Below are 60,948 nucleotides of genomic sequence, written 5' to 3'. Positions count from 1 at the left end.
TGGTGATATAGGTGGCCAAATCAGTTCTTTTAAACCTCTCTGTAAGTCTCTGAAACTGGGGGGTCACAATTCACCCCCACTAACAGATCACAATGTCCTTGTTGTGCATCAAGACTGTCACCCCAACGGTGAGTCCACTCGACTCCACACTCTTATGGGTTTGGCTATTACACGACTTGTAACGCCCCGACCGCCATATCTTAGTGAGCCCATGTCCACTCCCAGTGCATAAGCCCACCTTTCTAAATAGGTCTCACATCTTCTCACTAGGCCTGTGAGCACATCCATATCCGACGGTCGGTTTGCAACATTTGGGAGGTTTTAAAGACTTGTTTACCGTCCATACAAATCACCACATGATCTTTCCATGTGTTTTGACCTCACTCTCACAGTTCAGACAATCACTTCCCAGAAGGTCACCCATTCGGAAACTATTCCATCCAAGCACGCTTAACTCGGGAGTTCTTTCGGGACCCTAGACCAAAAAGATAAGTGCACTTTGGTGATATAGGTGGCCAAATCAATTCTTTTTAACATCTCTGCAAGTCTTTGAAACCGGGGTGTCACATAATTCACCACCACAAACAGATAGCAAATTTCTCGTTGCGCACCTAGACCATCACCCGACGGTGTGAGTCCACTTGCCTTCACACTCGTCTGGGTTTTGCTCTGATACCACTTGTTACAACCTACCCCAATCAAACAACAACAGATAACAACCAATAACATTATTCCAATAACAATTATTGAATAAAGAAATAAATGAATAAGACCATAACAACATTCCAACAATGTTAATAATCATAAAACAAATCATAGAACCAGCCACCTAACATCCTTTCCAGACAACTTATTCCTTTCTAGCAACCTAACAGAAGCATAGAACAAACAACTGAGCCGATAGAACATCCTCCTTTTCATCGCCTCGATTCCACGATCACACTTTGCCTTTATCTGCAACACAAACAACAATTGAGATGCGTGAGTAATATCACAAATACTCAGTGAGGCGATCCTCCCAACTACTAGGCTATATACACAAGCGAAAAGATAAACACAAAAAGCAAGCAAACTAGACAACTCTAAACACATGCCTCGTTCGACACTCATCTTCATTAGGCTCGTCACTGAGCCCTTGCGTCGACCGACGCACTCTTTGCATCGATCTATGCAACACCTTGGCGTTGACCGATGCACTTCTTGGTATTGATCGATCTAGTAGCGCGGAACATCGCCGAACACGATCTCCCTTGACTCCTATCTGCTCCAACCGTCAAGACAACCTCTGTGATGCCAAAATCCGCCCTCAACAGGCCACAAACTCCAAGACAGACACTCACAAATAAGCGCAAAAGCAATCAAACACACAAAATTACAGAAAACATACATCTAATCGTTTAGATAAGCCATGGTCCCTGGTCACCTTTATTTTGATTGAAACTGACAAACAACAATAAGATTACGGCAACAGTGCAATTCAAACCAACGCTTCCTTTTCTTTTTTCTTTTTTTTCTTTTTCTGTTTAACTTCTTTCAATGCACGGTGACCAATAAAAAAAATACAGTAATAGCTAAAATAAAAAGAAACAACCATAAAATAGGGTTACAAAAAAAATATGCAACCGTATAAGGTATATATATATTTTAATGCATTTTTATGGGTAACTGAAAGAGGAGCAGTTTGACAAGCTAAAAGTAATCATTTCTTTTAGCTCAGAAAGTGACCAGCTCTGTCAGATGTCAAACTAAAGTCTTAGCTCAAAAAGTAATCATCTATAGTAGAAGAGGACTTTGGTTGCTGACAGGTAAACTCACAATTTTATCACTTTTTAATTTTTAATTTTTTTAATCACATTATTTTAATTATCAAACACAGTAGAAGTTCTTGATTCTATTTAAACTACTAACCAAATACACTTAAATTTATTCTAATACTCATTACGTTTCAATATATAAGATATTTAAGGTAATGCACACATATTAAGATAGTTTATTTTTCTTTTAAAATATATCATATATTTAAATAAAAAAAATCCAATCAATAATAAAGAAGTTTCAAATGTCACCACACGCTCAAATCTTCTTTCCAACCTCATAACACACCAAAACTGGTAAAGAAACCCTCTCAAAGAACAATCTCTTAAAAAATTCTCTTTCTCTGAAACTTGTAGAAGGAGAAACGACCAATTCTCACCCTAGGCGTCTTGTTTTCCGTATTATACACGAGCCCTAGGGTTTCCACATCAAACCATGTCGACCAGAGAAGTTAGAATTAACCCGCATGTTAACCAACTACTTGTATTGAATGATGCACTCCTTGCTAGCTTTCAGACGGATCCGGATATCCAGTGTGTTTTGGAGGTATCCGGATCCGGATTCGTATCCGACGAATATAGAGTTTTAATTTCTGAATCCGGTTTAGACCACCTCGGATATCTGGGTTTCGAATATCCATCCAAAAATCTGGATAATCGCGGATATCTGGATCCGGTCTATTTTTTTTCCTGATCTCTTTCCTAAAGACAAATCCAGATCCATCATAGATCGGAGCCGAACCAATGTTATGCTTAACAGAGCTGTCACTACCTAAGATAGAATCATTAAACGGCGCCTTCACTACCAAAAATGGAATCATAGGACGATACCGTAACCACCAAAAATGGAATTGTAGGATGACATAACAATAACGATGGCGGTAGAACGGCCGGCCATGAAGTCTCTCCAACTGTTTCCCATCTTAGATCATCGTGGTTAACAGCAGAAAAAAAAAAAAAAAAAATCAAGAAAATACGGCGACGTGAGGGTGTGACGCTCAACCCTTATATCTAAAAAACATTGATATAATAATTAGTGGACTCTAATTTTGTTTCACGATTAAAGTATATGGGCTTTAAAAAATTAAGTTTGATAACATGCTTAAAATATACATGAAGCCCAACTCCTGTATATAGATATAAGATATGTATATGCCAGATATCCGGATCCGGCCACCAGATATCCTATTTTTCGGTGCAGATAGAAACATATACCAGATCGGATACCGGATCCCGGATAATAGGTCTCAGGGCTACTTCTTGCATCAATTGATGCACGAACTGGAAATCCAGTTTACGAACGGGTGTTACAACTCTCCACCACCAGCATAGATTCGTGATTGCTCGAGTAATTACCCGATACACTTAACCGCAAGGCAGTATATACGGGGTCGAATCCACAAGGACCAATGGTACACTAAAGATTTGCGAGAGTCGTAAATAGTTAAAGCAAACGAAAGAGTTTGTTTGGTTTCAGAATTGTAAATAAAAATGCAAGAAATAAAATCGATTAGCTTATAAGATTAAAACATTGGGTCATAGGGTATTTTAAAGATCAATGACTAATGAGAAAATGAAATATGGAATTCAATAATTAAGAACCGTTCTAGAACATGAACACAATAACAAACTAACCCTCTTTCAAGGCATTAGAAACTAAACTTGACTACTAGTTTGCTAAACTTTCATTTGCAACCTCCTAGCCAAATTTGCATTACAATCAAGTTCATTAAGTTCACAATGCGTCCTAACATCAACTTTCGCAGGCTAGAAATACATTGCTCAATTCACACTCATTCATGCATTCTATCGAACACTTTTGATGCATAGAAAAACCTAGAGTCTAAAACAAGGTGATCAGTCCTGTTTTAGCATTAAGATCGTGTGAATCAAAGAACCTAAGGATTAAGAACTCCAAACAATAATTAAAACATCAATTCATTGAATCTCCTAATTGGAACCCTAAAACCCAATTGGAGAACTACTCACACATAGCAAAAGAGGAAACAAAAATCACAGATGACGAAAACATGATTAATTTGCAGAAATAATAAGAAAGGGTTTAGAAATCTTCTCCAAATTGTCAATGAGGATCAATCTCTAGAATCCCAAAAGAGTGGCTTACAAAAAGTCTCAGGTAGCAGAAAAAAGCGTAGAATAAAACATAGAATAAAACTTAGGGTTTTTCTCCCAGCAAATAAAAGATATTTATAAAGCTCTCCAAATAGGGTAAAAAAGGTAACGGCCTGGTTAAGACATTTCTCAGCCAGGCGGGTATCTTAGGTAGGCGGGTTTTGACGTGAAACTTGCCAGTTCAGACTTCGCTTCTCAGCCAGGCGGGTTCCTCAGATAGGCGGGTTTTAACGTGAAAGTTGCCGGGTCAGACTTCGCTTCTCATCCAGGCGGGTTCCTCAGATAGGCGGGTTTTAACGTGAAAGTTTCCGGGTTAGACTTTGTTGCTTAGCCAGGCGGGTTCCTCTGGTAGGCGGGTTTTTACGTGAACCAACATTCATCTCATATGCTTGTTTGTATCCAGAATAGCTCATTTTCCACCAATTTCCTCCAAAGTGTCCTAAAACCTGTAAAGACTCGATAAAGAACTAAAAGATTCCAAAAACACACTTTGACTCAATAAAAAGTGTAAAATAAGAGAGAAAACAAAGACTCAAAACCGATAAAAACAACATATATCAATTCGTCCTCTAATCTAGCACCATGAACAACAGTCAAGGATCTCCCGTGCAGCCAACACTATTGTCCGCACATCCTCTGACTAATCTATGAGGACTCTATCTGGCCAATAACCTGTATCTATGATATTATTCGCTTCGAACTCATGCATCTCCCCCACTCTTAGGTCTCAACTCTTGAGTCTTACCGACTTGCTATCAAGCCTCGGCCCGTATGCTACGTATCCAGGAAGTCTATCTTGTTCTCGGGCAGTCACCCTACAGCACGCTTTCGGATCGTCAGATCTTGATACAGTTTTTTTTTTGCTGACCTTTATCATCCCATGCTTTCTTACCTTTATCTTTCAATTTTTGTAGATTGAAGAAGCAATAAAAGGAAAAAGCCGCATAACTTTATCTTATGTTTACTAGTTTCAAGTTGAACTCTAGTTTTGTACTTGAATGCTTGTTATTATTATTTAAGTACTTGTAGTTTGCAATTTTAATCCTGCAAACAAATGGATGCTATGTTTCTTTTATTTGTTGTAGGTTTTGTATTGTTTCTGATTTTGCAGATATATTTGTTATGTTTCGGATGGCTAAGATATGTAATAACCGAACCAAAGAATAATCAGAATTAGTTGTTTTTTGTTCTACTCTTAGTATCCAAAACTGAAAGAAACCAAACCGAGAATGAACTGAAATTAAAGAAAAAACGAATGTATAGTAATTTAAAGATCCGAAAGATCCAAAAACCAAAAGATTTTGCAAATAAGTCTCCAGGTTTTTTTTAAAAAATTTGGGTGGCGCCATGATAAAGAACACCAGAGTTAGAATTTTGAAAATTTGCAACAAGAGTGAATTGCATATTGGATGGTTAAAGCTAGTATAAGCTATTGTAAAAAAAAAACTACATGAATAATTGATAAATGTATAAGGTATCAAATAAGAAAATTTGGAGGTTTGACAAAGAGTATTTAATCATATTAATGTAGTTAATCTCTTAATAATATTGTACTAGATATACTTTTATAAAAACAAAATGTAAGGACTAAAAAAAGTTGTTGTGAATACAAAATTTAGCATAATAAAAGGGAAATATATAAGTGGTTTCATATACAAATTAGTAAATTTAGAAAATATGATATGTATATATATCCATATAGTTTACTAAATTTAGAGATTTATTTTGAGAAAATTAATATTATTAAAAAAGTTTAAAAGCATTATTTTTGTCTAAGATATGTATATAAATATTATGAGTTTTAGTCTTCAAACTCCTCAATAATTTAATTTTCTTAAATTGATATTTAGTTATATGTACAAAGAGGTGAAAAGGTTAGCTAAATGGATCCAAATATGTTCATAAGCAAAACGCTATCAGAAACTGATGTTTCTGTAATGGTTGGTTTGATGTTACCCAAAAATATTATGGAGAACATATTAAAAAAAATGAAAACTACAATACCTCGAAATGGTATTCAAGTGGAAGTCTTTGGTAAAGACAAATCATATACGGTTAAGGTTATAGAATACAAACAAGGTCATTATTGTATGTCTACTGGATGGGAAAATATCGTAAATACAAGAGGTCTCAAATCCGGCGATCTCATCAAGTTATATTGGAGCGATACCAAATTTATTATGATTGTAGAGTGAGTTTTCTTTTCTAAATTATCACTCATTAGTTTTTATTTTTTTAACAACTCTATTTAACTAATTTTTTGGCTATATATTGCTATTTTTAATGGGTTTCATGTGTTTCATAAGTAAAATAGTGGCAAATCAATTTGCATTATAATGTAAATCATAGATAAGTTAATATCACTGTAATTTATATTATCCTAAAAGTGTTTTACAAAATATGTTATTGTGGTGTACTTAATATCATTTTCTTGTAGAAAAATCGAGATAATACTAGATGGAAAAACGAATCCGGAAGGAGAATGCAGCTCAAGTGCGGCAGGAGCAGGGAAAAATTAATATGCAAAACAAGTATGGGATGAGTGGAACAAAATTTAAATATTAAAATATAATAATATGGCATAAATATTACAATTTATTAAAGTTTACAAATATTTTATGGCTGAAATTTTTTTTTTTTTTTTATGAATAAAGTGGTATTGATAATGTATTTAAACCATAGTATAATTTTGAATCAAACATGTCAAACAGGTCACACTTTGGCTTTAAATGACAAATCAAGTGATGCAAATCAGACGAGTCAAGCCGTTCAAATAGAAAAATTGTGGATCAAACATTTCACACAATCCAAAATGCTGTTGAATGGTTAAAATCTAGAAGATTTCGAGAAAACAAGGGCGTAACAATTACAAAATTCAATGAAATTATGTATTACATAAGGTTTTATGAGAATTAAGATGAGTAGTCTCTTTGGTGATTGGAAACGATCACAATTCCTAGATGTTGTGAGATTTTCTTACGGATGTTGTTGTTTGTGCTAAGGAAAAGTTACATTGAACATAATAATCATAAATATATCTTGATGTAGATTTCTACTACTATAAGAAAATGTTTGAATTTGTAATAGAGTATGATACCAAATAGTCTAAAATATTGGAAATCCACAGTGAATAAAATTAGGAAAAAACTTTCTAAGAATTTATAGAACTTGCTAAAGAGATCTTTAAAAGTAAGACACATACCAAGATATATCTATCCAATGACATTGACTCTCTTCTCAATGTCGAAAGAGTAAATATTAGTAACCAGATAATTACCTGCGTTGTGCAACGCGGGGAAAGACTTAGGTAAATTTAGTTTGATTCTTTACAGTATGATAATACTTGTATTTTCAAGGATGAGGCTATCCTTATTTATATATGGTTTAAGTTTGAAGAATTGCTAGTATGGATCAGTAATTGACAAAAAATAAAGTTGACACCTCCACATGGTATCGACCAATACTCGCCAAAGCCCTCAAGCCGTCCTCACATTGGTGTCGACCGACACCGTCCTAGTATCGCATGACACCGATACCAAGCATCGATTCTCTTCGATCAGGAACTCCGAGTCTTGCCTACAAACTCCTCCTATGCAACCCACACATTCTCAGAAGCAAAACCCAGTCTGAGGAGCCACAAAACTCACATAGAACTCAAAGGAGAACAATCATATACAACACACAAAATCATAGAATTAGAGATCTTAGCTTAGATAAGACATGGTCATTCACTCACCTTTGCCAATCAGTAGGATTTGACCAACACACGACCAGAAAAACACCTCCACAAGCTCTTCCCACGTTCTCAGACTTAGATCTCCAACCACAAAGCCAAACTCACAAGAACATAGACAAAGCTTCAGGGAAAACCTTCAGGAACTTTTGGGAATCATTTTCTCTCTTTTTCCATGCAAAGGTGGCGACAATCAACTTTTCCAAATCTAGAACGTCGATTTCACACCTTAAATACAACCCCAAACCAAACCAACTCGAACCGAGAATCCTGAAATCGAACCAAACACCCGACCACTTCAGGTGTCGATCAACACCACCACCAGTGTCGATCGACACTCTCACCAAATACTCACAATTTTGTTCATGGGTACTACAATTCTCCCCACCAGGACGAATCTAGCACCAAAACCAACAGTCAAGGATATCCCGTTCATCCACCACTATGGAGCGCACATCCTCCGACTAATCCATGAGGACCCTATCTGGTCAGTAACCCGCGTCTCTGATATTATTCGCTCTTAACTCATGTATCTCCCCCGCTCTCGGGTCCCGACCCTCTAGTCTTACCAGCTCGCTATCAGGCCTCGGCCCTCAAGCTACTATATATGGGAAGGCTAATATTGCTCTCGGACTATCACCCTACAGCGTGCCTTCGGATCATCACCCGAAGTCAATATACCAATTATGCCCTCAGGACACAAAGTCCTTTGAGATAACGGTACATAGGAACCTAACTGTCCCCTCATGAGTTTTTCAAGATCTCATATCTCTAGAGCAATAATTCTGAGCTGGACCGATTACCACGCTGACCAGAATTTCCTCTATGGCTCACGCAGAAATATCGTAATGTCCTACGGCCAACCATCGCCACAAGGGCTGCAACTAAGGCCACAACACGTCACAAAGACCAAAGAAATATCCCGCAAGACCGCCACCATGGTATCCGGCGTCACTAAGACCACCAGCAAGGTATCTAGCGTTACCAAAACCACTACCCCTGACAGGCGTCAGCAAGAACTTTGTCACCAAGACCACCATCAGGATACAAAACATCACTAAAAACACTACCACTGAAGAGAGTCACCAAGATCTCTGTTACCAAGACCACCCTCAGGGTACAAAACATCACTAAGACCTCTATCAAGGCACAAGCGTCACCAAGACCACTCAATACCCTGATACAAAACGTCACCATGACCGCCACCCAGGCAGACATCACGTAGGATCATTACAAAGATCGCCACACTTTCCAAAAATAGCAAAGTTCTAATTCCAATAAAGCTTTCCAATCTTTAGAAACTTTTTATTTATGGAAACTTTCATTTATAGAAACTCCGAGTTATTTCCTTTTCCAAGACATCACAAGTCCAATAAAGAAATACTCATCTTATTAATCATAAAATGTCATAATTGTTACAACCTCAACGAAAATACATAATAAAAAATAAGATACAACGACACTAAGCCAACTTCACGCATCCCAAGCACCACCTCATCTTCATACTGAGTCGCACAACCAACCACCCTTAAGCGAACAAGTATCAAGAGAGATGGGCTGGAATAATCTGTCTGCTCCAACCATGGTCTACAAACCATAACGACACTGGGATCGAGGTTAGGCAAGCCCAAGCCTCGACCTGCTTCTCGAACCACTTCTTGAACCTTGCCTTCATCCTCGCCTCTGGCTCCCAAGTCTCCTCCAACACTCCATCACAGTCTCATTGGACTCTCATCAAAGGAACCTCCTTCCACCGAAGTTCCTTGATCCGCCTCTCGAGAACCCTTACCGGTCTCGCTTCAAGAGTTATGTTGGGCTGAAGATCTGCAGGAATCTTAGCCAACACCTTGTCATCCTTGTGAAGACACTTCCTCAGCATCGACACATGGAAGACCTTGTGGAACACATGAATAACCTCAAGCAACTCCAGCTATATGCAACCTGTCCCACCCGCTCCACAATCCTGAAAGGACCCATGTACCTCGGACACAGCTTAGTCTTTGAGATAGACCTGTTTGGACCCTGCAACATAGCCATCTTGAGGTACATTCTATCATTCACCTGGAACTCAATGTCCTTCATTCTCTGATCAGCATAACTCCTCTGCTGATCCTGAGCCTCCCTTATGTTCAACTTGAGCACTTGGATCTTCTCTATGGTTTCCTAAACAAAAATCGCATCCAATATGCTCCTCTCCCCCCACCTGAGTCCAACATAATGGTGTGCGACATGACCTCCCATACAATGCCTCATAAGGAGTCATACCAATACTCGTCTGATAGATGTTGTTGTAAGCAAACTCTACCAGGTTTAGGTGATCGGCCCAGTGACCACCCCATCCCGTACACACATCCTCATCAAGTCTTCCAGAGTCTGAAATCGTCCTCTCTGACTGCTCATCTGTCTGGGGATGGTAAGTTGTACTCACGTGCACCATAGTGTCCAACTCTGCCTCAAACACCCTCTAGAACGCTGAAGTGAACTTGGAATCCCGGTCTGACACTATGCTCACATGCACACCATGCAACCTCACTATCTCCCTCACATATTTCTTAGCCAAAGTGATGCTCCATCAGTCTTCTTAATGGCCAGAAAGTGTGCAGACTTGGTTAGACGGTCCACTATTACCCAAATAGCATCCATAGTCCGCAAAATAGGCAAACCAACGACGAAGTCCATCATGATCATATCTCACTTCCACTCTGGAATGGGTAAACTCTACAACAGGCTACCTAGCACTTGATGCTCAGCCTTCACTAGCTGGTAGGTATCACATCTCGAGACCCAGCTAGCGACATCCCTCTTCATTCCGACCCAATGATAATACCGTTTGAGGTCACGGTACATCTTGGTCGCTCCTGGATAAACAGAGAACTTGCTCAAATGAGCCTCGCTCAGTATCTCTTGCCTCAGACCCTCATCCTTTGGCACACAAACCTGACCATGCACCAAGTAGTCCTATTAACAGAGACTTGATACTCTGAACCCGCAGCTTTAGAGGCGTTCACCAGCCCCATATCACTCTCCTGAGCCAACCGCACTCTACTTAGAATGTTTGCTCTATCTGCTGCCTCCAGTCCCTATGGCTCTTGTGAATTAAAGCACATAACATCAAAGTACCGATCTCACTCACCAGGGACTCCATATCCTGCTCTTGAGCAAAAGCCGCCCGCTTCCTACTCAGAGCATCTGCCACCAAGTTAGCTTTACCGGGGTGGTAGGCTATATTGAGATCATAATCTGCCAATAACTCCATCCACAGCCTTTGCCTCAAATTCAGCTCAGGTTGGGTGAAGATATATTTCAGGCTATTATAATTTGTGAACACATGTACATTCCCGCCATAAAAATAAGTTTTCAAATTCTAATTCAAAGCGAAAACCACAGCTGCCATCTCCCAAGTCATGGGTAAAATAGTTGTTCTCATGCTTCCGCAAAAAACCATCCAATAACGACCGGAAAACCGCCGAACCTCTATAGCTGACGTTAGGCTGCGTTTGCTTAACCAGAACAATTATTGTTACTTTTTTTATTTACTTGTAAAGAACATTTTGTTTGTATGTTATTTAATTTGCCCCCATTCAATTTTTGGAAGAATTTGACCATTTTTTAATTATAGAAAAATGATATACAAAACTTATAGTTCCAATCTATCTCTATATGACTATGCCTTATTGCTATTAAAAAGCTACAACGGACAACAAATACACACCATGCATCGTTGACGAGACAATAATTAAATAAGTAGGTAATAGGAGAACGGCAAGGTTCACGCCTTTTTTCTTAGGAAAGTAAATGATCCGAGGGAGACAGTAATTGGTTTCGTTTGGACGCTAAACTGCTTGGAGTACTAGTTAATTATATTTCTCCAAATATATTCTATATTTCATGTCATTCTTGTAAGTTGTAAGGATCGAGTCGCTTTAACTTTCTTCTGTTTTTGCTTTCTTACTGCTACGCAAAGACAACTTTGTCTTTCATCTTCAAGATGCTTAGATGCAAGTAGGGAAGCTTTTGTTTCTCTACAAACTATCCTCACATCCTAACTTGACGTACATATTTTTTACTTCGTTTGTTTATTTTTGTAAGTCAGATTTATTCAATCTTAAAAATATATATAAGCTTATATATATGAAAAAATATTGTCCACTTTGAGAGAGAAATCGAATAAAGAGAAAAATGATATAAGAGGCCGAACCGAATTCAAGAACAAAAGTGCACAAACAACACACCAATGCTACCATGAATCTTTGAGAGGTTGCTACTAATATTTTCGGCTTATAAAAAAAGTTGCGAACGCTCAAGAAATCTTCTAACCTAGGTCTGTTTAGCCCGTCCAAATGTTGACAATCTTGGTAGCTAAGAAAACATTAAGAGAATAAGAAGTCAATGCTGACCAACTGATCAACTCGAACAAGGGTGCTCTTCAAACCCTTAGCCAACAAGCTTCCATATGACTATATAAGTGGTATCACAGCACCGTATCGGGTCATGCGGTTTTGTATTTACATCTTTCTTACACAAACTAATCCCACTCCCCTTCTCATCATCCAAACAGTAGCCGGAAAAGCAAAAAGCTCATAAACAAAGAAAGCAAGCTTTTGTCCCAAAAGATAAAACATTCATACATCATACATCACTTTCTTGTTTCTTTCTTAGCTTCGTTGTTCGTCCAGACTACTTGCTCCAGAGAACTAGAGAGCTTCTTATAGAACTGCAAACAAACCATCAACTCTGCTTAGCTCATCAAACTGGTTACTTAACCCTATAATATAGTCGAAACAAACTATGGACTTACCTTGTGGATTAGAGAGATAAAATATATTATAGAGTTTTTTTTTGTTTTTTTTTGTCTATGTATGGATTGTGGGCGGGTAAAGTTTTAACAGAGGAAAATAAGAGAAGATAACAATAACAAATAAAATAGGAGGAGGGGAGGGGGAGCTACTATTTCTGTTTTTTTGACCAATCACAGCACGTTATTTCATCCCAACCCACCAACGCACCTATTTCATCCCCAAGGACTACTTAGCTTCGTTATTTCTAATTTTAAAACGAAAGCGTAAAACACCTGCAATTGCACAAGTAACGATGGAAACATCTGACTTTCAGACCGGCTACTTAACCCTATGTGTAAAACTCTGTTTAGCTCATCAAACCGGCTACTTAACTACCCTATGATATAAGTCGAAACAAAACTTATGGACTAACCTTGTGGAATTCGAGGGTGTCTCCTTTCGATTTCGATACTTGAACCATATGAAGACTTGGCGCTACTTGGAATATCTGCTTGTCACACACCATACAAACACTCTGGATCATCAGAAACTGATAAAACCAACACCAACACTTTCTTAAACGTCCAGTCTCATATAACATACCTCTGTCGCCACATTGAGATTTCCTTTTCTCCCAGCCTTGACATTCTCAAGCCTCATCTGATATATTTCAAGTAATAATACCATGTCTTAGTTTATTTTCATTTCCTTTCCTTTCTTTTTCAGAGCTTTTCACTAACCTTGTAGTTCTTCTTTTGCACATCAAAACCGAGAGGCTTTGCAGCTTCTTCTATCTTCTCGATGATCTCATTCGCGCCTCCTCTCAGTGTTATCCTTGTTTCCCTCTTAAACTCCTGTTTTTGTTTTAAGAAAACATTTCATTAACAGATTACAAAGACAAGAGTGCCGGTTCTTTATATCGAAACACAAACCTGTTCTGGATCAAACAGATTCTCTAGGTTAAGCCCCCTTGACATTGAGATTATCTCAAATGCATTGATTGCCGCTGGTTGCTCTTCTTTCTTCTCAGTAACATGATGTTCCTGTACATGATCATCACAAGCCGCCTTATATGATGCTATTCTTAATATAAACTTTAAAAATTGGAACAAGAAATGAAATTATCCTCACCTCGGAGTCCTTGAAAACAGCATCAATATCGTCCATGTTTGAATCATCCTTGTCCTCGAACACTGGAGGCTTGTAATCTTTCTTGAACCATTCATCTTCAAATACCTCTTGTGGTGTTACACGCTGACACAAAACCACATCAACTCAGTTTCTTGGTTATATTGCACTGGCAACAAACAATCTAACAATAACAGGTGTTGAGGATCCTCATTCTTAGGTAATCAAAAGACATGTTTATTCAACTAGTATGCTTAACCAAGAATCAGTGGTTGGAAATAGAAACTGTGCAATTAATTGAAAGATGAAGCAGATAGAATTGTACATTTTAATATGTATAACACAGGATCCTCAACCTTTTTTCTCCAGCCCTTTTGTGCTGGAAAAATGGAAAACATATGTAATTGAGTACTTAAGCAAATCATGGAATAAAAATGAAGTAATATAGAGCTCATTACTCTCTACTCATGGGTTTTTTACTTCTCTTCTTAAATATTGAATAAAAAGGTCATAAGCTTGTGAGGAAAGTTTTAGCAATGGGCAGGTGAACTCATAGTAGCATGTTAAAATTACTCACAGTCATTGGGTTCGGATCCAAGATTCGAGTGATCAGTTTCATGGCACCAAGTGAGAGCCAGGGAGGACAGTTGAATTCACCAGATGAAATCTGCATATATAAAAAGGGAGTTTTAAACACTGAAACAAGGTGGTGGAAGACTCCATCTAAAAGAGAGAATTTGTAAAAAAGAGTTGCTCACTTTTTTATAAAGATTCATTAGATTAGAATCATCAAAAGGCAAGTAACCTGCAAGCAGAACATAGAGTATAACACCGCATGACCACATGTCAGCGGTTGCTCCATCGTAGCCTCTATCATTGAGAACCTAAAAACCACAAAGATAAGAGACTAGTTAGTTATAAAATCCCTGAAAGGAGTAAACTTAAAGGATTGTATTATCAGATATAATAAAATTATGTTGTTTAGGCAGACCTCAGGAGCAACGTAGTTCGGAGTTCCACACGATGTATGAAGGAGTCCATCATCCTGCTACCCCCAAATATATAAGCCATGTGTAAGAATAAATATGGATGAAAGGTTCTGAGGAAGAAATGAAACCATTTCTTGGAACAGTAAAGATTGTCTGACAAAAAAAAAATACTATGGAAACAGATAGTCACTACCCTGACTTGTTGAGACAAAGCACTTAATCCAAAATCTGAGATCTTGAGGTTTCCATAAGCATCCAGTAGTAAATTTTCAGGCTGTAAAATCATATAACAGAGAACAGTCAGAATTGTAATTAATGTGTGCAAATAAAAGCAGTGTGTGTAGAAGAAAGCTTTATTACTATTTTCGAAATTTTGTAAAAGTAACTCCCAACATGGTTTAAGTAGGCTTTTTCTTCTCTATTTATATAACATGTCCCAAAGGCTTTGATTGGGAGGAGCTCCATTATCACAATCCTAAAGGCTTTATAATTGATGTCCTAGTTCAGCTCATATCAAGTACCTTAAGGTCTCTATGGTAGACACCTCTGCTATGACAGTAGTCCACAGCATGTACAAGCTGTTGGAAATATCTCCGCGCCTCATCTTCTTTCATCCGCCCGTCTTTGACCTTCATTCATAATTCATATGTTACACAATCAGATTTCAACTAAAATGTGGCAACCAAACTATCATCACAGAATCACAACCAATCATAACTGTGGTAACTAACTTACAATCTTATTAAAGAGTTCTCCTCCAGTAACATACTCCAAGATGATAAATATTTTCGTCTTGCTTGCCATCACCTGCCAACAATTTCAAATTACTACTTTCCAAGTACATGATCAAATAAAACACTAACTTTAAAAAAGTGTTTAGTAAGTACCTCATACAACTGAACAACATTAGGATGTTTAATCAACTTCATAGTAGCTATCTCCCTTCTGATCTGTACCACAATTCAATAAAGAAACTAAGCAAGATCAAAATCAACAGATTAAGAAAAGGGCAATGCGAAAGCAGAAGATCCATAATTCACGACAGTAGCGGTAAAAACAAGAAGAAAGACCTGTTCAGCCATCTTATGCTTGAGAACTTTCTCTTTATCAAGAATCTTGAGAGCAACAGGTTCTCCAGTTTCAGAGTTTCTAGCAAACTTAACTTTAGCAAAAGTTCCTTCCCCAATTGTTCTTCCAACTTCATATTTACCTACTCTACGCTTCACTTGCTGCCTCCGACTCATTATTCCTTAACCAGCACACAAACAAAGATTACTCCAAAATCTAGAAACACAACAAAGGAAAGGAGAAAACTTTAGAGGATTTGATTAGAAACAAGAAGAGGGTAAAGAAGAAGCAACACAGAGAATATCTCAATTTTCTTTATATATATATATATATATATATATATATTTATATAATGGTTACCTTATTTAAAAAGCAACACACACAAAAAAAAAAAAAGAACCTTAAATGTATGTTGAGGGATCAGCACAAAAGAAAAGATCTGAAAGCTACAAGAGATTGAGGGAGAATAAAAACGACCTTTGAGAGAGATCAAGAGGCAGAGGTCGTGATAAACGATGAAGAAGAAGAAGATTGATTCTTTAATTTATTTTAAGTTTTGGGAAAATTCGTTTTTTTTGGTGTGAAGTACGTTTACAGATTTGCTTTTAGAGAGTTTTCAAAAGCGGACAAAGATCCTTAGAACAGAAAGAGACAAAATAATCCATTGCTGTCTTTTTTTTTTAGTTGAGTTGTTGTAACTTTGAGGCAAACCATTAATTAAAAAACAAAAAATTATACAGCAACCGATTCAAAGTTATGGGATGAACTCAATTCGGATCTGTTTTCTCTTTTAAGTTTTGATATATTAATTTTCTTTTTTTAGTTCTGAATGATGTGATGATGATAGTATATATATTGTTTATGATTAATGAGTTGCGGCGAATTTGGTAGTGACTAGTGAAGATATTTTTGTGATGAATTTTTGTTTATGGACTTATTGAATAGTGACAATAATAAACAATAATTTCAGTTTTTTTAGGGAAAAAAGCTTAAAAATACTTCATCTATTTTTTATTTGAACGTTTAATACCTCGTCTTTTTTGGTTGGAAGAAAAATACATCATTTAATTAAAACGTGCGATTTAATACCTAAACTAATAAATTTTGTTAGTTTCATACCTACGATTTGTTGACAAAAATAAAATTCCATTTTTACCCTTACTATATCAATTAATAATTAATTTTAAATGATATGACATTACTTTATAAGTTTATTTGAATTAAAATTATTTATTTTAATTACAATTTTGTTTTAAATATTTAAATAAAATTCTGTTTTTACCCTTACTATATCAATTAATAATTAATTTTAAATGATATGACATTAATTTATAAGTTTATTTGAATTAGAATTAATTTTATTTTAAATATTTAAATAAACTTCCATTTTTACCCTTACTATATCAATTAATAATTAATTTTAAATGATATGACATTAATTTATAAGTTTATTTGAATTAAAATTAATTTTATTTTAATTAATTTATAAGTGTATTTGAATTAAAATTAATTTTATTTTATGTTAAATGATATAACCAAGTTTGTGAAAGCGAGAGAGGAGAATAAACATGAATTAGAGTTTGATGAAGATGATTGTATTTTTTTGTAAAACAAAATTGTAATTAAAATAAATAATAATTCAAATAAACTTATAAATTAATGTCATATTATTTAAAATTAATTATTATTTGATATAGTAAGGGTAAAAACGGAATTATATTTTTGTCAAAAAAGCGTAGGTATGAAACTAACAAAATTTATTAGTTTAGGTATTAAATCGCATCTTTTAATTAAATGATATATTTTTTCTTCCAACCAAAAAATACAAGGTATTAAACGTCCAAATAAAAAATAGATGAGGTATTTTTAAGTTTTTTTCCCATTTCTTTTAGCTGACAAAATAACATAAAACTATTTCTAAAAATGAAGTGTACCGACAATGTATTGTTTCTGCAAAAGAAGAAATAGTTTAATTTTAATTTGTAAGATCAATAGGACTTTCGCAAATATCAGTCGTGAGAATGCCTAAAATACTAGCGTGTTCATGTGTTGTAATTAGCTTTATTAGGTGTTCTAGTTCTACCATTGGTCACCACAACTCACAAGAATATAGGACAACATTTTAATCAGTGACTAAGCTTGAACCGAATATAATGAAGATCATGTTAATGTATCTTTAAGATTTTGGATATCATAATATATTTATAGAATCATAGTTTTGATCTCGAAAGTGTGCTCCATGGGTCATTGCTTTTCATAAAAATAGGTTTGATATAATCACTTTTTTACTCCACTTACTTCCATTGTGTGATAAATGTCCTCTTTTAATTGATGCAGGCATGCTGCACCATTAGTCTATAAACACTTTATCACACAAAACAAAAATGAATTGCTGTCAAATTAAGGAGTAAAATAAAACAATACTTTAGATCAAGTGGATCAAAAATAATATAGTTAATTCAATCACTGGCAACTGGCCCACTAGAACAGTGTGTTTTAACAGTCAAAAGATCCTAGAAAGATCGACACATTAAAAAAAGCTAATTAAATTATTCGAACCTAATCTCTCTCTCGCTCTCGTTCAGTTTTGTTTAAGGGTTCAAACATATAATGGACTAAACCGGATTAAGTGTGTATACTTTCCCCAAATCATCCATTCAAAGCCTAATTCTTAATTATTGACAGTTGAAAAAGACATCCACGTTACTTGTAAAAGTTCGGTGTGTATCATCATAGCTTCCCTTGCAATAACTAATGTTGCTAACAAAGTTAAGAAAGCAATTTCAAAAACGAGAATTTAGTAACTCGCAAATCCTTTTTATGGCATTGAAGTGGGTTTATCAACTTCATCAATCCCAGATATGTGAAGAAATAGATAATCCACAGATCCAAAACACAAAAATCTATCCAAAAGAGAGGTTGCAAAATTAACAGACTCGGTTAGTGATACTTGAAGAAAGAGACCTCAGCTGTGTGTTCCATTTATCAACCGCCTTATGCAATTTCCTTCCATTGGCACTGTCACCTCTCAGCAAGTAACGGTTCATTTCGTCAATGTGACCATCGATTCTGCTGTCCAGTATCAGCAACACTAGCAACTCCGTCACATCCTTCTCTGGCACGTTCAGTTCCTTCGATATGAACGGGATCCCTATCCTTGTGTATGGCTTTATCAGCTTCAGCAACACTTGTGTTCTCACCTTCTTCAGCAGATCTTCCATGTAGTTTCTGATAAATGGATCATCCATTATCGTCCTCCGGTTACTCTACATTCCAAAACGATTACATGAGTACCGTTCTGAGATATAATGCCAATTTCTATGATCCCAATAATATTTCACTTCTTACCTTCAGTATTCTCTCAAACTCTATGATCTCATTTCGTTGATATGCTGCTATCAAATTTGTCATTGCCAGGATCTCAGGGTCGTTTTTGTACCTGCAGAGAGCAACCCATAAAGCAACGAACCAAAACGAGTGTACAATACAAAATATTTAGGTAAATGACTTACGGCTTTGCCTCTTGGCCATCGAAAGGATTCACTTCTGACTCCATCAGCATATTCGCCAGAACAAGATACCTTTGCAAAGCCAAAAGAAAGAAAAAAAAATCATCATCTCTAACATGTTGGAACCTCGATCACAGCAAGATACTGGACAAGAGTAATAGAAGACCACATGCAGCTAAACCATGTCCCCAAAGTTAAATCTAAACAATACTGCATTGCTTTATTCATCCATAATATCTTTTATCCTTACTAGCAAACCATGCTAATAATCAAATGACCAGAAGGTATCAAATAGGAAAGGATAAGGACATGAGAAGGTAATAGGAAACATACTTCAGGCACTGGATACGTCTTTGGTTGCCAGCTTCATCATAATTCTTAAAAGCTTCAAAGAAATCTGTGGCTGCTTCAGCCCACTGACGCTCTGCCATGTGCATTTTTCCACCACACTCCCGGATTATACCCATGATCCTAGGATGAGGTATAGCAGATTTGATGGCTAGTGCCTTGTGGTATAATTGCTGCATCCATTCAAAAGTGTTGTTGCATCTCAGTCACAAAAGCCAATAGAAAGTATATAACAATAAAGTTGTTGAATATCCAAGTTATTTTGACGTAAGGTAAAACCCATATAGCAGATGATGTTTACCTTAAGCTTCTTGTTATCCTTTGTTTCAGTGTAAATTTGAATTTCAATTGCATAAACCTCAAGCAACTGACTTCCTTTCTTCTGATCATCTGTTCCATCTTCTTTTTGGCAAGATTTATGGAGTTCCTTCAGAATCTGGCTAACAATAAATAGCTGTTAGTGAACATACTAAGAGCTAAACATAGTTAGCTTCAATCAATAGATTTGATTAAACCAAGTTATACCTTCGTCATTCGTCTGTATTCACCAATGTCAAACCAGATGTTGCAGAGTTTTAGATTCGTTTTGAACCAGAGTCTCTGCAAAAGAAACTAATAAGTCACATCCCCGAACCATTGAGAAGAAAGGGGTCGCATATATAAAACGAAAGATTAGTTTCCAGACCTCATTCTTAGCCTCTTCAAGGGCTTTCAAAGTGGTCTGATAAAACTCTTGCAGCAGGCCAGTGTTCTGGCTAGCAGATCCAGAGACGAAATCCATAATATTGTTTATACATTTTTCGCTGTAATTCCTGGTAACCGCTGACTTGATATATGTAAGCATCTCTGTATAGGCTTCCATCATTTCTTTGTACTTACCTAGACGATAATAAATCTTCACAGTCTGCTTAAGAGCTTTGAAACCCCTGACAAGAAACAGGCCATGGAATGACTTGAATAAATTAACAAAAATTTGAAATAGTCTCAGGCATATTAGGGATACATGAATAGCAGAGGCAATGAATCTTAGGAATGCTGGAGTTTTATGAGAGATGCAAACAAAAAGACAGGGTCAAATCTGAACGCACTCACCGCCCAAGTTAACCATGGTCAATAACCTCTTTGGTTACAACTAAACAAACTATATGACATGATAGTTTATCAATAGCAACAATGAATCTTAGGAAAACAGACTAAAGGAACAAAAACTAACTTGACATAAACAAGGAAAGCCTTGTTGAATACACCCATAGCAAAAGTTCAACATAATGGTACCCTAACCCCTCTTTGAATAGAATTGGTCAAGTTGTAAATCAGAAAGAGCATATCTGTCTCTTCCATCATGGTGACACACAAAACCGAGACAAACACAAATCTGGTACTCTCTAGATCAACAACAACGCGAGCAAATCACTAAACGAAAACTCATGGGATCTTACCAGTCAGCCTTGTCTGGTTCCATCTTAACAACCTCAGCAAACCCAGAAAGAGCTTCTTCAGGTTCAGTCTCAACCATACCTTCAAGAAACAAAACACTCATCGAATCAAGATGCAAAATTGCAGCACAGGTTTTGAGAATGCGCATAAAACACCAAAAAAGAACGAACCTTTAGAGTTATAATACTGATTCTCAATGTCAACATCTTGTTCCTCCTGTTCCTCATCAGAATACACGAATCCATAGTCCTCCATATCAGCATCTACACCAAAATTCGAAGAAGAAAAAAACCCAAATCAGTAAAACCCTTTTTTATATAATAACAACTACAAACCCTAACGATTCGTAACAAATTAAGTAGTCGAATTCGGAAACTTCAATCAAACCCTAGATGGTTTCAAAGTAGAAGATTAAGGGAAAAACAAGACCTGAAGCCATGACGATCCGATGAAGAAGAACACCAGACGATGATTAGAAGAAAGAGATTAGGGGATTTTTTCTTTCTTTCTTCGGATTATTGATTTTTTGCCGAGTTGTGATTTCAGAGTTACGACGCAAAAGGGTTTTGTGAGGGAAGCAGAAGAAGAAGGGTGGATCTGATATTGGGCCTCCGAGTAAAAAATGTAAAAGTCCGAATCATATTATATATGAATAAAAAGTTTTAGCTTTAAATAAATTATTTTGTCTATGGATTTTGGTAAAACAAAATTAATTATTTACTTAAAATTTAGAGAAAGAAAAATGTAAAAATTAAAAAGTTGACATATGATTTGAGAGAAAAGGAAGAAAAAATAAAAGATGGTATAGTTTAAGGAAAATTAATTTAAAAGAAATACACAACACACATATAGTTTTACAAAATGGGAAGAAGATTAGAAAAGTTAACATACACAGGAAATTTAAAAATTAAATAGTAGTCTTCTATCATACAAAAAGGTAATAAATCTAACAACTCTTTATAACAATTTTTTTTCTTAATAATTTTTTCCAGATAAGAAATTTTAAAATAAATTGCCTCCGATCTAAGGTTGAGGACAACAAATTTAGTTTTCAAAGGTAATAAAAAAGAAGAAGAAATTAAGTAAAAAAAGTTTGTATGAATGTAAAATTATTTTCATAATAAAAGAAAAAAATTGTATAATAATAAGTGCAACTTAGGGTCTGAATGGTAACAACGGTCAAAACGGAGCGGACACAGCGGACACAGCGGACAAAACAGCATTAAAGCGGTTGGAGTGGACAAAGCGGTCGAAACGGACCCAAAAGGCGGTTTTATGAACCGAAGGGTAAAAGGCGACAATCTTCAAATATGATTATAATTTTTTAAAAAAATTTAAATTTTCTTAATACAACATAATAAAAAGATGAAAATATAAAAAATTACAAACCCAAATATAAAATCAAATACTCTGGTTTTTCCATAACATAGTTGCGATAGTTTCTCGAATGTTCGCCATGTGTTGTCCATCTGCATTCTCTGCTTCATCAAGCTCATAAGATGCATTGTCTTGATCCTCAGTTTGAGTTTCTGTAAAATCTTCCACAAAATCTGCATCTATAAAATTTGAAACTCTAGTAAAATTATGAAGACCCATTCTTGCAATAATTACTCTCTTTTGGATATCCATATCATATCTCGGAAAATCGGTTAAAATTCTCCATTTCTTCTTCCACACTCCAAAAGTGCGTTCAATGATAGATCGAAGAGATGCATGAGACCTATTAAACAATTCTTCCTTATTTCTCGGAGGAGGACTAGTATAAAACTGTGACATGTGATATCTCACAACTCTATTTCGTGTTGACCTATAAGGAGCTAAAAATCTTTGCTTATTAGGATACCCAGAGTCAACTACATAATACTTGTCTGTAGGTGGTAATGGAAATTCAGAATCGCCATTTTGTGCAAGTGAAAGGACAGTTGTATCATGACATGAACCCAGTGCTCCATTCCATACGTATGTGAATAGCATATTCATATCACAAATTGCCATTATGTTGATGCTTGCATAGTCGTGTCTGTTCCAATACATGACTTGTATTTCAGGCTTTACTTTAACACATACATGAGTTCCGTCCATAGCTCTGACAAAACCACTGAAATATGGCCAATATCGTCTATCAGCTTGTAGACGCTGTGGAATCCGGTGTAATTGTTGTGTTGTTGGTGTCTTGATGTAATCTGCCGTTAGAAGTTCTATAGCTTACAACATTTCACCAAATTTTCTATTCACAGTTTCTTGGTTTCGTCCAAATCGTAAGCCAATATCTCGTTGAACTTCATTGTGTCCGCACACTTGTAGAAACATAGCGGTACTCTCTTCAACACTTACATTCAACGAAGGTTGTAATCCATAATTTTCTTTTAAAATAGTGCATATTCCTGTGAAGGCAGCAAATGACATTCTTAATAATTGTAGACATGCAGCATGGTCATTTTGAATACGATTCCAAAGATTTTGCCACCCTAACACTCCACCGGTTTGGTATGGTCCTTTGTGAAAATGTTGTTCATAATAATCCAATGTCGGATTGATTAAAAGATCTTCTATTTGCTCATTTTCCAAAGTCCATAACTCGAACAGTTCTACATCAGATAAATTGTGAAATCACATAAGTCACCAGAATTTTTTTTTTTTATTATCACAAATACCATATTAAAAAAACAACATATTAATAAAACATAAGTGTTGCGAAACCACTATATAATAGTGTATGAGATAGGAGAAACAAAGAGTAATAGAAGAGAAGAGAGGAATGTAAAGAGTACAAGAAATAATAAAGAGAGGGAGAGAGAGGAGCAGCCGAGAGAGTGAGAGAGGTTTTTGAGAGACAACTTCTATATTTCTTTCACTCTTACACAACCCCATTAAGCACTAACACTTCTTCCTATTTATAGTGAAGTAAACAAAACATGAGTCACCTATTCTTTAGTTTTGGTAATGACAAGTGGAAGTTGGTGTAATATTACACTAACAAGTGTCATGACATGTGTCTTGTGATGGAATAATCACACTTGTGTTTTACAATACTCCCCCTTGATTATCCATCACCTTTGACGAGTTATGTACTATCTCATTAAAAACCTTGTCACGGAAAAACCCATTGGGATAAAAACCATGACAAGGGAAAAAGAGTATAGTAACGTAATCTCCCCCTCGAAAATATATGTATGATCCTTCTTCATAAATCTCGTAGATGACGCATTCCAATACTGTGAATATGCTTTCTGAATGTGGTAGTCGGAAGCGCCTTTGTGAATAGATCTGCTGCATTGTCACTTGAGCGGATATGTTGAATATCAACTTCCTTCTTTTGCTCAAGTTCTTGAGTGTAGGAGAAAAATCTTGGAGGTATATGTTTTATTCTGTCGCTCTTGATGTAACCTTCTTTGATTTGGGCGACACAAGCAGCATTGTCTTCGAATAATGTTGTTGGCTCTTTCTTGGTGACTATTCCACTTGATTCTTGTATGTGGTTAGTCATTGATCTGAGCCATACACATTCCCTCGATGATTCATGAAGAGCAATTATTTCTGCATGATTTGAGGAAGTGGCGACCAAAGTCTGTTTCTGTGAGCACCATGAGATTGCAGTTCATCCAATAGTGAAAACATATCCAGTTTGGGATCGGGATTTATGTGGATCTGATAAATATCCTACTTCTGCAAAACCAACAAGACCAACCGAAGTGTTTCTAGGATAGAATAATCCCAAGTCAATCGTACCTTGAAGATAACGGAGAATATGTTTTATCCCATTCCAATGCCTGCGAGTAGGGGATGAGTTGTATCTTGCAAGTAGATTTGTAGCAAATGCAATGTCTGGTCTAGTGCAATTTGCAAGATACATGAGTCCACTGATAGCACTCATATAAGGTACTTCGGGACCAAGTATTTTCTCGTTGTTTTCACAAGGTCTGAATGGATCACTATCGACATTCAGAGATTTATTGACCATTGGAGTACTCAAAGGAGTCGCTTTGTCCATATTAAAGCGCTTTAAAATCTTTTTCGTATAATTTGATTGATGCACAGATATTCCATCTTGGAAATGCTATATTTGAAGCCCGAGACAGAATTTAGTCTTTCCAAGATCTTTCATTTCAAACTCTTTCTTCATACGAGTTCTTGCATCATCAGTCTCCTTTTGAGTTCCAATTATATTCAGATCATCAACATATACAACAATGATCACAAATCCCGATGGAGATTTCTTTATGAAGACGCATGGGCATATTTCATTATTAACATATCCTTTCTTCAATAGGTATTCGCTTAAGCGATTATACCACATGCGCCCGGATTGTTTTAATCCGTAAAGTGATCGCTGTAATTTGATCGCACAAATTTCATTAGACTTAGAGTCTAATGCCTCAGGAATCTTAAATCCTTCAGGAATTTTCATGTATATATCATTATCCAATGATCCATATAAATATGCTGTCACTACATCCATAAGATACATTTCTAAATTCTTAGAAGCCGTTAGACTCATTAAGTACCTGAATGAAATTGCATCCATGACTGGAGAATATATTTCTTCATAATCAACTCCAGGTCTTTGAGAAAAACCTTGTGCAACAAGTCGGGCTTTATATCTTGTTACTTCATCTTTCTCATTTCTTTTTCGCACAAAGACCCACTTGCAACCAACAAGTTTTTCATCTTTAGATGCAGTGACAAGAGGTCCAAAGACATTTCTTTTATTGAGGGAGAGCAACTCAAGTTGCATAGCCTTTTTCCATTTCTCTCAATCAGGCCTATGTTGGCATTCTGATACGGACCTTGGATCTGGATCATCTTTTTCATGATCGATCTCTTTAGATACAGAAAAAGAGAATATTCCATTATCATCATTGATTTCATCTCTATACCATAACATTCTATTTTGGGCATAGTTAATAGAAACCTCATATTTTTATGTATCATCCTAAAGATTTTTCTCTTTATTTGGTTCTTCTTGAACCTTTTCATCTCCCATTTTCTTTTTCTTTCGGGGATTTTTATCTTTAGAGCCCATTGGCCTCCCCCTTTTCAATTGAACCTTAGGTTCATTAGCTTTGCTTCCATCAAGTTCCTCTCTAGGAATTTCAACTCTTGATGGTGCATTTGCAGCGGGGATATATGGCTTTGTCACCCTTATTGTATCTATGAACGCATCTGGTAATTGATTTGCCAAATTTTGTAAATGTACAATTTTCTGAACTTCCAACTCACGTTGATTTGTAGGGGAATCAAGATATATCAAAGATGGTGTATACCATGTAATATTTTTTGGTACTTGTTTAATTCCTCCCCCTAATGCTGGAAATTCATCTTCATTAAAATGGCAATCGACAAAACGTGCCGTAAACATATCACCAGTTTGCGGTTCAAGATATCAAATTATACTCAGTGATGCATAACCGACATATATGCCCAATCTCCTTTGTGGCCCCATTTTTGTTCTTTGCGGTGGGGCTATAGGAACATAAACCGCAGATCCAAAAATACGGAGATAGGATATGTTTGGCTCTTGGCCAGATGCTAATTGTAAAGGGGAATAGTTATTATATGCGCTTGGTCATATTTGGACCAATGCCGCAGCATGCAATATAGCATGACCCCATATAGAAATTGGGAGTTTTGTTCTCAATATTAACGGTCTAGCAATGAGTTGTAGCCGTTTAATCAAAGATTCAGCCATGCCATTTTGTGTATGAACATGAGGAACCGGATGCTCCACATCGATTCCTATTGACATACAATAGTCATTGAAAGCTTGTGAAGTGAATTCACCGGCGTTATCAAGCCTGACTTTCTTTATGGCATAATCAGGGAATTGAACTTTCAACCTGATTATTTGGGCAATTAATTTTGCGAAGGCCGTGTTTCTTGTTGTCAATAGACACACATTTTACCATCTACTAGATGCGTCAATCATTACCATAAAATAACGAAATGGCCCGCATGAAGGGTGTATAGGTCCACATATATCACCATGTATTCTCTCTAAGAACAATGGTGATTCATTCCCAATTTTGGCTGGCGATGGCCGAATTATGAGTTTTCCTTGAGAACACGCATCACATGAAAACTCATCAGATCTAAAATTCTTTTCGTTCTTCAATGGATGACCATTGGAATTTTGCACAATTTTTCGCATCATGACTGAACCAGGATGTCCAAGTCTTTCATGCCATATCTTAAATGTACTAGTAAACTTAGAGTTTACTGTAACATAAGATGCAAAATTATTTATTTTTGTGCAATACAATCCAGAGGATAACATTGGCAATTCTTCCAATATATGTTTCTCCTCAGATGTTATGCAAAGATAGTCAGTGCTATTCTTATTTAGAGTCTCTATATGATATCCATTTCTTCGGATATCTCTGAAACTAATTAAATTTCTATGAGACTTGGGGCAATATAATGCATCAATTTCAAATTTTGTTCCCCTTGGCATTGAAAAACTGGCTTTTCCAGAGCCTATAATAATCTTTGCATTACCACATATAGTGCTCACGCTTCTAGCAGAGTCTTTTATTTTGAGAGAGGAGAAATATTTTTTCTCTTTAAGTATTGAGTGCGTTGTAGCACTGTCTGCTAGACACATATCTCCATCCTTAATCTCAAAATTTGACATTTTCTGAGATAAAATATTTATAAAAGAAACATTAATAAAATAACATAAAGTCTTACAAAAAAAGCTTATCATATATTACAATAAAACTATTATCCAAAAAGACTTTTTATAAACATAAAGTACATATCAAACTATGACAAAGCATATCATGGCATATAGGCCTTATTCGCATGATTTTCCGTTTTCATTATCAACGAGGAAATCTGTTATATCAAGATGGGGTTCATCGTTTAGGCCATGGAAAGAAGGTCCAGCTTCATCAGAGATGAGGTTGGTCTCAACATTCCTTTCTTTTGCCTGTTGAGATGCTTGATACAGATCGGCCAAATGTTTTGGAATACGACAGGTCTGATACCAATGTCCTTTCATACCGCATCTGTAACAAGTACTTTCACCTTGTTTCTTTATAACGCGACCAACATTATTGATTTGAAGATGCTTGTTGGTTTTTCTTGCGTTGAAGTCATTAGGAGAGAAACCTCTTCTTTTTCCTCGTCCACGACCTTCTCCACGACCACCTCCACGACCATGACCACGGCCTCGACCGCGTCCGCGTCCACGTCCTTGTCCTTGCCAATTATTATAGCTGGATGTAGCAACATTTACTTCTGAAAGTGGAGCTGATCCAGTTGGACGAGTTTGATGATTTATCATCACGAGCTCATTATTTTGTTCAGCAACATGCAAAACTTGCATTAATTCAGAATATCGAGTATACCCTCTTTCTCGATATTGTTGCTGTAGGAGTACATTTGAAGGATGGAAAGTTTGGAATGTTTTCTCGATCATATCATAATCGGAAACTTCTTCTCCGCAGAGAGCCATCCTTGAAGTGATTCCGAACAAAGCGGAATTGTACTCACTTACACTTTTGTAATCCTGAAACCTCAGGTTTAGCCATTCATGTTTGGCTTTTGGTAAGATCACATACTTTTGGTGATCAAACTTATCCTTGAGCGCGATCCAGAGATCTGCAGGATTTTCTCTCGTGATGTATTCATTTTTTAAACCATCGTGGAGATGATGACGCAAGAACATCATGGTTCTTGCTTTTTCCTCTTCTAACCCCGTTTCTGACGGATCGATGGTTTTGAGAAGCCCATTCCCTTTCAGATAGAATTTTACATCTAATGCCCATGTCATATAATGTTTCCCAGAGACATCAAGGGCGGCTAATTCAAGCTTTGCCAAGTTTGACATGATTGCTATATAAATAATAAAATAAATTTGTTAAATATACAATTTTATGAAATTATTTTGTAAAATCTTGTTTTAGCAATAAATCTAAACTATAAAACAAAATTATAAGCTATATAATAAATTCATAAATTAAAATAATCATTTTAGGAGGCATAGCCTTCCATATAATTAAAATATATAGATCTGAACATATGATCAAGGAGGCAAAGCGTACCATAATGATCAAGAATGTAGATCTAAATGATCAAGGAGGCAGAGCCTACCATTATGATCAAAAACTATGAATAAACTTTTACTCTATAAATAATACATATTGTAATGTGCATATAAACTAATCAAATCAAATTGGATTTAAACAAACTTACATACCTTGAATGTTACTACAAACTAATGATGATGGATCGGGAGACGATTGTGCTGATAACGTGTTGCGAAACCACTATATAATGGTGTATGAGATAGGAGAAACAAAGAGTAATAGAAGAGAAGAGAGGAATGTAAAGAGTACAAGAAATAATAAAGAGAGGGAGAGAGAGGAGCAGCCGAGAGAGAGAGAGGTTTTTGAGAGACAACTTCTATATTTCTTACACTCTTACACAACCCCATTAAGCACTAACACTTCTTCCTATTTATAGTGAAGTAAACAAAACATGAGTCACCTATTCTTTAGTTTTGGTAATGACAAGTGGAAGTTGGCGTAATATTACACTAACAAGTGTCATGACATGTGTCTTGTGATGGAATAATCACACTTGTGTTTTACAATAATAAGTGCTTTATCAAACTGACATAAATATCATAATTTTTTTTCAAACATAATTGTCACATAAATAAACTACTCTTCATCATTTTCGCTCATGTCATTATCAAATAAGTTTTGTCAAGGAAGAGGTTGAAATGTCGATGCGTTGTTTTGTCCAAAAGTGTTAAATAGTCCCACTACTCCTGATGTTTGAAACATTTGACCAGTTGGTGAATTATTGAGAAACCCTAGACTCGGGGATCCTACTCGTGTCTTGGTGTATAACGTGAAAAGCCTAACCTTGGAGATCCAAAACTTGATCCTGGAGAATATCGACCAATCCCTATACTCGGAGATCCTACTTGTGATCTTGGATTTGCTCGTTTCTTAACATTTATTGGTGCCAAAAAATGTCGAAAACCAGTAAGTAGGTGGATCAATTGATATACTTGGAGTTCTTTGGCTTGTATGCGTAGACTTACTGCCTGCAGATGATGGATCAGATGATCGAGGTGTAGACGATCCACTTGGTGGGCGAGTGGTTCCTATATGTTCACCATGTCTTGTAAATCCTGTTAGAGACTCCATTAACAATATCCTATCCTCATTGGTCTTAAACCGAGTTGATGACATCCAGTAATTACGCCAAAAGAGATCAGTCTTCAGAAGTTGGAGGCATTGAATGTAGAAATCATTGTATCTTGGAATATCTAATGACTCAAGTATCTCGACCGCCTTTTCAAACTCGGTATAATCTTTGCGGTCAAAGGCACCATGGCGTAGTCGTTCACAGGTTTCCCTTTGAAAGTCTCTAATGGACGACATTGTCTCTTGGATGGTCGATTCAAAATTTTGCCTTCTACGCGGTTCTCGTGTTTTGCTAGGTCCCCTTGACCCAGTTCTTTGGCTAGATGATGGGTCAGCTCTTGAATCTTGTCTCCCACTACGATCAGGTATATGAATTGGTGACTGTGATTTGGTAGCCTCACGTGAGAATTCATATGACGGTTGTGAATCATCATAAATGTTCACATGATACGTCTCCTTGTTTTGTTGAGTTTCTGGAATCTCATTTGGCTCCGAACCATCATCGTTATCACCGTCATGTGACTGTTCATTTAGAATTTCAGCTCTTCTTTGTTGCACAAAATACTGACGCTGCGAACCCACATCTAAGACAGCAAAACAACGAGACTTGGTTTCCTAATCTTTTGGTGGTTCTCAGTTCAGACGTGCAAGTCTGCTAAACTCCTAAAATCAAAAATATGTATAAGAAATTTTTCTATAAATTTTTAATCTTAATAATTATTGGAAATAAATAAGGACCTGTTCACGATCTTTCCACCATCGATCCATCTTCTGCCATAATCTTTCTGGTAATATTATCAACTGAAATTACAGTATAACGTTGTAGTTGCTTCCAAAGCTTGAACTCTTTCTTCCATTGATCAATTTTATTTCTCATTGTCTCACATACTAAACTTTCACCGTAGATTTCGTTGAACTTACGAACTATAAATGCTCTACCCGGTTGGCCAGGATCTTTAAACCTATATTGATGCATTCCTAATGCTTCATTGTATAGGTTAAGTAGCGTTTTCTCTTCATCAAGAGACCACCGACGTTCAACTCTCTGCATATATATATATATATATATATATATATCATTAATTCTAATTGTTGTTTTTGATATTAGATATGTCATATTTTGAAAAGTTTTAACTTTAATTTTTCATTTTAGCTACATTAACTTAAAATATTATCATAGATATGCATCAATTATTTAATATTATGTTATCAATATTTTAATTTATGAAATTGTAAACTAATTATAGATGAAAATTCGCAATTATTAACTTATTTATATATTTATATATATATCATTAATTCTCATTGTTGTTTTTTAATATTAGATATGTTATATTTTGAAAAGTTTTAACTCTAGTTTTTCATTTTAGCTACATTAACTTAAAATATTATTAGAGATATGCATCAATTATTTAATATTATGTTATCAATATTTTAATTTATGAAATTGTAAACTAATTATAGATGAAAATATACAATAATTAACTCATTTATATATATATCATTAATTCTAATTGTTGTTTTTTTAATATTCGATATGTTATATTTTGAAAAGTTTTAACTCTAGTTTTTCATTTTAGCTACATTAACTTAAAATATTATTAGAGATATGCATCAATTATTAAATATTATGTTATCAATATTTTAATTTATGAAATTATAAAGAAATATACAATAATTAACTTATTTAAATTTCAAAAATACATAATTTTTTTTAATTTTAATATTGAAGCTAGATATGTCATATTTTTAATTAAAAATGAAACTTTATTAATCCGTATTAGTTATATTTGTTATAATATTTTTTGAACCATTAATCATTATTTGACAATATTTTAAAATTATAAACTGAGTAAAAATAAAAATAATTCTTAACTTATAAACTATTGATACATAAATATTCACAATAGGCTAGTATAAAGCATTTATCTATCATAAAATAAGCTAACAAGCTTTAAGTTTTATGAAAAAAATTATTAAAAATATATTTTTTGTTAGAAATTTACCCGTATTCGTGTAGAAGAGATTCAGTGTTTGTATTTCTTCTCCTAGAAGAGATCACTATAAGGAAGCAAAAAAAAAAACAGTTAATCGATAAGTGAATATATATGATAAACTTACATGATTTGAATATATATTATTTACCGTGATGAATGCTAGAACTTTTTCTATATATAACAAGCTGAACAAACAATAAAAATGTTTAGAGGATTTTTTTTGTGTATTTTTTAGTTTGTAGTGAAATTTTGTAGCAAAAGCTGAGAGTAGATGGTGTAAGTTTGGCTCCTCCGGATTGTAAAGACCAAATATGAGAAAAAATAAATTTAAAAGAGAAAAAAGAAATAATTTGATTGGTTGTCAGAAAGCAGACCACTTTTCTGTGGACTGGACCACTCCTCTTGTGTGCATGGACTGCTTCGAACTGCGTTCCTTCTCTTTGTTCTGTCTGCTTTTACTTTTTCAAATTTTTAATATATATATTTTTAGTCCACTTTACTGAAGTCAGAAGCTGAATGGTAAATAAAGTGTGGACAAAACCACAAACGGACAAAACCGTGGAGTCGGTGGTAACCATTCACGACCTTAGAGAGTTAGAGATTTGAAATCGAACTAGACTTTACATCAAGATGAACATGTAGATGCTATGGGTATGAAACCAATAACAAAGTCTTCCTTCATACTTTGTTGGTACCTTCATCTGAATGGTATTAAATTGATTTCTCGTACATTTGTTGATGATATTGGCAAATTTGGAGTAACAATAATTAATAGATCTTAAGTATAGTATAATATACGTTTTGGTATATCAAACTGCTAAACTAAAAAATGTTTAAATCTTAAATTTATAGCCATTTACTAGATTGTAGGCTTGTAATTGTAGCTGCAAGAATTTAAATGAATAAAAGTAAGACAGTCTTATTTACACTCAACATAAAATTATGAAGCATGCATGAAGTGTATGAACTGTTTAAGTTTGATACAAAGGCCAAAGTGAAACAAGACCAACGGTAATCAATAAACTTTACAAACCATATCCAGCTAATTCTAATTGTTGTTTTTGATATTAGATATATCATATTTTGAAAAGTTTTAACTTTAGTTTTTCATTTTAGCTACATTAACTTAAAATATTATTAGAGATATGCATCAATTATTTAATATTATGTTATCAATATTTTAATTTATGAAATTGTAAACTAATTATAGATGAAAATTCACAATAATTAACTCATATATATATATATATCATTAATTCTCATTGTTTTTTTTTAATATTAGATATGTTATATTTTGAAAAGTTTGAACTCTAGTTTTTCATTTTAGCTACATTAACTTAAAATATTATTAGAGATATGCATCAATTATTTAATATTATGTTATCAATATTTTAATTTATGAAACTGTAAACTAATTATAGATGAAAATATACAATAACTAACTCATATATATATATATATATATATATATCATTAACTCTAATTGTTGTTTTTGAATATTAGATATGTTATATTTTGAGAAGTTTTAACTCTAGTTTTTCATTTTAGCTATATTAACTTAAAATATTATTAGAGATATGCATCAATTATTTAATATTATGTTATCAATATTTTAATTTATGAAATTGTAAAGAAATATACAATAATTAACTCATTTAAATTTCAAAAAATACATTTTTTTTAATTTTAATACTGAAGCTAGATATGTCATATTTTTAATAAAAAATGAAAATTTATTAATCCGTATTAGTTATATTTATTATAATATTTTTTGAACCATTAATCAATTATTTGACAATATTTTAAAATTATAAATTGAGTAAAAAAATAAATAATTCTTAACTTATAAACTATTGATACATAAATATTCACAATAGGCTAGTATAAAGCATTTATCTATCATAAAATAAGCTAACAAGCTTTAAGTTTTATGAAAAAAATTATTAAATTTTTTTTTTATAGAAATTTACCCGTATTCGTGTAGAAGGTTGAGATCCAGTGTTTGTATTTCTTCTCCTAGAAGACATCACTATAATGAAGCAAAAAAAAAACAGTTAATCGATAAGTGAATATATATGATAAACTTACATGATTTGAATATATATTATTTACCTTGATGAATGCTAGAACTTTTTTTTATATAACAAGCTGAACAAACAATAAAAATGTTAAAGGATTTTTTTTGTGTATTTTTTAGTTTGTAGTGAAATTTTGTAACAAAAGATGAGAGTAGATGGTGTAGGTTTGGTTCCTTCCGATTATAAAGACCAAATATGAGAAAAAAAATAAATTTAAAAGAAAAAAAGAAAAAAAATTGATTGGTTGTCAAAAAGCAGACCACTTTTCTGTGGACTGGACCACTCATCTTGTGTGCATGGAGCCATGGACTGCTTCCAACTGTGTTCCTTCTCTTTTTCTGTTCGCTTTTACTTTTTCAAATTTTTAATATATATATTTTTTAGTCCACTTTACTAAGGTTAGAAGCTGAATAGTAAATAAAGTGTGGACAAAACCACAAACGGACAAAACCGCGGAGTCCGTGGTAACCATTCACGACTTTAGAGAGTTGAGAGATTTGAAATCGAACTAGACTTTACATCAAGATGAACATGTAGATGCTATGGGTATGAAACCAATAACAAAGTCTTCCTTCATAATTTGTTGGTACCTTCATCTGAATGGTATTTAAATTGATTTCTCGTACATTTGTCGATGATACCGGCAAATTTGGAGTAACGATAATTAATAGATCTTAAGTATAGTATAATATACGTTTTGGTATATCAAACTGCTAAACTAAAAAATGTTTAAATCTTAAATTTATAGCCATTTACTAGATTGTAGGCTTGTAGTTGTAGCTGCGAGAATTTAAATGAATAAAAGTAAGACACTCTTATTTACACTCAACATAATTTTTTTTTTTTTTTTTCCAAATAACTTTCATTTCATATCTTGTTTTCCAGAGAGAGACATCGGAACATACATTAGTGCCTCCTATATAAGTAACACCTACAACAAAAAAAGTACAAGAAAGAAAGGCAATCTAACAAATGATCACCACCAGAGCTCGTTAGACTTGAAACAATCAAAACCAAGTAACTAAGCTGTGTCTCGTGGATCCTGAGAAATAAAACATGGGACTTGAGATCTTGAGAAGGGCTCCAAGCGACTTCGGGTTATAACCTTGGTCTCGTTAATCAATACGCCCGGGGGACGGGAAACCGCATTGTGTAACCTTGAATTTCTCTCCTTCCAGAGTAGATAAACGACAGCTTGAAAGGCCAATCGTAATATCAATGCCACATTCTGATCTGCACAAGGATTCTTCAACCATATTAGTCCTTCAGGAAACAATATGGGAGGAGAAACCTCAGCCCTTGAGTAAAAATATCTCCACACTTCTGCTGAGTAGTCACAATCAAAGAATAAATGCTGCCTACATTCATCTTGTTGAGCACATAATAAACACAAAGATGGGACTGCCAATCCCCATCCTATAAGGCGATCCCTCGTATGAAGTCGATGTCTTGCCACAATCCAAGTAATGAAGGCATGTTTTGGTATCCTGCCCTTGAACCACACTGACTCATACCAATCCACTCTTTGCCCTCGGGGGTGCAGATACTCCCAAACTTTTGCTGTAGAGAACCTGCTAGAGGCCTCTGCATCACCAACTTTCCACAAAAAATGATCATCCTGCCCATCCACCTCCATGTTCACGACAGATGGGTCCGGAAGACAAGCCTTTACCAGCAAAATTATAGGATTCCTGCTACGACTTCCTGAAATCCACCAATTACCATTTCTGAATGCATCCGCCACAGTTGCATTCTTGGAAAGGCCCGTAACCGCCGGTCCTCTCTCACCTGCCAACTCCAGTAATAGCCCCAGACCCGTCCAGTTATCACTCTAGAAGTTGTAAGTAATACCTGTGCCCAATCTGCACACTATGAACTGTCTGGCCAGAGGACGTAGCTTGCATATGTTCTTCCATACCCAGCTACCAGAGGTGATATGCTCCATATGTTCTTCCATACCCAACATAAAATTATGAAGCATGCATGAAGTGTATGAACTGTTTAAGTTTGATACAAAGGCCAAAGTGAAACAAGACCAACGGTAATCAATAAACTGGAGAATACGAGTAAGAAAAACAACAAAAAGTCAAGAACTAGGAATCTGCACAGTTGAAGTTAAAGGGAACATGGTTTCGAGGAACAAGCGTGCACTTAAGAGGATGAGCCATGGTCAACGTTATTTTTCCAACAGCTTCATCCATGTTGACCTTATCTCCTTTGATCTTCCAGTCAAAGCATTGCAACATCACTCCAATCGCGGTTCCTACAGAGACATAAGCTAGATTTGCTCCAGGACAGCCTCTCCTTCCGCTCCCGACAGAAATGAATTTTAGGAGCTCTTCTTTTATCTCTTCCTTTTGGTTTGATATTGAAGAATCAAGAAACCTCTCTGGTTTAAACTCCAGCGGATCTTCCCAGTTAGCAGGATCTCTCATTATGGCATAACCATTAACAATAAGTTTTGTCTTCTCCGGTATATAAAAGCCTCCGATATCACACCCTTCTTGAAACGTCCTTCCCAAAAGAGGGGCCGGAGGGTGCAATCTTATCCCTTCTTTAACGGTTGCTTGCAAGTAAGGGAGGTTCGGTAGATCCGTTTATTGAATCAACCTTGTCTTCCCTACGACAGAATCAATCTCTTCTTTCAATTTCTCAAGAATGTAAGAGTTGTTCATGATCTCCCCCATGATCCATTGTATAGTGTACGTCGAAGAGTCAGTGGCTGCAATCAAAAGATCCTGCAATAGCATACGTCTCTTAGTCAAGGAAAAATACAATGGTACGTGTTCGCTTGGGTTCTCAAATGAGGGAAACATTTACCACAAACAAGGACTTGATATGGTTTCTAGTGATCTTATACTCTGCGTTTTCGTCTCCACAAGCTTCCAACAAGACATCCATCATGTCAGAACCTTGATGATGCTCCTCTAGTACTGTCTCTTCGTATTCCACAAGAATCTTTTCCAACACCTCGTCAAACTTGTGAGAAACATTCATTAACTCCTTTCGAACAGAGAGATCCCTAGCTTCTTAAGCGGTTTGTGCAAGATGGCCGCTAAGAAAAGTTTCTTCGTCAAGGCATATGACTTGGTCACCAAGCCTCTGATACACTCTGCTTCACCGTCTTCTTCTGAACAAATTCTCCCCATAATTATCTTGCAGATGCTGTTGTTAACTAGCTTCATAGCTTCCTCGACAATATCAACACTCTCCTTCTTCATCGATTTATCTAATAGGTTTAAGTAAAACCGCTCTAACTCTTTTGCACGGACGCCTTGTGATCTCTCGATTGCTTGAGGTCCAAGGAGCTTGGTGACGACAAGCTTCTTCATGAACTTCCAGTGATCTCCGTAAGGTGCTGTGAAGATGCCGAGAGAACTGAAGATGAGAAACCCCTCGTTCATAGGGAAGTTGCGAGAGGAAACGTTTACGTCTTGCGACCTAAAGATCTCATAGGCTATTGAGGAAGAAGAAACGAGCACTATGGGGACATTGAAGACACGGAGATAAAGCAGAGGTCCATACTTGGAGGAGAGTTTCTGTAAAGATTTGTGGATTAGAAGAGAGAGGAAAAGGTGAAGATGGCCAATGACCGGTAGAGATGGAGGGCTCGGAGGCAAATTGAAGCCATTCTTTGGTTTCTTGAAGAAGAGAGAGTAACACAAGAATGAAAGGAGACAGAGGAGGATTATGGTGAAACAGTTTTGGAAGTCAACGCTCATTATTGCTCCCATTGTTACTCAAACTGAAAAGGAAATGAGATGAAACAGAGTACTGTTTAGGGTTTGGGGTTTAGGGTTTAGGGTTTAGGATAATGAACGGTCTCATGCTTAGTTTTTTAGGAGATATGATGAGGTTAAAATTGTTTGATAGTTAACAACGATTGTTTCACCAAAACACAAGTAGTTTTTAGTGGGCGTGTATAACTCATCATCCATGTGGATTTGATTTTAGAATAAATATCCATATAAGTATCCCCAAATAAGACATTAGTATCCACAAATATGTATCCACATAATAAGACATTTTTAGCATCCACATAACAATTAACAAATAATATTCAACTATAACTGGATAATTAGGTATTCATATATTTTTCTCTAATCATCCAAAAGTAAGTATTCATCTACATATGCTAACCATCCACATAATAGCGAACAATTATTCAAATATAAATAGATAATGTATAACTAATCAGTATCCATAGCACCTCATCCACATGATGGCATCAAATTTTCATTATACAAACCTAGTTTTTAAGACACAAATACAATCCGCTCCATACAAATTAATGGACACCAATTTTGTAAAGAATGTTGTCCACATAAACAATATATAATGGATAGTTTTTGGTTTAGAGTTTAGGATATGATATGATGAACGGTTTCATGCTTAGGTTTTTTGGGGATATGATGAGGTTAACATATTATGATAGTTAACAATGACTACTTCACCAAAACATAAGTAGTTTTTTAGTGCACGTGTATAACTCATCGTCTATGTGGACTTGATTTTAGAATAAGTATAGTATCCACATAATAAGAAATTTTTAGCATCCACATAACAATCAACAAATATTCAACTATAACTGCATAATATGTATTATAATTATTCATTTTAAATATAGTAAAATTGATCTCAAAATGTAGAAAAAATAAAATTATAATTAATGATAAAAAAAAATAAAAAAAATATGTCATAATAATTAAATAAAGTGATTACAAAGAGTGTAGGAGAAAAAAAAAGTGAAGAATAGAAAAAGAAAATGTGATGAAGGTTATAACTCAACTTATATGATGAAGGTTAAAATAGTCTAGAAATTATGTAAAGTTGGAAAAAAGTGTCCCATGGACAAAAAGTATGTCAAATGAACATACTTTCATAGAAAGTGTGTCTCAATGCAAATCTCCCATTATAATATGACAATTCTTAAAGTCTTTGTTTATAGAAGAACATGGAAGAACAGACAGATGGAATCATTTCTTTTGAATAATACTTTAACTACTCTCATGTTCAAATCATTAATTAATAAATTTGTAGTCTCTCTTCCAAATTGACTAGACATATTCGAATATCGGAAAATAGGTCGGAAACGGATAATTTGAAACTTCAATTAATAGGACATGAAATTTTGGATAAAATGATGAATTTGGATAGCTAAAATCATTATCTAAACTTTCAAAGATTGAATAATAGCCAACTTTTGAACCGGTATTTTGGGAAACTCCAATATTTTTAAAAAAATTCTGATAATTTTGGAAAAAGAAAACTTTAAATAATTTTTTGTGAGAGAAATACAAAATTTTTGTCCCAAATCTGTTGAAATATATTAATTTTCTTAAACAAAACAACAAAACTAGGGGTGACTACATAACCACTAGGGGCTACTAACATCTAATATAATAAAGTAGGGTTACACCCTCTAAGAAACTTTGGGTCTGAATGGTAACCGCGTATTTGGTTGTGCGGAGAAAGCGGTTTGATAGTACGGCACGAGTCAACTGCGGTTCGTGCGGGAGAAAAGTATTTGCGGGACAAGTACGGTTTATGCAAAATAAGCGGTTCAAAATAAAGTTTGATTGGTAAAAACACTATTTGCGGTATTTAAAAATATGTGAATGGTAAAATAGATAAAAGTAGTGGGAATAATATATATTAACATACAAACTGGATTTATTAATCAACTAAATCAATCTTTATAATTTGAAATCCATTAAATCATTTAAGAAACTGAATCTATAACATTTACATCATCATTATAATTTAGAATCCATTACTTTATTTAATAAATGTGTTTTTGTATTACACCATCTAACAAATACATTGTAAACCAATGTCATCTCATAGTGTTTGAAAAATTGATTATATACATATATATAAATGAGAGAGGAGAGGTATATAGAAGATAGAAGAGTCTTTATTTCCATTTATTACTGCATTAGTATATTTTTAAAAAGTAATATAAATATATATATATATACACTGCTTTGGATATTTTAATAATTCTATTACCTGCGTTATTCACAAAACCGCTGGGTAAAACATGTGTTTCTTTGGAATAGCAGTTCAGTGCATTATCCAACAGGTAATCTGCGATCTCTTCTTTTTTAAAAAAAAACATAAATTTGAAAAAATGTTTTGATTGGTGTCAAAGTGCGGTTTTGTAAAAAAAAAAAGTGAAAACCGCTTCTTTAATGCTTCCAATCACTACCTCATATCTATATGCCACGTGACACCTCTGAATCTTCTGTTTTTTTTTTTAATAATGGTTTATCTCATGTTTAAGCTATTGATAATAGACTGTAAATCATTATGGGCCCCCGAATTTTGTCGACTTCTCAAAGAAAAACCGACAGAATCTCTGAATTCTGACTTTTCCTCTTCCTCGCCTCTCTCTCTTCCCCACCCCTTCCCCTTATCTGTTCAATTCCGCAAGATTTCGAATCAGCCGAGTCGAAGGGAATCCCGACATCTCCATTCTTCCACAGCTTGACATATGGCTACTGTAAAACCGACACCTGTCCAAAAAACTTATTCACCAAAATTTTAACTAAACTACCAAGAAAGCACATTTAATCAAATACATATAACTCACATTTTAAATATAAAACTAAAAAAAATAAATTCAATTAATCCACAAATAAGATATTTAATCATACACTTTAAAATTAAACTTTCTTATATAACAAAGTAGGATACCTCCTAAAACTTTCTTTCACAACTACTGTAAAACTGACACTTGTCCAAAAAACTTATTCACCAAAAAATTAACTAAACTACCAATAAAACATATTTAATCAAATAAATATAACTCACACTTTATAAATGTAAAAATAAAAAAATAAATTTTCAATTAATCCAAAAATAAGACATTTAATCATACACTTTAAAATTAAGCTTTACTATAAACCTAAAAAAAAATTTCAATTAAACCATAAGTAAAACACTTTTTTTTTTTAACACCTCATTCATTCATTGATTCAGAATCTTGTACAAGAGTTGATACATTAGAGATACACCAACACTAAGTAAATCAAAATACATATCCACAAATACATAAACAATCAATAAAAAAAAACGATAGAGAAGTGAATTTCCACGATGCTTTGGAAACCGAAACCTTACTCGCCAACAGATTAATAAATCTGTTTCTTTCCTTCTCTAGAATCAATCCCAAAGTTATGAGATCGTCGTTCTTGACTATCTTCTCACGGAAGAAACTCCACAGTCGTCTAATATTACTGATGATACTCAATATCTTCTCTTGCATTAATTCTTCGATTCTCCGTAAGTTTGCTATGCCTGGATCCCAAATTCGCCGATCGATATGCCATAAATCTCTTTCAACTTTATACTCAATCCCTTTCAGTAAACGGGATGATGGATATTGGGCATCATGAAAAATAGGGAAATCTTTAACGGAGATAACGGGCTCGTCGTATGTTGAATCAAGTAACCAAAGAATTCTAACGAACCAAGAATGAATTACCTCCCTAAAGAGAGGAAGATGCTGGAAACAATTGCGTTTCCACTTTCTAAAAGAAAAATCCCAAATTGAGATTACATAAACTATTTGCTAAAGAGAACTCGAAATGGTACCTCCTGCTTCACGGTTTGGCAACAATTTTGCATGGAACTGATAATCAATTGTGAACATGAACACAAACGCTACCACAATGCGAAAGAAGGAGATAGATCGGAAACAAATCCGATATAAGCGAGTGTCTTCCATGGCAATTATTAAAAACAGAAGATGAAAACATACTAAAAAACAAAGAAGAACCACCGGCAAGCAGTGGCGGATCTAGCCAAACTTGACACCAGGTGCAAAAAACTATAAAAGTGGAACATAGAGGGTGTCGAACCCAAGACCTCAAAATCTAATCTGGTGCACTCTTACCATTAGGCCGGCGGCCTGTCAAAGGCAATGAAGAAAACGGTTTTATTAGATCCCCTTTTGTGTCACTGGAGAGAGTTTAAGGTTTTTATTTTATTTTGGAAACTTAGTCTAGATTTTAATCAAATCTAAGTAAAACACATTTTATCTTATACATTTAACTCACAATTTAATATAAAACTGAAAAAAAACATTTTCAATCAAACCACAAATGAAACACATTCAATCATTTAAATTTTACTCACCCTTTAATATAAAGCTAAAAAGGTTCAATCAAAACAATAAATAAAACACATTTGATCATATACATTTAACTCACACTTTAAGAGGGGGTTATTGGTTCTATGATTTTAATGGATTTGGAAATCCAGACAAAAATCATGTGTTATTCAATCATTGATTTTAAAATACTTATCAAAATGATGTGTTATTGGTTCTATGATTTACAAATACTTGTTAAAATCCCATGTTATTCATTTAATGATTTGTTTTTGGATTTCAAAATCCACATTATGTTTTAAATGGATTTGTATGGATTTGAAAGTGTAAAATAGAAGGATTCAAATCCAAGGATAAAACATGTTATTTCAAAATCCATGTGTTTTGATTTCTAGAATTTACAATTCCATATGAATTTAGAAATCACCCATCCAATAACACCCCCTAATATTACAACTGAAATAAAATAAAAATATTTCCAACATAACCATAAATAAAACACATTTTGTCATATGAAACTAAAAAACTATTTCTAATGAAACACCAAATAAAATACATTCAAACATATAAATTTAACTCACACTTTAATATAAAATTGATAAAAAAATTTCCAATTAAACCATACATAAAACACTTTTAATAATAGAAATTTCACTCACACTTTAATATAAATCTAAAATAAAATTAAAAAAATTCAATCAAAACATAAATAAAACACATTTAATCATATACATCTAACTCACACTTCGATATTAAAAATGAACTAAAAATAAATTTGCATTAACTTTATTTCTCCACTCAATTTTATTCAACACACAATAAATTAGAATTAACTTCCATACTTTTTAGTTTCTAAACTGTAACTCTCATCACTTCCCATCCTATAATACTCATTTTCATTCTCTCATTCTCTTTCACTTCATCTTAGATATTATGCATTTTTGTGTTTTTTTGTTGGTTGGTTGGTTAGTTATTGTTGTATGTGTTAAAAAAACAAATTATATATTATTTTAAAAGTTTGATTATAGATTGAAATCAAACTTTAATATAAAACTAAAAAGATATTTCCAATTAAACCATAAATTAAACAAATTTTGTCATTGAACAAATTTTTTTTTCAAATAAACCACAAATAAAACACATTTAATTTAACTCATGACTTAATATAGAAAACAATCTCCAATTAAATCACAAATAAAACACTTTAATCATAGAAGTTTAACTCACACTTTAATATAAAGCACAAAAACAAAAATTCAATCAAACCATAAATAAAACAGATTTAATCATATACATTTAACTCACTCTTTAATATAAAAACTGAAATAAAATAAATTTTCATTAACTATATTTCTCTATTCAATTTTATTCAACATATAATAAATTACAATTAACTCCCATACTTTTTGTTTCTAAATTGTAACTCCCATGAATTCCCATCCTATGAATACTCATTTTCTCATTCTCTTTCACTCATTATTAAATATTATACATTTTTTTGTGTTTTTTGTTGGTTGGTTGTTATTGTTGTATGTGACAAAAAAAACAAAATTTAATATTATTAGAAAAGGTTAATTCTAAATTTTAACTTTAGATACTATATGATATGTATCTTACATTTTTTTTTGAAGATACATTTCTATTGTCCTTAAAACAAACATTTTCAAAATCAACCTATTACAACTTACATACAACTTTTTTTTTTTTTTTTTTTGTCAAACCCAAAAGTGGGAGCTGATTAATTAAATCGGAAATGGTAAAGGTATAAACCGATCTGAGGGCTGATTTTGCCAGTTCATCAGCTTGATAATTGTCTTTTCGACTTACAAAGGAGAAAGAAATTTCCTCAAATGAAAGAGATAAGGTCAGGATGTCATGAAGAATCCCGTAGAGCTCCCTCGATGGAGTCTCCGAAACGATGGCTTTGATCAACAGTTGTGAATCTGATGCCAGAGAGAGTTTTTGGAAGCCTAGATCTAGGGCTTGTTGTATTGCCAAGTATACTGCAGTCGCTTCGGCCAAGATTGGAGATGCGACGTTTGGAGCTGTTGCTTTGTTCTGCAATACCGATGATGCTGAATGGTTGATAAAGATCCATCCGAATCCCGCCTCCTGTGATTCCGCTCTCCATGCCGCATCTGTGAAGCAGGAGATAGTATCCATTCTAATCGCTGCCTGATGGGGTTCTCTTTGGGATTGCGGAGGTGGGGGATGCTGAATTTGAGCTGAGATCCACTCTCTTGCACTGATGATGGCCTGGGAAACTACTTCTCGAGGTAGGATTTGCTTTTTCTCAAACAGTTTTTTGTTTCGGGCAGTCCAAATATTCCATAAGATCCAAGGGGACAGAGGCTCCTTTCCAACACCCACCGGAGGGAGGTTGATTCCCAAGTTTACTAATTTGAGTCCCTGCTGCAGGGAAGTAATGCGAGCAGGTGTAATCGTGGTTTTATATGGAGTTTGATCCCATACCTGGACAGCGAAAGAGCAGTGGAATAGTACATGCAGGGTTGATTCCTCTTGGAGGCAGTGAGGACACACAGCAGCTGCATTCACTCCTCGACTCTTTAGATTTTCTCCTACCGGAAGGGTTTCATTTAGAGCTTTCCAGAGGAAGAATTTTATCTTCGAGATACAGTCAAGGTTCCAAACTGCCTTGTACCAGTTAAAAGGATGTGCTATCACTTGTTGTGAAGGGAGAGCATCTTCTTGGTTGGATGCAGCCATATAGCCTGACTTTGTCGTATAAAATTCCTGAATTGGTAAGTAGCCATAAATTGCAGTCTTTGGCTCCTTTTTTGCTTTGTCGGAATGCAAGAATATCCTTTTCATACGCTGGTAACACTTTTTTGATCTCCTCCTGGTTCCAGGTTTTTGTGATGCGGCATATAAGGCTACTGACTCGCAAGTCCATTGCAGACTCTGAAGGTGGTCCCATGGGGATGATTCTCTGCGAGAGAGAAATCCATGGTTCGTACCACATCAGAGTCTCGTTTCCATCTCCGATAGCCTTTCCTAAGTGGGGTTTTAAAAGGTCTCGACCAATGTAGATGCCACGCCAACCATGCGAAGCTGAGTTAGGCACTGAGCGTTCAAGAAAGGGGGTTGTGCTGCAGTATTTCCCAAGTAAAACTCTTGCAAGGAGACACTCTGGTTTTGTCATGATTCCCCATCTCTATGTTGCATGGAAATTCTTTTTTAGGTGCGTTTCCCGTTTCCGAAACGTTTCGGAAACGGAAACTCGTGGAAACTCGGAAACAAGCCATAGAAACACGATTCCTAAAAATCTCTGTTTGGAAACACGATGGAAACTCCGTTTCCGTTTTGGAAACGCGACAGAAAATCTTTTTTTTTTTTAATTTCAAAATTTGATAAATAAATAAATTGAAAATATAAAATTCATGATACATATAATGATAAAAAATATTATATAATTAGTAGTTTAAAAGTTAAAATCCCTAAATATATGGTGATGCTAGTCAAAAAATTTGATTTTGAATTTTTTTTACAGTTTTACTTTTAATTAAACTATTTACAGATTTTGAATTTGTGTTGTTTCAGATTTTTTTTAATATGGTTTTTATGTTTGGAGATTTATTAAATATATATATATAATATATCTATATATAGATACGTTTCCAATTCCTAATTTTTGAAAAAAACCGTTTCCCATTTCCGAAACGTTTTGTTTCCGCGTATCCGTTTCTGTTTCCATGCAACATAGCTCCAGCTAACCTTTGCGAGGAGTGCATCATTGAAGTTTGGTATATCTCTAAAGCCTAAACCGCCTTTTCCTTTGTCTTTTGTGAGTTTTGACCATGCCACCTAACACATCTTTCTATTTTCTTCAGATGAGTCCCACCAGAATCTCGTATGCATTGATTGGATTCTTTTAGCCAAGGAGCCTGGGATCTTAAAACACGATATGGTGTATGTTGGCATCGCAGATAGCACCGACTTCAGCATGGTAGCTTTTCCAGCGGTAGACATTGGTCTTGAGGACCAGCTTTTGGCTCTTTGACGGATTTGGTCAGTGATCAGGTTGAACATATCCTTCTTTTTCTTTCCAAAGGATTCTGGTAGACCCAAATATTTGCCTAAACCTCCTACTCCTTGAATCCCTAGGATTTGCTGGGCTTTCTCCTTTGTTGCTTCTGGAGTTTTTTTTGAGAAGGTAATGGCTGACTTATTTTTATTTATCAATTGTCCTGAGGCAGCTTCATACTTGTGAATAATGTTCATTAGTGTTCTGCAGCTCTCTTGGTCTGACCGACAGAAAAACATCATGTCATCTGCAAAGAGGAGATGGTTCACTCGTGGACTCCCCAATACCACTCTAATACCCGGTAAAGTTCCTTCATCTTAAGCTTTACGACATAACCCTGAAAGGACTTCGCTGCATAAAATGAACAGGTAAGGGTTAACTTGTCCTTGTGCTGCTCCATTGAGTAAAAAGGAGTAGGAAACCGTAGATATACATTGCATTATTCACCTAACCCAAATCGGGTGGAAACCAATTCTCTCCATCACAGACTTAATGAATTCCCACTCTAGCATATCATAGGCTTTACTCATATCTGTCTTCACAGCCATGTAGCATCGTTCTTTCGCTCATGATGTTTTCAAGTAGTGTAGGGTTTCATGTGTAATGAGCACATTGTCAGTGATTGCTCTTTGTGGTACAAAAGCTGATTGATTTTCTGAAATTATCTCATGTAGCACAGGTTGGAGCCGTTTTGCTAGGAGCTTGGAGATGATCTTATAAAGGATGGAGCAGAGAGAAATAGGTCTGTAGTCTACCATTAGCTTTGGACTTTGGACTTTCGGGATCAGTCTTATATGCGTATGATTGATGTTTATGATAGAAGCATCAGAAGAGAAAAAAGTTTGAACCGCAGAGACTATTTGTGATCCAACTGTATCCCAGTGGGACTGGAAAAAACTGGCCGAGAACCCATCCAGACCAGGTGCTTTATCAGCATGAATTGCAAAACAAGCTTTTTTAATTTCCTCAGAAGTTGGGATCCTTATTAGCCTTTCATTTGTTTCTGATGAGATGCAGGGTTGGAGAGCCTCATGGGTGAGTGAGCAGTGATCCCCTTCTCAGGATGTGAAGAGCTTTTGAAAGTAGTCAGAGATTACCAAGAGGATCTTCTCTTCTTCATAGTGAGGTAAGCCATCCTCGTCTTCTACTACCAAGAACTTGTTGATTGCTGCTCTTTCTCTAGTTACCGCATGGAAATAACTAGAATTTTGGTCTCCTAGGGCTAACCAAAGATTTCTATTCCTTTGTTTCCAGAAATCCTCCTCCGCTTTGTAGGCTTTCAACAGGGCAAGGTTTATGTTGGATATACCGATGGGGTTTGAGTCCTGGTCTGTCATTAGCTTTTCCAGTTGTTGTTTATACACTTCTATTTGTTTCTTGCTGTCCTGATGTTTTTTCTTTGTCCAGGAGATAATATCAATGCGGCATCTCTTTATCTTTTCCTCCACAGTTTCGAAACAGTCTCGTGCCCAGGCAGCTTGTACCATGGCTTGGATATCCTTGTTACCTTTTAAACGCCTATCATATCTAAAAATTCCCTTCTTTTTTTTTTGATAGGTCGAGACAGGTGAGCAGCGGTCAATGGTCAGAACCTTCAAAACGCAGGTAGTTGCTATGACTGTAGGGGTAAACTTCCACCCATGCACTGTTTGACATAGCTCTGTCTAATCTGCAGTGTATTAAATGATCATGTCTTTGTCCCCAACAGGATAGAAAATTACCTGAATGTCGTAAGTCATAAAGGTCACACTCAGACATAAAGGATCGGATATCAACGAAGGTTCCCTCATGCCGCAAAGGTCCTCATTGCTTCTCAAAAGAGTCAATTATGTCGTTGAAATCGCATGTTAGAAACCAAGGATCCTCCCGTGTGGATCCCAACAGAGTAAGTTGTTCCCAAACTTCTTTTCTTTTTGTTCTTTCCGGTTCTCCATAGATTAAGGTAGCAAAAAACTTTTTTCCTAAGGTTGTTATCTATGTGTCGATGAAGTTCTGGCAGGTGGATAGAATTGTAAGCTCAAGATCATAGAGCTAGGCCTCCACCTCCTGGGCTGTGGGGAGGGATTAGTATGTGTGAGGGAAGATTCATCCATTGTAGGTGCTGTTCCACAAAAACATCAGGATTTTTTGTTTCCATGAGGAATAGGATGTCAGGTGAGATGGTGGAATGCATCCCCCGTAAACGCTGACCTGTTATGGGATTCTCCAACCCACAACAGTTCCAGCTCATAATCTTTAAGGAAAAGGATCTGGTGGATTGTGAAAATCCACCTTCTTCTTTACCAAGGCAGGTATGAGAGTAGTTTATGGGGTTCCCCCTTTAGCAGTAGCATTGACTTGGGTTTCCTTTTGGTTCGTCGTTCTTTGAGTGGTTGGGCCTCCTGTAGGAGCATTTCGTGAGGTAGAGCCACGCTGGTAAGTGGTCTTTTTTGGGGAACCATTAGCCAGATTCCTTTTTTGACTTTTAGCACCCACTAACTTCATTGTTTGCTTTGTAGAAGTTTTTGCGAGCGGAGGTCTGCCTCTACCTCTCTTAGTTTTGTTTGCCGTTACCTCCATTGGTCGGGGGCTCTGGTCACTCAACGATGGTCTTACATGGGTTGCAGGATGTTATGAGGGGAATTTTAATGACCCTCACCAAGGGGTAAATTTTCAACATCAAATTTGAAACCAAAGGACCGAGAAAAGAAGCTATTAACGAAAGCAGAAAGATCGTTGAAAGAAAGTTCGAGAAATTTTGGAGGAATCAAAGGATAGCCGAATCGACTGAGACGTACCGCCTACGTCGTTCGCGTCGTACCGCTTACATCGTCCGAGGTGTATCGTCCGAGAGCTGCCGAGACCGATCGAGAACCGCCGAGAGCTGACCGACGATCGACCGAGAGCACTACCCGATCCCACAAAAGTCTTCCTTCCACCAAAAATCTCCTAAGTCAAGAAAATTAGTGGGAAGATTATTTTAATCTTGAAGAAGTTAGTGGAAGTTAGTGGGAAGATTATTTTAATCTTGAAGAAGTTAGTGGAAGTTAGTGGAGATTAAATAATTCAAGAAGGGTTAGTGGAGCTTAGTGGAGATTAAATAATTCAAGAAGGATTAGTGGAGCTTAGTGGAAATTAAATAATTCAAGGTGAATTAGTGGAGCTTAGTGGAGATTAATCAATTCAAGCAAGATTTAGTGGAATTCAAGGTGGCTAATCAATTTCTCTCCAAGTGTTAAGACATGCACTAATAGTAACTAATGAAGAGTGAGCTCTCCACATGCATTGGTTGCCTCCACCGCCCAAGCCCTCTATAAATAGCTTCTCATCTCTCTCATTTTCACACAAGACATCAAGGGGTAAGGAGAGAAAAATTTGAGAGAGAAAAGAAAGAAGTGAGCGAGAGAGAAGAGAAAAAGAAGAAGGGTGTGTTGCCGCAAAGGAGAAGAAAAGGAAGAAGAGAAGGTGCAAGATAAGACTATCGACAATTGACCAAGGTTAAATCGATAAGAAAATCGATTCTAACCGAAGAGAAGCTCCGAGTGTGCCGCGAGAGAAGCTTCACCAAGGGAGACCAATCATCGACGGTTTACTGTGAGTTAAGGCACATATTTCACCGGCTTAAATGGAGAATTAAAGACATCCATTTAGTGCGCGGTTTTCATGGGTTGCATTTACTTGAAATTCTTTTGCGTTTTTCTTGTTAAGTTGCATGCGAGGTGAGGTTATGCCGGTTGCTAGTTCGAAATGTTCTAGTAACAAGGGTGATAACTAGTTAAAATACTTGAAAACTTATGAGCTTAAAAACCATATAAACTCAAGTATTAATTTTGGTGAGGTATTAATGCGTGTTAGTCCGCGAGAAATTATGGCTATGCGTAGTATAACTTGGTATTGTCATCTTTCCCATTCCGTACCACATGCAGCGGCGACATACAACCCATGTTCGTGTGTTTGTAGGGTTGGTTACGAAGAGCTCGGAGGTTACTGGGCTCGCTACCCTGGCCGAGGCTGTCTACACGACGGTGTGGCTTTGAGTGAGATCCGATCGCATGTCTTAGTGGTTGCGACTCGGTGATTCATGAGGGATTTAGGAAAGGATGCATACCGGGCCCAATAAACTAGAACTTGTTAAAAACTAACGTTTTATTTCAAGTTTAAATTGTTGCCTGTCTTGTGTTTATGCTTGCATGTTGTTCTATGTCATTGCATGTAGTTGCGATTGCTTGTAGAATAATTTTGCTTAGCTTATCAGCTTCCGCATGTTATCTCTGATTGATTGTTGTATTGTGTGCTTGCTTGTCAAATGTTTATTTTTGCTTGCATGTTAGTTCTTATGCTCGCATGTTATTTATAATTGCTTGCATGTTGATTGTTTATGTTTGCATGTTTTTTGTATATGCTTGCATATTGTTTGTTGATGGGGTTTGGGATTGAGGTTTAATTCTTTGCAGGAACCCTGAGCTCACTAAGTAATCTTAGATTACTTATGATAATATTTTTGTGTTGCAGGTAACCCTAGAGGGAACTAGAGGGCTTGGTGAACGATAGGACTCCGGAGTAGTTTTATTTTGGTGTCTATTGTAAAATTCAAAGTATGTTTTATTGCGAACCAAACTTTGGCACTAAGCCTTGTCAACCTTTTGTGTAGTCGTTTGTAGTAAACTCTTTTAAGTATTAATGCAATCGGATTTCGTATAATCGAGCGAGTCGTACTGATATAGACTTTGTCCGAGTCGGCTCAACACACGGCGTGTCTGTAGGGTTGCAAAGCCTTAAGGACGTGTCGTGTGGTCGGGAACCTCACCGATGGAATGGCCAAGGGGCTTGATTCATTCTTGCACCCGGTCGGATCGTTGGCGAACGTCTCCCAAGTAGCGTCTCGGGCTGTCCGATGGCCTTAGTGGTCATAGTACGGTTCGGGGGCGTTACAGGAATGGAGCTTGATCAGGGGCTGAAGAGGTGGCTGCTTGGATTATTTTGTCTGCGGTATCAGCCATCAGGTTCTTTGCTTCACCCTGAGTAACCCGTTGTTTTCTAGCCGCACTCTCAGTAGGATCTGCAAATGTTAGATATTGAACCGTGACTTCTCGAAGTTCACTCATTACATGTTCTTTTGATGGGATGTTCTGTGACAGGGTCCTTTCCACTGACTGTAGAGCCTTATCATATAGAATAGGAGAGAGAGGTGGGGGAGTGTTTGGGTCATGATTCACTGGTTCTCTCTCAAAGGGTGGACGACGAGGTCGTGAGGAGTCTGATCTTTCATGATGGGGTTCTACAAGTGATTGTGCTTTTTCTCTCCACTGTAGATTCTGTTTAAATTGTCCTGATGAAACCCTTCCTTGGTTGGAGCCTGGGTAGGGTTCCCGACTTAGGGATCGTCCTTGGTAGGGGTGTACTCTTTCAGGGGTACGTTTGTTTAAGTCAGAATGTCGGCTTCTGTGAGGCTGCGAGAGAGCAGGTGAGAGACTTCGGGTTTCTGAGTGATCAGCAGTATCCCGTGGGGCTCTGAAGTTGTCCTATGGGGTATAGTAGTTCCTGGTTACTGATTTTGATGTCGTATGTTGTTGTGTTGTGCTAGCCAGGGGTTCGTCTCTTGAGGGTTGCAGTCCCGGACAGTTCTTCCTCTCATGGGTGAGCCGGAAACAGAAAGAACAATAATTTTTGAGATTCTTGTACTCGAAGGTTACAAGGGTTTCACTTCCATCTGGGAACTCCACGATAGTGTCCTTAAGCAGAGGTTTGAGTCCATCGACCGAGACTTTAATTTTTGCACTTTCATTGGTTATTTCCATTTCCTCGAGTTTACCTAACTCTGCTCCAATGGTTTGTAGCATTTCCTCTTGCCAGTAGTGTTTGGGAAGGCCCTGAAGTTCGATCCAGAACAGTAGCACTGAAGGGTAAGTATCAGAGATAATGGGTTCCCAACTTCCCATTTCTGGAGGATGACCATCCATTGGTCAAAGTGGGTACGGCCGGTTATCTAGAACTTTTTGCATGTCCTCCTCAAAATCAAATCTGAACTGGAAGCAGCCTTGACCAAGATCTGAGCCTGTAGCTCTTCCTTAGAGGTTCTAGCGATTTTCAAGGAAAGGGAAAAGGGACCAGAGTCTCTGAGCCGTAGGGTTTGTCAGGCGACCCATGAGGGTGAGGGCATTTGCTTCTACCAAAGCGGATGTGTCAAGTTCTGGTGCACGGATTCTTCTCCGAGGGGGGGGGGGGGAGAAACCAGCGTCGACTTCTTTACCCTTCTGTGCATATGGAATTCTTCTCGACATGATGAGGGATTTAGGGTTTGGAGGGTGATATGTAACACACAAGAGGGTTTTGGAGTAGGGTTTCGCAAAGTTTCACAGGGTTACAAAATTCTCCAAACAAGGTTACATAGTTTGCTTTAGCTTAGAGAGGTTCAGTGAGCAGAAGGAGAGGGAAACATACCGCAGATATGGCTTACTCCCAAGGATGTCGGGGAAGAGAGGTCCAAAATGGTACATTTTGCAAGCTCCGGTGAGATTTTGTCCGGTGACCAGCTAAAATCCAGTGGTTAAAAGCATTAGGCGGATAAGACCGTTGGATATTACTGCTTTTGGTAGGAAGGAGTATGTGAGATCCCGTTTTTTTTAAGTTGACTTCCTCTTCACGGTTGCATCGGAATCAGGCCTGGGAGCGATTTTTTTCTTTCATTATTCAGTCACTTAGAGGGTGTTTCTCAAAAAGGGAAATCATTTACATACAACTATCTTAGATTTTAAAATTAAAAAGTTTTCTCTAATGTCATCTATGCTTAAGTGAAGTCTTTACCTTTTTCTTATCTCCAAACTAAATTACCAGATTTCCATAAAATTTAGTAATGTCTAAACTCTCCTAAACTCACACTTTAATATAAAGCTCAAATACCGACAAAAAAACAACATCAGCTACACAATCCCATATTCCAACAATCCACATTTCAGAAACATAACCAATTTTTATATTATTTTTCATGAATAATTTGACAGATTTTATACACGCATCTATCCTATCATTTGGACCAGCTAACCCACAACCACTCAACGTCTTCTTTGAAAGCGAATACCAAAATCCAAATGCAACAAGAACACTTGATGTGGAAGCTGTATTACAAGACCTAGAAATAATACAAAGGCAAGCCACCCAATATGAAGAAGGCTAATGTTCAAGGAACTCAAAATATCAACACTTTATTTTGCAATCACAAATTCCACAGTGAATGTATTGCATTTTGGTTACATCATAAAATAACATGTCCTAATTATAGAATACAAATAGTATAAACTATAATACAATTTAAAATTCAATAAAAACATCAATAATATAATAATTTAAACTTTTAAAAAGGTTTTTTAAATTGTTCATAATTTAGAAAAGGATAAGCTGATCATTTAAAATTAACTATATAATTTATGAATACAAATAAAATAATTTCAAAACCTTAATGACTTTTATCCAAAAAAAACAAAGTTTCTCGATACAAATAGACTTTGTTGGTATGATCTTCAAATTGTAAAGTCTCTCGAAAAAAAATTTAAAAAATTAATTTAGTCCTAATGACTTTAAACCAAAAAACGAATTAATATAATAATCTCGTGCAACGCACGAGACTCAACCTAGTAAAGTATATGAGAATGCTGTCACAAATGTCAAATATACTGTTATACTTTGATAGATGTATTATATTGCCATATGTATGAACTATAAGACGCCATATAATGTCATCAAATTAAATATTTTTTTCGTTACCAGATCTCATTATCCTTTTCAGATTATTTATCTCTCTCTTTTTCTTTCTCATTTTCCTTTTTTTTGTTCTTACTTTCATAAAATATATATCAAATTATTTTCTACTTATTTTTGTACAAAATTTATTTCACTCTTAATTATTTTAAATTAGTTTTAATTTCATAGTTTTTATTAATATGTAATTAAATATATATGATTATAAAATAAAAGTGGTAGGGTAAGGTGGTAAATTTTATTAAACAAAATTATTGTAAAGTTTTAAAAGTGAATGTTGAATTATTAGATAGAAGAGAAAAGATGATGTGAAAATGTGAAAAAATAGAGTGTTGAAAAAAACTATTAGAGTATTGCTGCAATTACTTTAATCCCCTATATAATAAAACGAAAGTACATAACATTGTTTTGTAGACTATATAATTTTAACAAGTTGGTTACAAATAGGTTATAAATTAATTGATAGATTAATTGGTTAGAAGTTAAATAGTAGGTATTAAATGAATTTTTTTTCGGAAGATTTTATTACTAAAGCACATTGTTTCCAAAAATCTGAAAGAGAATATTCTAAAGAATCATTTGTAACTTACCATATTAATTTTCTTTATTAAATTATTCATCAAATAAAATATTGGGCAATTGACAAAAATAACACAGATTTAAGTTTTTTTTCCAAACCTAGCACATTTTCTTTTATTTTCCAAAATTAGCACACAAACTCTAATTTAATTCTTAAAATCACTAAAAATAATAATTGTTTAATAAAAATTCCATCTTTATCTCTAGAGAAAGACTTCTGAGATCTCATTTTCACCGACGAACAGAGAACAATGAAGCGTGATGATGAAATGATCTCATAAGCCAATCGAGTCCTTACTCCCCCAATACCTTGAACCATCCCACACGTCTCGTCAATCGATTCTCATCGCCGATCTGTTGTTGTCGCCGTGTTCTCGCCGTCGGGTTCGAAGTTCACCTAGTCGTGTTCTCGCCGTCGTGTTTATCTGGACGTATTCCCGCTGTCGTGTTTGTCTGGACGTATTCTCGTCGCCGATCTCGTTGCTTTGCCTTATTGTGAATTGGATTAGATACGATGAAGTCTTTGAAAGGAGAATGAACAAACACGGTGATAGGAGACCTGAAGATTGGGTAATTTCGTTTTTGCTAAAGTCAAAAGGCTTCCATGCTTGGCCTGCTAAGGTATGTGTCTTCATCACCATCTCTTTTGGAGATACAATTACATGTTCTAGTATAGTTCTGATGAAGCACATGACCGAGATGTTATCAATTTCGGGTTTTGGAGGTTTTTGTGACAGAACAACCTTGAACAACAACACAGTCAATGCCACAATTGATTGGATAGGAAACTGTAATATCAACAATGAAACGCTTCTATATGTGCCTTGTGGTGTGTATTTGACTCAGAGCTTCAATCATTGATATTGGTAACTCCTGCTCAAGATTCAAAACATTATACATTGATTACATTTGGGGTTTACGTTTGGATGTGATATTTTACAACTGTTTTATGAAAATAATTGTTTTGATTATTGTAGAGTTTGGTGATCTCGTTCTTGCTAAAGTCAAAGGCATGCTAATGTATCTATCTCTCTCTCTCGGTTTAATTCATGATCATGTTTTATTTTTTTCTAGGGTGGTCTTGCACATACTGTTGTTTATTAGTATATTCTGCTCTGTTTCGTTTTCACGTATGCTTTTAGCTATATAGTTCTTATTTTCATCTTATGAAAATTCAGGAAGGGGTTCTTGAACTTCAAAATGAACTTCATAAAAAGTTTGGAATTCAGGATGAACATAAGGATTGATAATCAGAGAACAATAAATATTTTTTTTTGGCTTCATGGTTTTTTTCGTTTGTTGTATGTTGGTCTTTAGTTTGCTACTAGTTTTAGGACTGAGTAAACATCTTCATGATTTCTCAATTCTTGACCGTTTTTCATAATGTTGTTGCTAACTTACATGTTTTGTTTTTTGAACAAATGATAGTTCAGCTCTTGCATCATATTGCTCATATGAATGAGTTACTAGTAAAGCACTCGAAGTAAGGGCGAGCGGTACTCAGAAGATACAAGATTGAAGGCTTCAATTGACATTTACAAGGAATTGGTGCATAATGAGTATGAAGTATTTACAGTTTGATTCTTTGTATTCACATGATGTATATTTATTTATTATTAGGATTTTGGATGGGTTTCACCATAAAACTTGTTTTAAAACATATTTGTGAAGGTTTTGTATTGAAGATTGGGATATTTTCCTAGGTAGCTATGTTTTCACTGGTAAACATATAAGAAGGTTTGAATCAAACATTCAGGAAGGATTCTCAGATATTTAGGAATGATTTTTTGTTTTAGGAATGATTTCTTGAATTTCAGGAAAGCTTTCATGAAGGAAACACAAGTTATACACATGTCCTCACAAAAAGTCGGAACCTTACTAGAGCGTGTAACTAGTAAGTCAAGATTTTCATTCCAATATAACATAAAAATGTATATGAAACACATCCTTGGGGGAAACATAAAAAGAGATTTGATAGAACTAATTTGGGAGGCCTTACTTCGAATTGATCCATATGAATGGTTTAATGTTCTTGAAATAATTTGATATGAGTGTTGTGAGAAATATTCTTATTATTTACCTTCAGTTTATGTGAGATGTCAGTTTAATAGTAAGTTAGGAAGAACTCCTTGAAAGTTTGGAATGCGTTCCTAAAGTTAGAACATTGGTGGATTTGTGATACATTACTCCTTACTAATGGAGCAACTAGGACAAAACATAAATAAAGAGATTTAAAATCAAATTTCCTTAAGTTAAAGAAAGATTTCATAACATTTAGGAAGAAGACCTTGAAGTTCATGAATGTCTTCCTAAATGTCTGAAAGCAGATCCAATTCTAAGTTAAGCGAACTAAGACCCATATCCAATTCGTGTTCCATCTCTGCAGCTCAATGCACCGTCGCGTTCAGCTTTTTCTCTGTACTAAGCTTTCGTCCATCATTTTCCAAATTGAGCCGTCAAAGTTTCAATCTTCTCATACACATCTCCCAACGAAGCTGCTTCTAACTCCTCTTGTGAAACATATGCAATCGGTGACAATGAATCTTATACCATCTTGAAACCAGCGAGAGAAATGTTGAAAAGAGTAATAGTAGTAATAACAAACCATATCTCTACAATCGATACACATAGTAGTAATAACAAACCATCTTCTCTACAAACGCTAATCCAACTATGTCCCCCAACGATTTTACTTTGAGACATCAAGATCTTTGGTTCCAATATTACAACTCATAAGAGAGAGATTCCAGACATTTAGCCATTTGATATAGGTGATGGATGTACAAAAAGAGTAGGATAATAAAACTCACACATTGGTATCATCAAACAGGGAATGATCCCAGAACCCTTTAACCAACCTGAAAAAATATTCTGCAGAACTGCAGGATGATGATATAGGACAGAGCATACTACCATGCGTGATCTGAGCATGGTTCAAACAATTAAATCAACAAACAAAATTATTCAGGAAAGATTGAATTATATTTAGGAAGAATCTTTTAAAATTCATGATGGCTTTCATAAAAAAAAATTATTCAGGAATGCTTAAATGATGTTTAGGAAGGATCCTTTTAAATTCAGGAAAGTTTTCCTAAAACATCATGAGCATCTCTGCTGCATCTTGAACGTGCAGATAGTTAGATACAACTCTATGACATGGCTTCAGCTGTGCATTGCCCAACCCACAAAATCAACAAAATCAATCTAAACACACATTAACATGAAAACAGATTCAAACAATTATTTACCAAAGCTTTTTACTTGTTCCCGTAAGAGGAATCAAATCATCCACATTGAATTTAACTCTCATCTCAGCAAACTACATCAACGGCGGCATGTCTAAAGCTCCTCACTGTTACAAAGCACACCGTCACTGTCCATATCAAACAGAACCGCCAATACTTTCCCCCAATCATCCGCCGTAATTGTACTCAGAGGATTATCCGCCGCCGTGTTCACTATTGTAGATGACAGAAGTGCCGTTTAAATTAAAAACTCTGATCTTCGAGCTGGTAAATGAAGATGCTATTAATGTGGATTATTATTGGATTGGTTTCAGTTGATCGATTTGTCACTTAATTGAAAAGATATGAAGATCTCAGTTCAGAATCTTCGAGCTTTGAGAACTAAAATCGGGAAGTTGATTTTAGAGAAAAAAAAATTGTTAAATAATAATCTTAATATACAAATGCTAGTTTTGGGAAATTTGATCATGTGTGCTAGATTTGGAAGAAAAACTTAAAAGTGTGCTATTCTAGGGTATTTCTCTAAAATCTTTTAATATCTAACTTAACATATTAATTTGTTAATTATTATTATGTTAGACCTCTCTTTTTTATATATGAGTCTATTTTGTGAAACATATAAATTATCATATTATTTATTATAATTAAAAAATTGTTTTATTTCCATAAGTTGAATTTTAAAAAAAACAAATATAAATGGTTCAATCTATAAAATATTCAAGTTTTAGTAATATTATTCTTTAAAAATAATATCTATTGAATTAAAAAATTTACTAAGTAACGGGTCAAAATTGAATATTTAAATTCAAATTTATACTTTTTTGTTGAATTTTATAATTTTATATAATATAATAAAACTTTAAATAATTTATTTTGAAATATTTTTAAAATATTGAAACTTGATATAAATGTTAGAAACTATAAACACTCTAAATTGATTTGTTATAGCAGTGTCAATAATATATCACTATAATATGAAAGAATTTCAAGAAACCAAGTATATTAAACAAAAAGTATAACAATATATTAAACTACTCATAATATAATAACTCGCTTTTAATAAACCAAATTTACAAAATTATGTCTTATAGTGACATTCAAATCATGAGGTAGAATATACATTGTTGAATAACTTCACATACATAAACTAATACAACATATTAAAATTTTATTTTAAAATAGAAAATATACAAAATTTGTATAAAATAAAATTTAACCAGTATTATAGCACGGGTACTTATCTAAAATATAAAAAAATACAAATATGTGTCTTTTTTCAATCAATCATATTTAGCATATGATTTTATTGAATAATGTTTTATCCAAAAAAGCTTTTAAAAACAATCACATAAATATATTTTATATAAAAATTACAATATAAATAAAATGAATTTCAACCCGTGCTTCATCTAGTTGACTTTTATAGTTGTAGTAACTTAAATTAAATTATGAAAATTTAAGAAGTTATAAAGTATTTTCTTATACAGAAGGAAAAATTATGAAACATACCAATGTTGAAGTTTAGACAACAAACCAGACATAAAACCAAATTGAACTAAAGCAAAGGTAACAAATACACCGGACCATAAGACTTTTTAACCAAAAAAAAACAGAAGAAAGTCAAGAACTCATAATGTACAATGTAGAATCTACAAACTTGAAGTTAAAGGGATTAAGGTTCGAGGAACAAGAGTGCACTTAAGAGGATGAGCCATGCTCAATGTCATTGCTCCGGCGGCCTCATTCATGTTGACTTTATCTCCTTTAATTTTCAAATCAAAGCATTGAACCATCACTCCGATCGCGGTTTCTACAACCTCTTCTTCCGCTCCCGAAAGGAATGTATTTTAGGACTTCGTCTCTTATCTCGTCCTTTTTGCTCGATCTTGAAGAAGATAGAAACCTCTCTGGCTTAAACTCTTGAGGATCGTCCCAGTATTCAGGATCTCTCATCATAGCATAACCATTAAGAAGAAGAGTTGTCTTCTCCGGTACATGAAAGCCTCCGATCATACACCTTTCTTGAAACGACCTTATCAGAAGGGGGACCGGCGGATGCAATCTTAGCCCTTCTTTGACGATCGCTTGTAAGTAAGGGAGGTTAGGTAGATCAGTTTCTTGAATCAACCTTGTTTTCCCTACAACAGAATCAATTTCTTCTCTCAGCCTCTCAAGAATGTTGGAATTGTTGATGATCTCGGCCATGATCCATTGTATAGTGTGCGTCGACGTGTCAGTGCCTGCTACGAAAAGATCCTGCAGCAGCAAACATTTCTTAGTCAAAACAAACCAATTGTGTTCGCTTAACTTGTCAAAAGAAAAAGGAACATTTACCACAAACAAGGACTTGATATGGTTTCTAGTGATTTTATAGTCTGCGTTTTCTTCTCCATAAGCTTCCAACAACTTATCCATCATGCCAGTATCTTGTTGATCCTCCTGATCCAATTTCTCTTTGTTTTCCACAAGAATCTTCTCTAACACCTCGTCATACTGGCGAGAAACATCCGTTAACTCTTTTTTGAATAGTGAGATCCCAATTTTCTTAAGCGGTTTGCGCAAGATGGCCGCCAAGAAAAGCTTCTTCCCCAAGGCATCTGTCTTTTTCACCAAGCATCTGACTCTCTCTGCTGCACTATTCTCCCCTGAACAACTCCTCCCCATAATCATGTGGCATATGCTATTGTTGACTAGCTTCATAGCTTCTTCAGAAATCTCAACGCTCTCCTTCTTCATCGCCTTATCTAGTAGATTTGAATAAAAATGCTCTACCTCTTTTGCACGGACTCCTTGTGACCTTTCGAGTGCTTGAGGTCCAAGGAGCTTGCTGGTGATGAGCTTCTTCATAAACTTAAAGTAATCTCCGTAAGGTGTTGTCACGATGCCGAGGGAACTGAAGACCAGAGACCCCTCGTTCGTGGGGAGATTGCGAGAGGAAACGTTTACGTCTTGCGATATAAAGATCTCATAAGCTACTGAGGAAGAAGAAACGAGCACTATGGGGACATTGAAGACGCGAAGATAAAGTAGAGGTCCATACTTAGCTTGGAGGAAAG

At 35.3% G+C, this 60,948-nt stretch overlaps 9 protein-coding genes, 3 long non-coding RNA genes and 3 pseudogenes across 28 annotated transcripts in view; 2 read left to right on the top strand and 13 right to left on the bottom strand.

Annotated features, from left to right (window-relative positions):
- Positions 1-5,772: 5,772 nt before the first annotated feature.
- LOC147944076 (uncharacterized) lies at positions 5,773-6,617 on the top strand. The gene is made up of 2 exons (XR_015557245.1): positions 5,773-6,138; positions 6,385-6,617. It is a non-coding gene; the product is annotated as an uncharacterized LOC147944076 (long non-coding RNA).
- Positions 6,618-8,451: 1,834 nt separating this feature from the next.
- On the bottom strand, positions 8,452-10,936 carry LOC147944075 (uncharacterized). Its single transcript, XM_087512451.1, has 10 exons — positions 10,814-10,936; positions 10,689-10,760; positions 10,413-10,617; positions 9,929-10,128; positions 9,631-9,843; positions 9,425-9,574; positions 9,136-9,251; positions 8,857-8,948; positions 8,685-8,774; positions 8,452-8,564 (listed from the first exon to the last, which is right to left on the bottom strand). The coding sequence occupies exons 1-10, from the start codon at positions 10,934-10,936 to the stop codon at positions 8,452-8,454; spliced, it is 1,374 nt and encodes a 457-aa protein (XP_087368577.1).
- Positions 10,937-12,114: 1,178 nt separating this feature from the next.
- LOC104787041 (CBL-interacting serine/threonine-protein kinase 3) lies at positions 12,115-16,435 on the bottom strand. Of its 15 annotated transcripts, none has more exons than XR_015557234.1 (16): positions 16,121-16,412; positions 15,646-15,859; positions 15,463-15,525; positions 15,311-15,382; positions 15,097-15,204; positions 14,769-14,849; positions 14,578-14,631; positions 14,345-14,470; positions 14,164-14,253; positions 13,912-13,965; positions 13,590-13,712; positions 13,391-13,501; positions 13,199-13,312; positions 13,062-13,118; positions 12,892-12,966; positions 12,115-12,751 (listed from the first exon to the last, which is right to left on the bottom strand). XR_015557234.1 is itself a non-coding variant. In XM_010512532.3 (15 exons), the coding sequence occupies exons 2-15, from the start codon at positions 15,817-15,819 to the stop codon at positions 12,317-12,319; spliced, it is 1,326 nt and encodes a 441-aa protein (XP_010510834.1). In that variant the 5' UTR covers positions 15,820-15,859; positions 16,121-16,435; the 3' UTR covers positions 12,115-12,316. The 15 variants fall into 15 exon arrangements, 9 of the variants coding, with proteins under 9 accessions (XP_010510834.1, XP_010510836.1, XP_087306585.1 ...); XR_015557229.1 differs by having other exon boundaries at positions 12,115-12,394; XR_015557230.1 differs by having other exon boundaries at positions 12,115-12,394; positions 16,004-16,329.
- A 1,989-nt stretch (positions 16,436-18,424) lies between these two features.
- On the bottom strand, positions 18,425-21,812 carry LOC104787040 (COP9 signalosome complex subunit 2). Its single transcript, XM_010512531.3, has 10 exons — positions 21,367-21,812; positions 21,108-21,200; positions 20,940-21,018; positions 20,186-20,426; positions 20,026-20,100; positions 19,802-19,936; positions 19,486-19,673; positions 19,156-19,224; positions 18,992-19,082; positions 18,425-18,909 (listed from the first exon to the last, which is right to left on the bottom strand). The coding sequence occupies exons 1-10, from the start codon at positions 21,374-21,376 to the stop codon at positions 18,571-18,573; spliced, it is 1,320 nt and encodes a 439-aa protein (XP_010510833.1). The 5' UTR covers positions 21,377-21,812; the 3' UTR covers positions 18,425-18,570.
- A 526-nt stretch (positions 21,813-22,338) lies between these two features.
- Positions 22,339-23,019, bottom strand: LOC109132863 (uncharacterized). The gene has a single exon (XM_019245299.1). The coding sequence runs from the start codon at positions 23,017-23,019 to the stop codon at positions 22,339-22,341; it is 681 nt and encodes a 226-aa protein (XP_019100844.1).
- Positions 23,020-27,620: 4,601 nt separating this feature from the next.
- On the bottom strand, positions 27,621-29,372 carry LOC147944074 (uncharacterized). Its single transcript, XM_087450580.1, has 2 exons — positions 29,138-29,372; positions 27,621-28,773 (listed from the first exon to the last, which is right to left on the bottom strand). The coding sequence occupies exon 2, from the start codon at positions 28,766-28,768 to the stop codon at positions 27,731-27,733; it is 1,038 nt and encodes a 345-aa protein (XP_087306706.1). The 5' UTR covers positions 28,769-28,773; positions 29,138-29,372; the 3' UTR covers positions 27,621-27,730.
- A 525-nt stretch (positions 29,373-29,897) lies between these two features.
- On the bottom strand, positions 29,898-31,074 carry LOC147944073 (uncharacterized). Its single transcript, XM_087512450.1, has 3 exons — positions 30,988-31,074; positions 30,837-30,899; positions 29,898-30,668 (listed from the first exon to the last, which is right to left on the bottom strand). The coding sequence occupies exons 1-3, from the start codon at positions 31,072-31,074 to the stop codon at positions 29,898-29,900; spliced, it is 921 nt and encodes a 306-aa protein (XP_087368576.1).
- A 1,844-nt stretch (positions 31,075-32,918) lies between these two features.
- On the bottom strand, positions 32,919-34,319 carry LOC147944072 (uncharacterized). The gene is made up of 2 exons (XR_015557388.1): positions 34,208-34,319; positions 32,919-34,124 (listed from the first exon to the last, which is right to left on the bottom strand). It is a non-coding gene; the product is annotated as an uncharacterized LOC147944072 (long non-coding RNA).
- An 875-nt stretch (positions 34,320-35,194) lies between these two features.
- On the bottom strand, positions 35,195-36,118 carry LOC147944071 (uncharacterized; annotated as a pseudogene).
- Positions 36,119-36,259: 141 nt separating this feature from the next.
- On the bottom strand, positions 36,260-37,998 carry LOC104789306 (cytochrome P450 705A22-like; annotated as a pseudogene).
- Positions 37,999-43,493: 5,495 nt separating this feature from the next.
- LOC147944070 (uncharacterized) lies at positions 43,494-45,452 on the bottom strand. The gene is made up of 3 exons (XM_087512449.1): positions 45,192-45,452; positions 44,060-45,043; positions 43,494-43,517 (listed from the first exon to the last, which is right to left on the bottom strand). The coding sequence occupies exons 1-3, from the start codon at positions 45,450-45,452 to the stop codon at positions 43,494-43,496; spliced, it is 1,269 nt and encodes a 422-aa protein (XP_087368575.1).
- A 1,940-nt stretch (positions 45,453-47,392) lies between these two features.
- On the bottom strand, positions 47,393-47,821 carry LOC147944069 (uncharacterized). Its single transcript, XM_087512448.1, has one exon. It carries the CDS (start codon positions 47,819-47,821, stop codon positions 47,393-47,395), a length of 429 nt encoding a protein of 142 aa, XP_087368574.1.
- Positions 47,822-51,835: 4,014 nt separating this feature from the next.
- LOC147944068 (uncharacterized protein At4g02000-like) lies at positions 51,836-52,273 on the bottom strand. Its single transcript, XM_087512447.1, has one exon. The coding sequence runs from the start codon at positions 52,271-52,273 to the stop codon at positions 51,836-51,838; it is 438 nt and encodes a 145-aa protein (XP_087368573.1).
- A 2,567-nt stretch (positions 52,274-54,840) lies between these two features.
- LOC104770271 (uncharacterized) lies at positions 54,841-56,333 on the top strand. 2 transcript variants are annotated; one of them, XR_015558569.1, is made up of 4 exons: positions 54,841-55,268; positions 55,372-55,513; positions 55,625-55,667; positions 56,111-56,333. It is a non-coding gene; the product is annotated as an uncharacterized LOC104770271 (long non-coding RNA). The 2 variants fall into 2 exon arrangements; XR_015558568.1 differs by having other exon boundaries at positions 54,859-55,268; positions 55,625-55,657; positions 56,076-56,333.
- Positions 56,334-59,354: 3,021 nt separating this feature from the next.
- LOC104787037 (cytochrome P450 705A22-like) overlaps positions 59,355-60,948 on the bottom strand; it is a 1,795-nt pseudogene continuing 201 nt past the window's right edge. The window contains exons 1-2 of the transcript XR_015557227.1: positions 60,227-60,948; positions 59,355-60,148 (exon numbers count right to left, since the gene is read on the bottom strand). The exon at positions 60,227-60,948 is cut by the window's right edge and continues 201 nt beyond it. The product of XR_015557227.1 is annotated as a cytochrome P450 705A22-like (transcript). The remainder of the gene's footprint in view (positions 60,149-60,226) is intronic.

Source organism: Camelina sativa, chromosome 5 (genome assembly GCF_030686135.1).
Source record: "Camelina sativa cultivar CO46 ecotype springtype chromosome 5, ASM3068613v1".
Lineage (NCBI taxonomy): Eukaryota > Viridiplantae > Streptophyta > Magnoliopsida > Brassicales > Brassicaceae > Camelina > Camelina sativa.
Note: the sequence above shows the minus strand (reverse complement) of the source record. Positions and strands in the feature narration are given on the sequence as shown.

Coding starts and splice junctions, on each gene's coding strand:
- LOC147944075 (XM_087512451.1), bottom strand. CDS start 10,936: ATGGAGTTATTGGCAGATTATGATCTCAATATAGCCTACCACCCCGGT. Junction 10,129..10,412: donor GGCTGAGCATCAAGTGCTAG/GTAGCCTGTTGT, acceptor TGTTTGAGGCAG/AGTTGGACACTATGGTGCAC. Junction 8,775..8,856: donor TGGTGACGTTTTGTATCAGG/GTATTGAGTGGT, acceptor TCTTGGTAACAG/AGATCTTGGTGACTCTCTTC.
- LOC104787041 (XM_010512532.3), bottom strand. CDS start 15,819: ATGAGTCGGAGGCAGCAAGTGAAGCGTAGAGTAGGTAAATATGAAGTT. Junction 15,526..15,645: donor AGCATAAGATGGCTGAACAG/GTCTTTCTTCTT, acceptor ATTGTGGTACAG/ATCAGAAGGGAGATAGCTAC. Junction 13,313..13,390: donor ATCTGTTTGATCCAGAACAG/GTTTGTGTTTCG, acceptor AAACAAAAACAG/GAGTTTAAGAGGGAAACAAG.
- LOC104787040 (XM_010512531.3), bottom strand. Junction 20,427..20,939: donor GAACCAGACAAGGCTGACTG/GTAAGATCCCAT, acceptor GTTTCTTGTCAG/GGGTTTCAAAGCTCTTAAGC. Junction 20,101..20,185: donor TTGAAGAGGCTAAGAATGAG/GTCTGGAAACTA, acceptor TTTCTTTTGCAG/AGACTCTGGTTCAAAACGAA.
- LOC109132863 (XM_019245299.1), bottom strand. CDS start 23,019: ATGGACGGAACTCATGTATGTGTTAAAGTAAAGCCTGAAATACAAGTC.
- LOC147944074 (XM_087450580.1), bottom strand. CDS start 28,768: ATGTCAAACTTGGCAAAGCTTGAATTAGCCGCCCTTGATGTCTCTGGG.
- LOC147944073 (XM_087512450.1), bottom strand. CDS start 31,074: ATGCATCAATATAGGTTTAAAGATCCTGGCCAACCGGGTAGAGCATTT. Junction 30,900..30,987: donor AAATCTACGGTGAAAGTTTA/GTATGTGAGACA, acceptor CTGTAATTTCAG/TTGATAATATTACCAGAAAG. Junction 30,669..30,836: donor GGTGGAAAGATCGTGAACAG/GTCCTTATTTAT, acceptor GTGGGTTCGCAG/CGTCAGTATTTTGTGCAACA.
- LOC147944070 (XM_087512449.1), bottom strand. CDS start 45,452: ATGACAAAACCAGAGTGTCTCCTTGCAAGAGTTTTACTTGGGAAATAC. Junction 45,044..45,191: donor AGTCTGCAATGGACTTGCGA/GTCAGTAGCCTT, acceptor TTACCAATTCAG/GAATTTTATACGACAAAGTC. Junction 43,518..44,059: donor CAAAATCAGCCCTCAGATCG/GTTTATACCTTT, acceptor TTTATATTAAAG/TGTGAGTTAAACTTCTATGA.
- LOC147944069 (XM_087512448.1), bottom strand. CDS start 47,821: ATGGTACAAGCTGCCTGGGCACGAGACTGTTTCGAAACTGTGGAGGAA.
- LOC147944068 (XM_087512447.1), bottom strand. CDS start 52,273: ATGGATGGTCATCCTCCAGAAATGGGAAGTTGGGAACCCATTATCTCT.